This window comes from Girardinichthys multiradiatus, chromosome 2 (genome assembly GCF_021462225.1).
Source record: "Girardinichthys multiradiatus isolate DD_20200921_A chromosome 2, DD_fGirMul_XY1, whole genome shotgun sequence".
NCBI lineage: Eukaryota > Metazoa > Chordata > Actinopteri > Cyprinodontiformes > Goodeidae > Girardinichthys > Girardinichthys multiradiatus.
Window position 1 is genome coordinate 49,681,749 of NC_061795.1, and position 72,089 is coordinate 49,753,837.

Here is a 72,089-nt window from a genome sequence, read left to right on the forward strand (position 1 = left end):
TATTTAAAACATTATTTTATTAAAATATTTTATCTGATCTTGCATTGTGAATGGTTGTCTAAACGTTTGCTGATTATTGCCTAAGTTGGTTCCAAGACTAACTTAACTTCACTTCCAGATTCTTCAAGATAATCCTTGGTTCTCAAACATAAACATTGCATGGTAATGTTGCATCACTCTTTTGGTCATGATTTTCAATCATCTTTAATCAACTTGTTTATATTGTACATAGTCCATTAGTCTTCATTATTCTTTAATTCTGCTTGGTAGTTTAGTTGGATTGTTTTAGCAAAGTAAAGAATTTGTTGATTGAAATATGTTTGACTTTAAGTTGACTTATTTTTGTTGATAAATTCTTGTATTTTAAGAAATTGTGTGAATTTATTCCATATATGTGCAGAGTTTATGCTGTTCAATAATGTCAGAGCTCGTCTCACACCTTTCTATTTTGTTCTAATACCATCGCCTTACTGGGCTGGTATTCACAGGACAATCCTTAACAGACCCAAATATTATTTGATAAAATATTAAATTATTAATATTAAATGTTAAATAATATTCTCAGATTCATAATCACAACAGAATTAAGCCATCAGCTTGAATGGTTAACTGTAATTAAATTAAATATGGGACTCGCTCATCTTGGGTATGACGTCACAGAGACAATAATTTTCCTACTGCAAATATTAATTCGATTGTTTAATTGTACTTCACCTGGTACCTTATCAATACTGTTAGAATTTATTTTTCTTTCTGTTCATGTATGATTTTGTAAGTTCTTATTGGCATTCTTGCACAAATCAATCATATAATTTCATTGTACAGGGAAACGTGTTTCTACCATACATGTGACAATAAACTCTTAAAATCTCCTAGTCTTTGGGTTTAATCAGGGACTCTGACACAAATTATTTAAAAACACGTTGATCTGGATTTAATCTGGAGTAATGGACATCACTACTGCTCACTATAAAAATAAAGCAGTAAAGTGTAAAATACAGATAGTGGAAAGAAAATCAGACCATGTTCAAATCCAGCTATCTCCAGTCAAAAACGCTGCACAGGATATGAGATGGGACAACACACTGGTACTGTCATAAGGAGTCCTTTGGACCAGAGGGTATTTCCTGACAGGTGAGCTTTCATGGTGCATTCAACTACATATGGTTCACTGGGCTGTCTAAATATTAAAACAAGGCTCACGTGTTTTCACCCCTATTTTTTCTTGAATATCATCACAGGTCGTGGTCACTGACTAGTCTGTCACACTCTGAAGTAATGAGGACTATCTAAAAAATATATTTTACTTTTTTCTTGGGAGGATTCTAATTCACCCCATACAGGTAAATGATGCATTCAAAGGTTGATCTGAAGCACTGTAATTTAAGACAACTCAGGTAATAATGCAAAAGTCTGGAACTATTTAGAATGAAGCAGATCATATCAAAGGAGTGATGAAGACTGTCGCCTAAAGATGGCCCTCAGTTTCTGAACCATCCTGAGCTAGAGTCCTGGTTGAAGGAACAAAAAGACTGAAAATGACGGATCTTTTCAAAATAATACTGAAGACAAGCATAATTAAAATTCAGATCAGTTGTTTTTATTCTAACTTGGGTAATAAGAGATGGAAAAAAAGGACGAGGTAAGTTTTCACGGAGCAGGAATGCTCAACATTTTAACTCCTCCCTTCAGGTCGATGGTACAACTTTCCAACTAGATGGTCCAATGAGAACAAATATTATTTTGTCCCAAGTGTTATTAAAGCTCTTAATCAACTTTGACCAAACTTTGCACATTTTAAAATGTTTAACAGTTTTATTGTTCTTTAATATCCTTGTCGATATGTTTGATTATTAGGTGTAAAAAATGGGGTTGACGTGTGAATTATGCCTCGACTGCCTTTGACTGCAGCTATGCACCAAATTTCACCTTGTGGGACAATAAAAAACTAAACAGAAATGAATAATATACAGCAACTTACATAAAGTCATTAAACAATGTAATATGAACAAAACTTTAGCTATAAAATAAAGCTGTGATTATACTGCATTAGTTTACCTTAAAAAGAAAAATTACACTATTATGTAAAAAAACACATACCACAATAATAAGCACTAATGAACTCAGTTTGTCTCCAGATGCATCAGTTTAAGGATGTTTAACTGCTGATTTATCATTTCGGGTAATAGTAGTCAGTGCTTTCTCTCATGTGTTTGTGTTTGATGTTGTTCACTTCATTATGTGCATAAAAGCATATCAATCCTCTTTTCTTAACATTGATTTTTAAAGTTAGAGTATAACTGGACCTGTGTCATATAGTTTAGTTATACGATTTAGTGGGAACTAAATAGTGTAGGCTGATAGATTCACTCAACATTTGAGCAGATAGAAGCATTTATACAACTTAAAGTGCATTCTCTAAACAGTATAAAAACATGTTGATCTTTGAGTTATGAGCACCAGTGAAATCCTTTATGGTTTAACTGTTGAGTGCACAGACAAGCAATACCCTCACGGGGTAATCCATCACATTTGATCATGAAAGGTTGGAAGACGTCATTAAGCTGGTACTGCCAGCACCATATGATAGCCACTGCAGAAGCCATGGCCACCACCACACCCATAAATCCGATCAGGGATGAATACCTGTGCATGTGAGGGTTATAATCCCAGCTTTAATCTCAATTACCTCCACATCTGGTATGTTCATATACATCCCTACAGCCTTCTTGCTCTGTACTCCTCAGGAAAAAATAAAATCAAGACTGCACCTGGACTACCCTGATGAGGAGAGGAAGGATCAGTCTAAGACATGATGCTGCAACACCATCTTGGTGTCTCTTGGTGCTGGACCCCCTCTATGGTTGCAGTACAGAACACAGACACCTTTCTATAAACCTTAAATTTGTAAAGACAGTGGTATCCTTCCAGCTTGAGGTAACATTGTATATAAAAATAAGTGGGTGATGTAAGAAGAGGATTTTGACTGAATTCAAAGAGTGCTTATCTGAGTGTCTGGCTGCGACAGCTGTTTCAGTTTCTTCTTCTCTGAGGAAATTTGAGCTGCGGAAATCTGATTGAGCATCCACGGTGAGCCAAGAAGATTAGACTGCTGTACCCTGAATAAACCAAAAAAACTACAACTCAGCAAATGGATTTCTCTCAGATTACTAGGAGCTTTTATTTGGAGCATTACAAAGTACATTTCATGGTTCTTAGCGTTCACTCTCAATCACCCACCCTCCTTGTCTAAAACAAATAATCTGTCTTCATCACCATCCTTTCATTCTTTAATTACAAAATTACAGTAGGGATCATCCTGCAATACAGCGCTGTGGAAAATGACTTACCCCCTTACAGATTGTTTTGCTTTTCCTGTTCCGCCACACTTAAATGTTTTAGATCATCAAACAAATATTAAAATCAGACAAAGAAAACCTGAGTAGAGAAAACTATTCCAACCACGATTTCTTTTATTAAAGGAAAAAGCTATCAAAACCAACCTGGCCCTGTGTCAAAAAAGTGATTCCCCCTTTTGTTAATTCATAAATAAACAAAACATAACAAAATTTTATGGCTCCTCGCCATCAACCACATCAAGGTGGGATTACTGTCAGACCTGTAGAAACATGAAGTAAAAGGATCTCAAACAGCTACAATTTAGGCCTCGACTTCATGGAACAAATGAGAAACAGTTTTGAAAGGGTTGCAAATCCATTTCTAGGGCTTTAGGACTCCAGAGAACCACAGTAAGAATCATTATCCCCAGATGATGAAAATATGGAACAGTGGAGAACCTTCCCAGGAGTGGCCGAAATACCAAAATCACTTCAACAGCTCACCAACCATTTATTCAGGAGGTGACAGAAGAACCCAGAACATCATCAGAACATTGTCTGTAGGCCTCAGTGCCTCAATTAAGGTCAGAGTTAATGAGATTAAGGACATTAAGAAAGAGAGATTGGGCAAAAATGGCCTTCATGGGAGAGTTCCAAGGCCAGAATCATAGCTGACCCAAAAGAATAAAAATGCTGTTTCATGTTTACCAAAAAACATCTTGATGAGCTCCAAGACTTTTGGAAAATATCCTGTGGACTGATGAGACAAAAGTGGACTTTTTTGAAAGATGTTTGTCCCATTATATCTAGTGTAAAACTAACACAGCATTGTTGAAACAGAACATCATATCTACAGCCAAACATGGTGGTGGAAATGTAATGGTCTGGGCCTGTTTTGTTGCTTCAGTATTTGAATGACTTGATTTACATTGTAGAGCCATGAATGTTGCTCTCTAGCAGAAGATTTTGATGGAAAATGTCCGTTCATCACTTTGTGACCTTAAGCATAAGCACCCTTGGGTTCCACAGCAGAACATAGAACCTGATGCACACCAACATGTCCACCTCTGATTGTCTAAAACGGTCAAAATCAAGATTTTAAAGTAAACTAGTTAAAAGTTTGGTCTTAAATCTGATTGATATGCCGTGGTATGATCTTTAACAGTCTTTTCATGCTGGAAAACTCTCCAATCTGACTAAATTTGTTTGGATTTGTTCCATTAAAAATCTGATTTCCTCTTTCTTTTTTCAGGTCATCTTTGATACTAATTGGTTTGATAGTCTGAAACATTTAAGTGTTACAATAAAGCATAAATAGAACATATCTGTAACTTTTTCACAGCAGCGCATATTACCACAGTTTACAAAACCATCAGTTATTCCTTGGGTCTAAGCATTTAAACATGAGAGAGAAAAACATATACATTACACATGGGCCGGAATGCATTTATTATTTCTACTCAGAACATGGTTTCTCATGTTTAAACTAGGAGGTGCACTTATTTGCATTCATGGCCGAAAGGTTGAGTATGATACCATTTTAGATCATACTTCAGGCAACATATTAAATAGAAATGAAAATTTAACAAACATTGCAGCCAGTTAAAGTATTTTCACAGTGGAAGGAGAAGCAACTTTGGATTTAATATTGCAAGTTTTTGGAAGCAGCCTATTTCTAATATTGCAGAGGCCTTCTGGTCAGACGCAGACAACCATCCTGTTTAAAGGGTTGTTAGTCCTCCAGTTTCTCTTCCCTTTTCCAGTCAATGCACTGAAAAGCAAAAGTACAAAAAACAACATTTATTTGTATCCAAAACAATACAAATGCCAATAATGGGCAGTTAGGCTTTTGGGGTATTAGTCCCTTAGTTGTACTTGTAGTTTAAGCGGCACAAAGATCAGTGAACTTGTTTTAATGAAAGTTCAGCACCCAGCATGAGTCTTCAGAAAGCTGCTGCTGGAAGGCTGTGATTATTAGTTCCTGCAGCTTCACCACCTTTACCAAGCAAAGCCAGAGACTCCATTGACTGCTCCTTGGTTTTGTCTTGATGTTCAGATTGGGGTGACTCCTCCTCGTCTTCACCTCCCACCTCCTGCAAGGCAGCCGCAGCCGCAGCATCTGCACACTCCTCCTTGAACAACCGGTCATGCTCCATCTTGAGCTCTTGGTAGGAGCGGGAAAACATATGGAAGATGGAGGTAGCGGGAAAAGCCATGATGAGAATCCCACTGAGGATGCTGCTCAGTGCCACAACCTGCCCTGGAATGGACCTTGGGACCATGTCACCGTACCCTACGGTTGTCATAGAAATAATTGCCCACCAGTAAGAGGCAGGAATGCTGCTGAAGTCATGGGTGCCGGTAAGCTCGCTTTCAGCTAGGTGGACCAGAGGGGAGAAAAGGGTGACCGCCACACAGAGGAAAAGCAGAAGGAGGCCAAACTCCCGGGTGCTGCGTCTGACCGTCAGTCCCAGCACCTGCAAGCCGAGGGAGTGGCGAGCCAGTCGCATCACATACAGAATCCTAAGTGCCCGCAGGATCCTTAGCACCAGACCCAGTTTGTCCAAATAGCCCTTACCTCCACCGGGTCTCTCGTGCTCAAAGCTCTGATCCTCCTCTGTCACCACAAGTGACACGTAGTAGGGCAGGATGGCCATAGCGTCGATGATATTGAGAGGCCCACGGAGAAAATCAAGCTTGCTGCGTGCCTGAATGAAGCGCAGGATGAACTCCAGGGAGAACCAGGCCACACACACCGTCTCTATGATGAACATGTTGTAGCATTTGGAGGAACACTCACCCTGAGGTATGAAAACAGAAAAGGATTTGGAGGAGAGAGGGGAGAGTGGAGGAGGCAGAGAGATTGAAGATGAGAAGAATGGGGAATTGACAGAGAGGAAGACAGATGGGGAGGGAAACACAGGAAGATGGAGGGGAGAAGACAAAAAATCCTGAGGTCAGATAATCATCCGTAATAATCATTAATAAATCACGAGTAGGTCACTGGGTATGCTAAAGCTACTGCCTTTGCACTGATAGATAACACACTGACACAATCCATCATTTACTTAATTGAGAAGACCTCAAAGATTAATGCAACAGTCTGTGGAAGCTGCGGCAAAACTCAAAATCAAACGTACTCTCTTAACTGTTGTCAAGGACAAGCAATAAAATAAAACATTCCCTCATTGAGGAGAGATTTACAACTGCAGGATGTTTCGGCAACATCTGGTTTGAATCATCACAACTACAAAATGTGAAAAATGTGATCACATCTTTGAAATCCACCCACTCCAACCATAACCCAACATCATGGATTCTAATATTTGGTTGGAATGAAATCTCACCAACATCACTAATAATGTTACTAATAACCTATGTCCATCTGCAAAGAGCAAAGATGAAACTCTGAGGTTTCCAAACTAGACAACCTCCTCTCCACACTGTGAGATCCTGTCCATGAACACTGCAAACAGGACCAGAGAGAAGGAGCAGTTCTGGAGGGCTCCAAGCAACGGTAAAAAAACACCTCTGCAGATGAGAAAATAATGGTGGATAGTTAGATCTGATCTCTGTGGTTTATGTCATTTTTGCTACAAAGTCATTCTCTCTAAACCAAGTTTAATAAAAAACATGCTGACTACACAGCTTGAAATCTTCTCTCTGAGGTTGTTTCTCTGCCTCCTCTTCCATCCGCCTCTTTCCAATTTTCCACATTTTTGTCATTGTACAGTCTCCATTTGTCTTTCAGCGTTGTGCTTTTCTATCGAATTTTTACACAATCCGTCTCTATGCCTCGGCTACCCTCTTCTCTCTCTTCCTGCATCTATGTCCACCTTCTCATCACTCACTCTGTTTCCTCTTCCATCCATTCTGATGCTAGCTTTGAACTTCATCAGGTCGTCTTTACAACATCTAGACAAATGCACTGGGTTGCTGCACTGTGATTGGTTGATTTTCTAGTTCTGTTAACAGTTGTTAGCAGTTAAACGGGTTAATCTATTTTTAAAAAACACATTTTTCAGATGTTTTTAGAAATAAATAATTTATGAATATCAAATTGCATAATGATTACTGGTGGGTTGCATTAGGAAAAACAAATCAAATTATTAACAAGCTTTGTAAATCATTCATCTTGCCTAATCGCATTAATTAGCAATAATTGATACAATAATCATGTGTTTTTCAGTTCAAAGACATGTTTGTTGACAACTGAATCAATAGACATACATGAAAATGTTCCCCAGTCATGGGAAGAAACATGGACTGAACTGTACACAAACTAAGAGACTGGTAAAAACATTTTATTTACACACATTACCTATTTTTAGTCCAGCCCAATAGGGAGAAGTCACACCTGAATCCTTGAATAAAACCTCTTTCTCTATCCTGTTGCCTAGCACAACAAGGTTAAACATAACTTATTTATTTTGACTCTGAACCTGTACCTGAACTGTAGAAGCTAACGTTACCTCTGGTGTCTCTGCTCATATAGCAACATATTTTGCAATGGGGTGATCCTTCTGGTTTAGAGTAGGCTTAATGCATAAAATGTTGAGAAATATATTAGTGGCTTGCATTGCTAATAATCGTTAGCATGAAAACAAACCGTTTTCTGATTTGCAACTAGAATGCTCTCAACTCTGATGTGATGTCTTGTCCTACTGCAAGCTCTTCTAAGACAAATTCAACCATGTGCTGGGAAGCTCAATGCATTCAGTGCATCTTCCTTGTGACTGGCAAACAAACTTTTGGTGTATTATCACCACCTACTGAATTGTACAGGGGTTGGACAATTAAACTGAAACACCTGTCATTTTAGTGTGGGAGGTTTCATGGCTAAATTGGACCAGCCTGGTAACCAGTCTTCATTGATTGCACATTGCACCAGTAAGAGCAGAGAGTGAAGGTTCAATTAGCAGGGTAAGAGCACAGTTTTACTCAAAATATTGAAATGCACACAACATTATGGGTGACATACCAGAGTACAAAAGAGGAAAAATTGTTGGTGCTCGTCTTGCTGGCGCATCTGTGACCAAGACGTGCAGGTCGCACAGCGCATGCTCGCCGACCAGATACTGAGTGTGGAGCGGACCAACCCGGACTCCTTAGTAATCGTCGCTGGTGACTTTAACAAAGGTAATCTGACCCACGAACTCCCCAAATATAGACAGTTTATAAAATGTCCGACCAGAGAGAACAACATTCTGGATCACTGTTACACCACCATCAGAGACGCTTATCACGCCGTCCCACGTGCTGCACTGGGCCAATCCGACCACATCATGGTCCACCTGATTCCTGCCTACAGGCAGAAACTAAAGCTCTGCAAACCTGTTGTGAGGACGACAAGGAAGTGGAGCAGTGAGGCTGTGGAGAATCTCCAGGCGTGTTTAGGCTGTACAGACTGGGATGTGTTCAGGACTACTACCAACAGTCTGGACGAGTACACAGAGGCTGTGACTTCCTACATCAGCTTCTGTGAGGACAGCTGTGTACCGTCATGCACCAGGGTGAGTTACAACAACGACAAACCCTGGTTCACAGCTAAACTCAGAAGGTTAAGACTGGATAAGGAAAAGGCCTTCAGGAGTGGGGACAAAGACATATACAGAGAGGCAAAGTACAAGTTTGGCAAGGCAGTGAAAGAGGCCAAACGACTGTACTCTGAGAAGCTCCAAAACCAGTTCTCAGCCAACGACTCTGCGTCTGTCTGGAAAGGGCTCAAGCAAATCACCAACTACAAGCCGAAAGCCCCCCACTCCATCAACGACCAACGCCTCGCCAACAACCTGAACGAGTTCTACTGCCGCTTTGAAAGACAAAGGGACAGTCCTGCAACCATCCCCCACGACGCCCCCCAACAGCTGCAGCCACAATCCACCACCCCCATCTCTCCAACCTCAAGAGGGGCCTTGGCCCCTCCAACCCCCACCAGCCCCCTACCCACGCCGAGGACGGCTCTTTCCATCCAGGAGAGGGACGTCAACAAACTCTTCAGGAGACAGAACCCCCGGAAAGCTGCTGGTCCGGATTCTGTCTCACCAGCCAGCCTGAAGCACTGCGCTGATCAGCTGTCTCCAGTCTTCACAGACATTTTTAACACCTCACTGGAGACATGTCATGTGCCAGCCTGCTTCAAGTCCTCCACCATCGTCCCTGTTCCCAAGAAGCCAAGGACCACAGGGCTTAATGACTTCAGACCCGTCGCCCTGACCTCTGTGGTGATGAAGTCCTTTGAGCGCCTTGTGCTCTCACACCTAAAAGACATCACCGACCCCCTCCTGGACCCCCTGCAGTTTGCCTACAGAGCCAACAGGTCTGTAGATGATGCAGTCAACCTAGCCCTTCACTTCATCCTCCGGCACCTGGACTCCACAGGAACCTACGCCAGGATCCTGTTTGTGGATTTCAGCTCTGCCTTCAACACCATCATCCCAGTTCTGCTACAGGAGAAGCTCTCCCAGCTGAGTGTGCCCGACTCCACCTGCAGTTGGATCACTGACTTCCTGTCTGACAGGAAGCAGCGCGTGAGGCTGGGGAAGCACGTCTCTGACTCCCTGACCATCAGCACCGGTTCCCCCCAAGGCTGTGTTCTCTCTCCTCTGCTCTTCTCCCTGTACACCAACAGCTGCACCTCCAGTCACCAGTCTGTCAAGCTTCTGAAGTTTGCGGACGACACCACCCTGATCGGACTCATCTCTGATGGTGATGAGTCTGCGTACAGATGGGAGGTGGACCATCTGTTGGACTGGTGCAGCCAGAACAACCTTGAGCTCAACGCTCTAAAGACAGTGGAGATGGTTGTGGACTTCAGGCAGAACCCAGCCCCACCTGCTCCATCACCCTCTGTGACTCCACAATTGACACTGTGGAATCTTTCCGCTTCCTGGGAACCATCATCTCCCAGGATCTCAAGTGGGAGCCAAACATCAGCTCCCTCATCAAGAAAGCCCAGCAGAGGATGTTCTTCCTGCGGCAGCTGAAGAAATTCAACCTGCCAAAGACTATGATGGTGCACTTCTACACAGCCATCATTGAGTCCATCCTCACCTCCTCCATCACCATCTGGTACGCCGCTGCTACAGCCAAGGATAAGGGCAGGCTGCAGCGTGTCATTCGGTCTGCTGAGAAGGTGATTGGCTGCAGTCTACTGTCGCTCCAGGAACTGTACACCTCCAGGACCCTGAAGCGGGCAGAGAAGATTCTGACTGATCCCTCCCACCCTGGTCACAGACTCTTTGAGACTCTCCCCTCTGGCAGGAGGCTGCGGTCCATCCGGACCAAAACCTCACGCCACAAGAACAGTTTTTTCCCATCTGCCACCAGCCTTGTTAACAAAGCCCGGAAACCACACTGACACTCCCCCTTTCCCCCCTTTTTTTTTGCTGACAGGACACTTGTAAATTGTAACTCTATGCGTTACATTAACGCTCAGCTTGGACTCCTGCTTTACTTGCACAATGATCATCTGCACTGTTGTATTGCTCTTGCATCTTATACTGCTCTATATTTACTCTCACTCACTTAAAACTGTGCACATATATTTATATTATATTGTAGATATGTTTGTACTGTTTAATTTGTACTGTATTGCACCGACTACGCCAAAACAAATTCCTTGTATGTCCAAAAACGTACTTGGCAATAAAGCTTTTCTGATTCTGATTCTGATTCTGATGTATCAAGAGCCACGGTATCCAGGGTAATGTCAGCATACCACCAAGAAGGGCGAACCACATCCAACAGGATTAACTGTGGACGCAAGAGGAAGCTGTCTGAAAGGGATGTTCAGGTTCTAACCCGGATTGTATCCAAAAAACATAAAACCACGGCTGCCCAAATCACGGCAGAATTAAATGTGCACCTCAACTCTCCTGTTTCCACCAGAACTGTCCGTCAGGAGCTCCACAGGGTCAATATACACGGCCGGGCTGCTATAGCCAAACCTTTGGTCCCTCATGCCAGAGAATTTAAGTACACCCTTTCATCAAACTTTTTGACAGGTGGGTGGGACTTCCGGTGAGGGCGGGACTTCCGGTTGGCGCCGTGTGGGTGCCATGTGGGCAGGAGGTCACGTGGTCAAGCAGGTGGTGTGTCCAAGGGGGCGTAACCGTGGATGCTGATTGCTTGTCGTCATTAGGGGCGATACCTTAAATGAGTCAATTAAAACACACAGGGGTGTGTTTAAGGGTGTTATTAATAATCTGTATGTTTTTTCAGGCGTTAATACATCTAAAAACAAAAAAGACATGCATCCTTTTATATTTTAAAGGTATAATCAACTTAATGTTGACCTATCACATGAAATCCTAATAAAATGAACTGTGTAACCTGACAGAATTTGTAAGTTCATTTTGCTTTACAGCAGGACCTATTTGTTGAATATATGAGCCAGTCTAAATCAGTTCAGAATAGAAAAGACCTAAAAAGTAAATAAAATATTGTGCTTCACTACATCGATGGAAAGAGAAAAACCTTCAGCTTCTGCGTCAACATACTGGAAAAGCAGCTGAAAGAGGTAAGACAAATATGAGATTAACAGAAAAAAAAAGAACATCAGTATACTGTTTCCAAGTTACAAATTGACTCTAGCAATGATGTGTTTGTTTTTGAATCATGAGAGACTCCATTTTAGGAAAAAAGGAATGATAATTTTAGTTACCTGTAGCTTTTCTAAAACATTTACATCTTAGAGTAAAAGGTTATTCGGGGGGGGGGGGGGGGGGGGGTTACAGTTATACTATATACAACTGTTAAGGGCGAAGTCAGGAAGGGCAGTTAGGTCTGTTCCTTAGATAACCATATCACCTTTGAACTCAAGAAAGGGTTTTGGTCTTAAAAACATAGTCTTTGCAGTTGAGATAACACTGTCATGTTCTGGTATAAATACTGTGTGTAAATGTTGGGGCTCTGTTTCATTGGTTAACCTCAGTGTCAGGGTCTTCAAATGCTGAATGTCTTTGAACCATAACACTTGTTACATTGAAAATACCAGTACTGACAAGAAAAAATGTCGGTAAATATTTCAGGAAACCCAGAAATTGTGGAATCTACTTCTGATAATAATTCACAAAAGCACAATGACATCTTTAAACGTAAGTAAGTAAGTAAGTATTCATCTTTAAGAAATCATTAAATGCATGTGAATGTTCTCTAATTTTGTTTATATATATTGTTTATATATATATATATATATATATATATATATATATATATATTTTTTTCTTTGTCATAGAAACCACCGCTGATGACCTTGATGATTTCATCTTGACACAATCAGATTATGGTAAGTAAATGTTAAATGCAATAAAATATATATATATATATATATATATATATATATATATATATATATATATATATATATATATATGTATTTTAAGCATAGTTCAATAAAATGTCATATAAACCTGTTTACAGATACATCCAAAGATGCCACATTGAATCCGCCCACCAGAAGGTCGCTTTTCAAAGATCAAGACAGCTTTCAGCAGAGAGGCACCGTTTCAGTTCAACAAGAAGTGAAATCTGGAGGTTTTACCGCAAAGAATCGGAGTAAGATTAAAAAAAAAACTATTTTTCGTTTTATTTATGAACGCTGTGCTGCGCAGCGTAAGATAACTTTTATTGTCTTCTGTTTTTACAGAATATTTAACCCCGGCCAAAAGACAGCGACTCTCCGCGCTACAAAGCAGAGCAACGCTAGTGAGTGGTTTAATGAACGGTACGTTTTAATTCATACATACTGAATTAATTTCAATTCCTTTGTTTTTTTTTTGTTTTTTTTTTCAGCTTTAATGTGATTATTTCAATATATATATATCTATCTATCTATATATATATATAAATATATATATATACATTTTTTTTATTTATTTATTTATTTTTTTGTTCATTCTCCTTACAGAGGTAACGTTGATGGTAGGACAGATTGGCCACAGAAACGGACAGCGCAGGAAGACAGTCTTCGTAATAAGGCCTCATCGTTAACGCTTCTGGCAGCATGTCAGATTCTGTTAAAGAAGCATTTTGGTGACATCAAGGTGATTTTAAACTGAACTGATCACTGTGTTTTTTTTTTTTTTTCTTTCTGTAGGTTAGTTTTATTTTTTATTTTTTTCTTATGTTCATAGAAATGGATAACAGAATCAGACTTGCCCTGGATGAAATAAGAAATTTAGTTAATGAACTTAACGAAATTCCCGTTAATGCAGAAGTAGCAGATAACATCGTTTTAAATGCATCTCCTGCTAACAGTGAAAATGTAATAAATGAAGATCAGCACGGTGACTTTTTAAACGTAATCAATCAGGCTCTTGAAGATTTAAATAGAGCACCGTCTCCACACAGCAGCATTGAGGAAAATGATCCACCTGACACTCATCAGAATCCTTCTACGTCACACGCCGCAGATCATCACGGGGGTCATTTCCATACGGACGTAGCAGTTAGTTCTGATCAAATAGGACGAAACCCTCCAGCCATGGTTGAACGTGAACATTTTAATAACCATGAAATAAGGAGACCTTTTACCATACCGCCGCCCTGTCCAAGTAACGTTCCAGATTTAGCAGCATTCTATACAGACATCATGCGTATTATCATTGAATTAGCCGACGCTGCGAGATCGTTAACCAGACGTAATGACGTTGTGCAGCTGGAATTAGTGGGTGAAAATCTCAATCGTCACATCACATTTACTGTTACAGATGATGGAAATATGATCCTGCCTGCTTTCGAAAACTTCCTCGACGATTTAGTACAATCGAATGCAAATATACCTGTAGATAATAACATGGAATTTGTTCTTCAGGTTGTTAATGACCCAGCAGGAGGTTCTAAGCGTAAAGCTGCAGGAACGTTAGACTGTGAACTGTTTAATAAGAAAATGCGTCATTTGTATATTATAAACAATACCGGTAATCAGTTATGTTTTGCAATCAGCCTCGCACACGTCTCTGATCCTGAGCTCACGGATCACCGTGCTGTAGAACTGGGGAGGAGATGGCACCATCAGGCAGGCCTTGACGAGCAAACAGCAGTTACTTTTAGTGATATTGGTAAATTTGAAACCGTTCTGAAGAGAAAAATTGTAGTGTTTCACAGAACCACGGGCTCTACTGCTCTGTGTAAATTTGAGACCAGTTTCCCTGATCGTTCAAACCCTCTGTTTTTGCTGTTATTTCAAGGTCATTACTATGGGATAAAAAATCTCAAAGGTTTTATGAGGTTCAGATATATTTGTAATTACTGTTACGCCAGCTATGATAATGCAAATACACACCATTGTGAAGGTTATTGTCCAGTGTGTCGAACATATACATGTATGCAAGAGATTAGCAATCCTGTAAACTGTGCAGGCTGTCAAAGAATCTGTCGTAATTCTTCATGTTTCAGTAGACACAGGGAACCGCGCATCAGAAATAGTGCTGAAAGGCCTATGAGTGACTGTGAGTTGGTAAAACTGTGTAAAGTATGCAAACGGATATACGTTATTCCAATCAGTAAACCGAATAACCCACACGTGTGTAATGTAAAATGCAGTATTTGTGGTGAAAATGTACCCCCCAGCCTAGACATTACATGCGATGATCATAAGTGTTACATTCAGCCTTGCAGTGCAATTAATCAGCTTGATGATAAACTGATTTTTTATGATTTCGAATGCCTCGTCAATGAGAGCGGCGTGCATACCCCCTTTCTGGTCTGTGCTAAAACGTTGAAAGGTGATGAATGGTACGCTTATGGACTGAATTGCACCCAAAAATTTCTCCTGCATTTCAGGAGGCCGAAGTACAGAGGCTTCACCTTAATAGCGCACAATGCACGGGGGTACGATGGTTACTTGATTCTCACAGCAATGCTGCAGTTAGGCATTAAACCTCATCTCATCATGGTAGGAAGTAAACTTCTCTGTTTAACCGACCCTGATTACAGGTTAAAATACATTGATAGCCTGTCCTTCATGTGCATAAAGCTTAGCGCCATGCCGAAAGCGTTAGGCTTTACCGATCAAAGCAAGGGTTTTTTTCCCCACCTATTTTCCTCTGAACTACATCTCCAGTATGTGGGGCCTTTTCCTCCTCCATCCTGCTACGCTGTAGAACGCATGAGTCTTCAAGAACAACAGCTGTTTAGTAGCTGGTACAGAGAAGCGAGCAAAGAGGTCTTTGACTTTAAGAAAGAAGCTATTCGTTATTGTAAAAATGACATTGAAATTATTTTTCAAGGATGCTTAAAATTCAGAGACAAGTTCTTTAAGGAGACAAGTGTGGATCCGTTTAAAAGTATCACAATAGCATCAGCCTGCATGAAGGTTTTTGTAACCAATTTCCTTCCTCCTCAAACCTTAGCCATTCCATCACCTCTGGACTACAGACGTAGCAGTAAAACGTTCTCCAGCGCGTCCATTCAATGGCTCGGCTGGATTGCAGACAGCAGAGCCATATTTATCGAGCATGCATTAAATAGGGGTGAAAAGAAAATCGGGCCATATTCAGTGGATGGGTATGCAGAGATTAACGGTGTCAAAGTTGCGTTTGAATTTTACGGCTGTTTTTTCCACGGCTGTAAAAACTGTTACATGCCTCATGACAAGTGTCCGTTGAGAGGGGTCGCATTTGAACAGTTTTACGCAGCCACTGTTGAGAGAAGCAAGGTGTTACAAACTGTGTACGGCCTTCGTCTCGAAGTCATATGGGAGCATGAGTGGATTGAAATGAAAAAATCAGACCCAGGGGTGATCAGCTTTCCCCCGGGATGCTCTGTATGGTGGACGCAACTGTCCTATGAAGTTGAGATACACAGCGGAACCGGATGAAACTGTACACTATGTGGATTACACATCTCTGTACCCTTATGTAAACGCCAACTGCGTTTTTCCCCTCGGACACCCCACCATCATTTACAAAGATTTTGATGACCCCAGCAGCTACTTCGGTATAATCAAAGCTGTGGTCTACCCACCACGTAACCTGTTGTTCCCTGTTTTACCTTACAGAACATCCCAAGGTAAACTTGTGTTCACTCTCTGCTGCTCATGCGCTGAATTAAATTACCAGTCAGGTCCCTGCATGCATAATGATGAAGACAGAGCTCTGATGGGAGTTTGGGTGAGTGTAGAACTCTGTAAAGCGTTGGAGTGTAGTTATCGTCTTGCTAAAATCACAGAGGTGTGGCATTTTGAAAAGAGAAGTGATACAATTTTTAAAGGTTACATTCATTGCTTTTTAAAGGGTAAGCAGGAGGCTTCAGGCTATCCGTCTGAAGCAGTGGATCAGGAGAGCAAGTCAAAGTATATAAGCGACTACAAACTGCATCAGGGCATCCAATTAGACCCTGAGAAAATCGAGGTGAATCCTGCCAAAAGGCAGGTGGCAAAATTGTGTTTAAACAGTTTTTGGGGGAAATTTGCGCAAAGAAGTGATCTGTCTCAGACCACAGTCATCACTAACCCTGAAGACTTTTTCAGCTTCATGTTCTCGAGTAAATACAGGGTTAACTATTTTCATTTTTTCAACCCTGAAATGTGTGTAGTGCAGTGGAACTACAGCAAACGTGTCATATATCCACCAAGTAAGACAAATAATGTGTTTATAGCAGCATTCACCACCGCTTATGCACGTTTAAAACTTCTCAGCAGCATGGAGAAGTTACAGGACAGATTGATTTATATTGACACGGACAGTTTGATTTATGTGACAAAAAGTGGTGAAACTCCTCTGGAATTGGGGAATTATCTGGGTGATCTTACTGACGAGTTAGATGGTGACAGCATTTCGGAGTTTGCATCGACAGGACCCAAGAGTTATGCATACCAAACTAAAAACCGTAAAAATGTAATGATACGTGCTAAAGGCATCACTCAGACGCATGAATGCAGCGAGAGGGTCAATTTTGACAGCATCAAAGGGCTGGTCCAGGGCTACTTACAAAGGTCAAGTGAGGGTGTCATTGAAATCCCTCAACACACGATCAGGAGGGATAAAAAGAGATTCCGTTTGACAAACGCGACATTTCTTAAAAAGTTTCGACTGGTGTATGATAAGAGACGTCTTTTGTCTGACGGGACAACTCTGCCTTTCGGTTATTAGAGTTGAAGAAGAAATAAAATAAAAAGTCACATGGATTTACAGGAGATTGATTTTGATCCTAGATTTAGAGCACCTTTCTCATGTACGATAGTTGGACCCAGCGGCTGCGGGAAAACTTTCTTTGTAAAAAGTATTTTACAAAACTGTAATCATGTCATGGATATTGTTCCAGAAAATATTGTATGGATTTACACATCTTTTCAACCCATGTATGCTGAATTGCAGAAGATGAATAAAAATATTACCTTTGTGGAAGGATTGCCTCATTCTTTTGAAGACAAAAACCTGTTTCCTCCTGATCAGAATCATCTGATTATTCTAGACGATGTTATCGCTCAAGCCTCAGACGATGAAAACGTGATGAAGGTCTTTACCCAGTTTCGTCACCATCGTAATATGAGCGTCATGATGTTGACTCAGAATGTTTTTCATCAGGGAAAGTTCAGTCGCACTATTAGTTTGAACTGTAATTATATGGTGTTGTTTAAGAACCCGAGAGATAAGCTGCAGCTGAATATACTGGCCCGCCAAATGTTTCCATCTCAAAAGGGTCTCCTCTTCTTGGAGAGTTTTGAAGACGCAACGAGAGAAGCTCATGGATATTTAATCATCGATTTTACGCCTACCTGCCCAGAACATTTCAGACTGAGAACGGGGATACTTCCTCAGCAGTGGCCTGCTGTGTACGTGCCCAGAACAAAGTAAGTCATCATGTCAGCGCGTATAAAAAGGAATTTACCATTATTCAGAGCTTTGTACCAGGCCTGTCCACAGAAACGTAAAGATATTCTCGCACACTGCTCTCCCGACTTTATTCAGGCTCTGTGCGAGATTGCACTGAATATCCTAAAAGGTAACATTAAACTATCACCCTCTCAACACCGACAATTGAAGAAACAAAGAAATATCATCAGATTGTTGGGTGATAAAAGAACCGGGATAAAAACTAAACAGTTGGCTCTCAAAAAGCAACGAGGTGGTTTTATTCTCCCCATCTTAACGGCTCTTGCACCCTTGATCGGTGATCTAGTGGGTGGAATCATCAGGAGATAATGTCTCTCAGAACATCGCAGAAGATGTTTCTCATTTCCCCTCATCAATTCAAGCGTCTGACCCAGTCAGACACGTCCATCAGACAGACGGCGGAGGAGAATTTGGATGCTGAAATGAGAGCGATATTAAACGAGCCGGGTTTGACTTCTTATGAAAAAAATCAAGAGATACGATGCTCTTCTCCAGAGGTATCTGACTTTACTTAAGCAAGGTGTCAAAGAAGAAAAACAGCGGGTCAGTTTAACGCTGCAGCGTGACACAGAGGTTCCTGAACATGAGCGGTCCCAAGAAAAACAAGGCCCAGGGCAGGACGAGGCCCCTAAGGATCAGGTTCTTACGGAAGTACTGAAAAGCCTTCCTAAACACAACCGTAAAAATGCCGAGTACATTTTGAAGAAATTATCCGAAAGAAGTGAGAGTTGGACTTCGCGAGGTGAATTTGTGTTTAAAGGAAATGTTATAAAAGGGTCCCACATGATTGATTTGTTGAAAAATCTCATGCTTCCGTTTAAAAAATCTGGAGCATCACAAACCCGAGGATGGTCTGATTTTCTACACACCATGTCAGAAGTAAACATACCTATATCTTCAGTCATTAACCCTTATGCTCGTGAAGAATATAGACGTTTCAAAACAGAGGGTACATCTATTGAAAATGGGGGTACACCCCCCAGCGTTAAGCAGAGAAGAAAATGAAGAAGAAGGCAGATAACTCATTCTCCCTAACGGTCGAGATCTGAGCTGGAAGATCCAAAAAATGCTGATGGGAGATCAAAAAGGTCTCTTCGTAAGACGACACTACCACCCCGATGGATTACATTTTCACCATAAACCGTTATAAGAAAATGAAACATGTAGTCTATTTCTTTTATTCAATAAAATATTTATTGATTATATTTTTCAAGTCTAACTTTGTTCTCTACTTCACACACTAACATATGATGTCATTACACAAATATTAAATCATAAGAAAAAACAAACAATGAAAAAAAAAATAAGACAATTTAAATTCCATAACAATCCATAAATATCTCCAAAGAGCATATTCCGTGAGTATAAAATGTACAACTTTGATTAATGACACATTTCTGATATTTTTTCACAAAGTTAGATACCATTAAATCATTCTTAATCACATCTCCGGTGTATTAAGTGTGACAACACTTGCTGCATTGATAATCCGCACGCTCTATGACATAGATAAAAAATGCAATGGTGACCGCACACAGTGGACAGAGTGTTTTGAAGCTGATTATTATGATACAATATTTTTGATGATCTGTCTTCTAAAAATGTTACGATGCTTGACGGGTAGAACTCGAAATCCGGAGAGAATCCATAAGAGTCAAAAAAGCTAGATTGACCATTCTCATCCAAAGTCAGAGCTAGCCAGTGTTCTCCAGGCATGTGTGAAGGATGTGTGTTCACAATAAAGTAGGCCGGCCCTCGGAATTTGTTAGCTAGCAGCGGCAGCTGGTCGCACGGCCATACACCACAAAACAAATCTCCCAGCAGATGATGCATCAGGCTCTCAATTTCATGATTATTCATGCCTAATTAGATTAATAATAATCCACCAGCACACGCCTCTTTGAATCAATCTCTAAAATAGAGTCATAACAAGCGTAGATGATCAGCGTGGTGGTAGATAGAGCATCTGTGTCCTCGCCCGGGTTAAGATTAAATGTGAATAGAGAGTATCCTTGATTAAATTCCTGACGTGTTATACTCAGCGGAAGATCTTTTAGATGTCGTCCTGTAGCCGTAAACAAGTTGTAATACTCTCTCACTGAATGACCTTGGTTAAGATTGGGCTGGAAGGCCTTAGCAGGAATTTGTCTGCCATCCTTAAACAAAGCTAAATATTCCATATCAAAATGATTAAAGTCAAACGGATTGAGATTGCGTGTTCCTGTAAAAGCATCATGATCCAGTAACGCAATCACCACATACTTGGGAAAGACGCCTAAGAAAAGATTCTCTTGGTTGCACACCCTTGAATTTTCAGGGATGGAATATGTTTTTACATTCACACGTGAAAGTGGATACAGAGCATTTGCTTTCATTAAAGCTGTGTGACCCAGTCGTACAGCTGGAGAGACAGTAACTTTTTTGAGAAAAAGAGATGCTCCTAATATCCTGAGTTTGAAAGTAGAGTCTCTTGCTGCCATGAGACAAAAGGCATCGTTGGCTCTTGTAAGTTTAATTTTAAGGTCAACAGAGTTTAAAAGAAGTCTTTCACAGAAAAATATGTCTGCATGCAGGGGGCCTAGGAGATGTACCTCCCTGGAATTTTCCGTAAAGCCTGCTCTGCTGTTAAGACCTTGGTTAGGGCCGTTAGTTGTAACAATAGAGTTCAGAGCACCTGCAGTGTCTTTATAAAAAAGACCAGAGCTAAACTGGGTTTTTAAAGAATCCTCAGAAAAATGTAACAATGTCTCAATCATGGCTCTATATGGATGTGTAGCGCTGGATTGTGAAATCATTCGATCTCCGAGAGTGACGTCACACTGACTGAAGATGGTGTTTAACGGGTAGTTGATGAGCCCTACAGGTGCATCATCCGGCAGGTTTGTTCCATTCTCGTTAGTAATTTTCACTCTGAGATGCAACAGCGTATCGTTGAGATCCAGATACTTTTCTCCGTCTCCCGGAATGAAAAACTCGATCGGCCCTCCATCAGTGATTGCTGATAAAGGCTGGATCTCGGTGTAAATTTTATCTTCGATCGATAGCTGCGTCATCGGGGCAGAAAATAAGTCCAACTCTGCCAGCGTGCACTCTGATGATTTGTTATGTAAAAGAGCCATTATTTAAATATATCAAAACTTGCGGATGACTTCCTTCCTCTTCGTTTGTCAGCTGCGACTGATCTCCTTTTTCGCGTTTGTCGTTGTTTTTTAACCGTCCTTAAACGATCACCGGGGGGTCTTGTTCTGGGTCTTTTGGATAAAACCATAATTCCTGAACCTTCTTGACCGTCGGTGTGTGTAGAACCACTCATTTTACTCACGGCTCTACCTATGACATCCGAAGCGATATTTGATGCAGCTGTTTTAAGATGGGGTTTTGCAATTGCAAATCCTTTTTTAACCAGAGGGGATACGAAGCGGAATAATTTTGAAAATAATGATCCAATTCCGCATCCGTACATGACCGGGGCCCCATAAAACCCTGGCAGATTACCGCCTGATTGACTTACATAGTAATTTACAAAGCAATTTGGATCACGTCTCAGACTTAGCTGTGCCATGTTCTCTCTTGCCTGCTTGATGCAGTGTTGAATGACCAGCGTAATATGAATGATAACCAATCAATCTTAGAGGTTATATACATATCTCTGGAATAGTTTATACAAATAAAATTTATCTCAGGCTACGTTGTGATATCACCGGTCTGAAGTGTAGTCTTATGACGGTCTTTCCATAGACGAAATTTACAGGAACGTTTTGGTCCGATTTAATTTCTATATTGATATTTTCAATATGTCTTCTGGAGACTGGAAGGTAGTGGGCAGGGTTAAACGTCTGAGTAATCATATCACTGAATTTGCCTTGTACTTTGACGGTCCGCAGTAAAGGTGCAAAAGTGTCGCCTACTATTTGAGGGCTGACCACGTCGCTGTAACAGTATAGGTGATAGAAACCAGCCTTTATATCCGCCGGAAAAGAAGCCAGTTTTGGTTCAGAAACATGAATCCATTCCCCTGGTTTCACGCCCATCATATAAGCTAGAGTGCTGAAGAAGCGTATTTCATACGGACTGTTTGCTTGAAATGCAAATCTCTTTTGAACTTTGCTGAATTTAATGCGTAAACCCGATTTCAATTTTTTGAAAAACATTTCCATCTCTGTCTCGAGTTGAATAACGCTGTTATAGTAGCCACTTCTGATCCTTTGCGTATTGATCTCCACATCACCAACCTTCCTCCATTCAAAGTAGGCATCATAATCCGGTAAGTTATGCCATGTATGAGGGTATGAAATCTCGGCTAATGCAACCATCCATTGGCCTTCTAAATCAATATGTTGAGCTAAATTTACACGGAAACTTGAACTGGTATTATTTTTAAACACTTCCATGCTAGCATTAGATGGAAGAGTAACGTAAAAGCCATCATCCTCTACCTGACGGTTCATGATGCTGTGTCAACTGTGAGGTTTAGTGCAAACCTTTTTTATACGTTTCGAAGTTCATCAAACTTGATCCAACTGTTGAATTTCTCAGGCCAGTTTTTCCAGCTTACAAAAACCTGTTTGACACCCTTGACCGTACGTCGTTTTAATATTTTTTCCACTTGATACATCTTGTCTTTAAATATTTTTACTTTTTGAAGTTCCTCAGCGTAAAAGAAACCCTCGATAGGTTCTCCATCCAAATCTTTGAGTTTGTATACAGGAGGAGAACGGGGTATCCGCTCATACACTGTAAACACTTCATCCGTAAAACTCTGTTCGTATTTTTTGTCAAACACTCCACGGACCTTGGATATTCTGACAAGATCCCCTTGTTTAAACGTTGTCACTGAGTCCTTGCAATATCTGTTGGACTTGACATCATACAGATTCTGAAACACTTGAAAAGCATTTTCTGGGGTCACTTCCATAGGGCTCATTTTAATGCTGGAGTGGTAGGAATGGTTGTAGCTTCTAGCTAGGTTTTGCAGTACATCGACGTACCGCCGGGTATTGTTAGCTGTAAAATATCTCCACATCCTTGTTTTTAATGTGCGGTTAAATCTCTCGACCACTGAAGCTTTTGCTTCACTCGCTGTGGCAAAATGTTCAATACCGTGTTTCTCCATTAAAACCTTAAATGTCTTGTTAAAAAATTATTTACCGGCATCAGTCTGAAGTTTTTTGGGGATCTGACTTTCTTTAAAAACTGATTCAAATGCCTTTACCACCTCAGCGGCTGTTTTCCTCTTCAAAACTCATACATATGCCCTTTTTGAAAAGATGTCAATGACTGTTAATAAATAATTATAACCATCATTTTCCTTGGCCAGAGCTTGCATGTCACAGAGATCAGCCTGGAACTGCCTCAATGGTCTGGTGACAAAAACTCTGTTTCTCGGGAACTTTATTCTTGCAGGTTTATGTAGAGTATAGGTATCTTCTCCTGATAAAAAATCTTTAACTTTTTCAACCGCAACCTTCTTTCCCGTTTCATCTTGCATAACCCTCCTCAGCCTATCTACACCCCCAAAACTTCCCGGATTTGAAGGGCTATAATATACTTTCTTCATCAGCCGTCTTCCTGCCATCTCTGCCTTATGCTCACTCTGCCGATTACTTGTTAAATAATGAGAAAAAACACACAGGAGGGTAGATCCTTATCCTTTTTTATTTTTTTATTTTTGTATTTAATATTTAAAAAAAACAACCAAAAAACAAAATCAGATAAATGCAGATTAATGCAGATGAATTCAAACACTACTAGCTTTTAAACAACATTTTGGCAAAGGTTACTATGTTCCTACTTTAATTGTATTTAATAGTAAAAAGAAAAAAGAAGAAAAATCATATAATGCAGATTAATTAAAGTACTGGAATACTAAAAAATAAAAAAAAATAGAAAATGATACAACAAGTCATCAAACATGTGAGATCAGTTTGTCAGTCCATAGCACTCTGAAACAGAGTTAAGTTGTTTGAGATGTTTTTCATCGACCATGCGATCATAAACGTGCGCTATTGCACTGTGGATGCCTTGTACCGATTTCAGTTCATATAAAACCATCTTGGCAATCGTCTTCACTCTGAAGTCATCCGCTTGTATGCGTCGAAGTACCAGAAGATTCTGAATAGCAGGAACGAGTTTGGGGGTTACGAGTCGTCATACGATGCGTTGAAAGTTGACTTGGTAATAATCCTCCCCCAATACCTCCAGGCAATGGTGTTGACGCTGGCTTGGGTGGTTCGTTATACATCCATAGCAGGTTTCTCTGAGATAGTTCAAAGAGGTTATGTTGAATAAATGAAGTATCGCTGTTTTCACCGTATTGATGAGGGTGGTTGAGAACCAACCATCAATTTCGTCCTCCTGGTTACTCTCATCCTCTGCTGAAGGCTGAGGGTCCTCCATCGGTTCCAGGGTTTGTGTAGGGGCTTCGGTAGAGGGTGAGTAGCTGGTAGCTACCTCATCCTCCACGACCACCTTCATGTCTTCAGGCAGGACATTCGTGTCTACAGACTCAGCCATGAATAGCGGTGATGGTGAGCAGAGGTCTGGAGAAAGCGGTAGATATTTCATGTTGTATCCTGTAGGTGATGCAGGACTGAAGTGGTTCTCTGAGAATGAGGATGTTGAGGTGGATGGTGAGAAGAGGTCAGGGGAAGGCGGATGATATGGTCCAATGTTGAAGCTTTCATCGTGCTCAGGAGAGAAGTGGATCTCTGCTCGGTGGTTGTAGAGATCCCTGTATGGTGTCGGTCCACTCATTCTCATGATACGATTCTCAGTGTCTGTGAGCTTGCAGTTATCCCCCCGTATATATATCATAGGAAGGGGCGTGTCCTCAGAAGAGGGTTCGTTCTAAACGTAAAACAGGAAACGTCAGCGTTTTTTTCACTGACATGACATCGATCCAACTATGTGAGTTGTGGAAAAGGTCGGAAAGACGATGTCCAATTTCACTCATCTTCTCTGCCCAAGCTTCAAACGGCAGAGCCAGCATTGTCTTGAATACGCCGCAGTCCTGATTGAAAGCCTCCAACACAAACAGATCTGAGGGACTCGTCCGGTTGTTCCTGCGTCTGCTTGCCCGAAAAGACCAGCGGCCATTTGCTGTGGTTTTTGACCCCCACACTGCGCTAAAGAGAGGTTCTCTCTCAGCTATTTCAACATTGGATGCTATATGAAACATTCTCGCCCGTTTTACAGGTCGAGGAGACAGTTCATTTTCTTCTTCTTCTTCCTCCCTCTCCTGCATTGAGACTGTTTCAGGGCTATCATTAAGGTGCGGGATTGCAAGCCTTAACACAGCCCAGTCGCTGTGGGTGAGAGTACACAGAGCCAGTGATCCATTAAATACCTCGTCTTGATCCAATTGATACAGGCAAAGCTCTCCTATTTCATACATGAAAATATAACCCCAGCTGCCAACCAGGCCATATGGCTCCAAAGACCATTCTTCCTGCAGAGTGTCGAACGGGGGTCTTTGTACCCTGCAGATGTAGTATGTTGATTTCTTAGGAGCATTCAATTCACGGGATGAATACTGATAGACGGTCACTGGGGTTTCGCACAGAACTGACATACCTCTTGGCCGACCCGAGGTCTGATTTTCAACCATGGTTGTTGAAGTTGATGTTGGATCCTCATCATCGGTAGAGTATGTCATGACGGGAATTCCGATAGGTATCTCCGTTGAGGAAGTATATGATGCAGTTGCTTGTTCATCATCATCATCTTGGCACGCGTTGCGTTTCTCCTCCGCTTGACGATAAACTCTCTTAACTCTAGCCATTGTTGAACGGGTGTTCTTTTTTCCAACGAATGCTGCATGTAAAGTGCAGAGTTTTATCCCTGTATTTAAAGTAAACAGTAAAGCACGCCCCATTGTTTTCATTGGGTTATTCAAGGTTTAACAATGCTTACAAACACACCCCCTCTATTTTTAATTGGTGCTGATGCCAAACAGTTTCCGATAATACCATATTTGTCTTGTTCTATTTATAACAAACACACCCCTGTGTTTTAATTGACTCATTTAAGGTATCGCCCCTAATGACGACAACCAATCAGCATCCACGGTTACACCCCCTTGGACACACCACCTGCTTGACCACGTGACCTCCTGCCCACATGGCACCCACATGGCGCCAACCGGAAATCCCACCCTCACCGGAAGTCCCACTCACCTGTCAAAAAGTTTGATGAAAGGGTGTACTTAAATTCTCTCATGCCAATGCCAAACATTGGTTTCAATGGTGCAAGGAGCACAAATCTTGGGCTGTGGACAATGTGAAACATGTATTGTTCTCTGATGAGTCCACCTTTACTGTTTTCCCCACATCTGGGAGAGTTACGGTGTGGAGAAGCCCCAAAGAAGCGTACCACCCAGACTGTTGCATGCCCAGAGTGAAGCATGGGGGTGGATCAGTGATGGTTTGGGCTGCCATATCATGGCATTCCCTTGGCCCAATACTTGTGCTAGATGGGCGCGTCACTGCCAAGGACTACCGAACCATTCTTGAGGACCATGTGCATCCAATGGTTCAAACATTGTATCCTGAAGGCGGTGCCGTGTATCAGGATGACAATGCACCAATACACACAGCCAGACAGAATGGCACCCTGGAAGGTAAGCCCTTCTACACATAACAAAGCTCCCCTAATTCTCACTGATAAAAACCTCAACATGAACTCTTTTTCAAATCATTCAGGGAAGTGTTCACAATGCAGACTCTAGTCCTTCTTTGGTTACAATTCAAGTCACTCATTTATCTATTTTTTGAGGAATGAAAACGAAACAAAAACAGAGCATTTGACTAATAATTGCCTTTAAGTTATTTTGATGCTAGCAGAAATCTGCGTATCCAGAGGACATTTACAGGAAAGACAGCAAGTGACAACTATCTGTGTTATCTTTCATTATTTTTTAATTGTTACTGAGATAACGTTTAATTAAGGCAGTCATAAATATATACATTTTGTTAAATTCACACTTATTTGCCATGGTGAAATTATTATTATCTTTTATCAGTTCTTCTGCTCACAAAATAAAAAATGGGCCCATAATGATTACTTAAGTGTGATTACTTTATTCAACAGACTCATGGTCCACAAGAAAACAACAACACGACATATAAAAAAGAGAAGAGAGAGAAAAAAAAAAAGGATAAAAGACTTGCATACCAATGTTTCCACAGAGCCGACTGGTATCTTAGCGCACTAACAGATGGATGTGAAAACATACTGGTTTCATCTAAGGAGGGCTTGATTTCTCCAGAATAAAGAAGAACCAACTGGGGAATATTTGTTTCTCAGCACAGGGGAATTTAAAGAAGAATATGACAGGTTCAGTGATTAAAAGGTCCTTCTCCTGAGAGTCACCGCTTCAATAAATCAAACCTAAATATTAACCTTTACCCCTCTCCTCCTCAATCTTACCAGAATTGCTCATGTTTTTCCCACTGTTCAGGCTTCTGCCAGGCTGTCTTATATTAATCTTGAGGATGCTCTCTCCCTACAGTATATATGTTTTCACCGCTCGTTTATTCGCCATCTCACTTTTCGTTATTCTTCTCTCCTGCTGACATTAGGCCCATAAGAGGTTCCTGACTCTTCCCGACCTTTGCAGAATAGGCCATTTGTTACCGCTGCCAGCTTTTCACCTCTGACTCTCTCCCGTTTGAAAATAGACGCAATCAAACACACAATAACCTCCCACAGTACCAACTCTTCCCTGACCTGATCTCCTTTCTATGATTCTCTGAGGAAGTAATATCAGTGAGATAACATTTCATCCCAGCAGCTTCCTCACATGGGCTTTCGCATAATCGCTCGCATGAAAGTCTCTCAATGTCAAATTAAGACAAAGACCACCAGGAGGGGAAGAACATTGTGAAGGGCATAGGAAGTTAGCACATGGAAAACCAGGGTAAATGTTACATTTCTTTACTTCAACTGTGGAATTTTAGGTTGGATTTTAATAATAAATATGTAAATTTTTTGCATGTTCTCCCCGTGCATGCGTGGGTTCTCACCGGGTACTCCGGCTTCCTCCCACAGTCCAAAGACATGCCTGTTAGGTTAATTGGTAACTCTAAATTGCCCTTAGGTGTATGAATGAGTGTATGCATGGTTGTTTGTGTGTTGCCCTGCGATGGACTGGCGACCTGTCCAGGGTGTACCCCGCCTCTCGCCCATAGACTGCTGGAAATAGGCACCGGCTCCCCCGTGACCCACTATGGAATAAGCGGTAGAAAATGACTGACTGACTGATGTAAATCTAACTGACAAATGGAAAGTAAAAAAAAATATGTTTATTTCATATTTGACAGCAAGCGTCCTGGAGCTCAACCAACTGGAAATTGGTTGGATCATAATTTGTCCAAGTATTGAACAAACATCCTAGTTTTATTAAAGTGTTTTCATTCAAATGAAATGTTGTACTGAGATAAAACACATGGACATCCACAGCCGACCAGCCAGCAGGTACAATATCATTGAAAACGTGGCTTAAATGAACAAAGATTTATTATGAAAGAACAAACCCACAGGGGCAGAAGGAGACGCAAAAGAAACAGGAACCTGCCGGTGACAAAAAGAGAACCACAGAAAACAAACTGAGCAACAAGGGCGTGGCATGGAAACTGAAGATCTGACAACGATTCACTGAGACACAAAGGCTTAAATACTGGGGGGTGATAGCTGGGATCATGACCAGGTGAGTTTAATGAAAGGCAGCTGTAAGGAGAGGCCAATATATCCTGGAAGAACAGTTTGAGATCACTGCAGAACTAAACCTTAAGAGAAAACTTACTGCCATGATGATAACTGTTTCATTATATAATATAGTGTGTAAAACAATATGATTCATACATTCACAAAATTATACTGAATTAAATTAAATATGAATGAATGACAAGACAGACCAGAAAAAAAAAGAAATAAAAGATGTTTTCACTCCAGCCTTCATGCATAGCAAGCTACTGTTTGTCAGAATAGATTTTATATAATAAAGTCTTAAGATTTTCAAGCCTCATTCTCCTGTTTTGTTTGAAGCAGTCAAGTTTTTCCTCTTTTTATTCACATCCAAACATCTACCTGCTAATGACTCATTACTGTGCAGTAAACCAGCTGCTGGATGCCTCGACAGCCAGACCAGCCTGTTTATCATGGGTGTGAAGCGTAACTGGTTCTCTGTTAATGAATGAAAGAAAGTTTACAGAGCTGTCAATAGTAATGCTTTGCTCTGCTGGAGTATTCATTTAACCTCACAGTGGACTCTTGGTCTTGTTCTTGGGCTTCGTCTGGCACAATGACTCTGCAGTAATGTTGGATGGAGAAGTCCTTATTTCTTTGTTTCCATTTTCACAGGAACAAAAGAAATGATAAGCTCAAGGACGAGATTTTTGCAGCAGACCTTGAATCTTTGCACCTTTGAGCACACTTTCCCCTATGCTGCACTTTAAAGCCTTTGGATTATGTTACTGAAGGTGTGAGTTAAAAGAAGAGGGCAACAAGGACAACTAGGGGCAATGACAGGGAAAAAGAATAGGAGGGTGTGTTTTCTGTCTACCTTAAACCACTGGTTTCACCACTCATCTTGTTAAAGAGTTTTCATCAAGTAACTTGATCTGTCATTTCACTGCTCTCCAGTTACCTAATTACTGAAAGCACTCATAACACAGAGTATTGCAGGTCTTAAGGTGTGGGGTCTCTCTTAAAGGTTTTTGTGATAAAGAAGCAGCAACTCATAACGCCTTCAGAACACACACTGAGCATTAACCCACAAGGCTTAGCTCTTTGCTCTGCACACAGTTTTATCTTCACGAAGCAGATGCACAGGCAGCACAGCGCCACACCACTGACAAAGACCAACAGCTCGTTCACCCAAATCACCCTAATGGAGATAAAATGAGGGAGCAAAGGAGTGTAGATTCAAGAGAGGAAAGAGAAGAACAGAAGGAAGACTGAGGGGCTAGGAGGTGCAGTGAGGAGAGGGAGAAAGGAGGCACAAGGTAACATAATGAGGAAAACATGTGGTGACATCTTGGTTATTGGGATCCCTTCACATGTCTCTAATATATGCAAAGCGTGGGCTGCATGGTGGAGCAGCTGGTAGCACTGTTGCCTTGCAGCAAGAACACCCTACACAGGTCACCAGGCCATCACAGAGATACCCAGGACAAAGAACCATTCATACACAAACTCATTCCTAAGTGAGGCCAAACATGCATGTTCTGGACTCTGGGGGGAAGCTGGAGTACCCATAGGAAATCTACATATGAACATGCAAACTCTATGCAGAAGGACCCCACACCAGGATCCAAACCCAGTACCTTTATGCTACAAGGCAGCAGTTTTACTGACTGCACCACTGTGTTGCCTCTGGAACATATGATTAAATGCAGTCACTTTGTGCTATTTAGCTGTGCAGTCAGACTACGTGTTTACTGATGTAGTCCCTGTGATATGGGTAGTTTTAATCTTAGAGTTGTATTTGTGTTTGTTTGTAAGGATCTGAGTATCTGCAGTTACAGGTGTGTTGATAAATAAACTGTGATGACTCTGGCTGTGTGATCTTAGCAACTAGAAAAAAAGAATTATCTGACTCTGAGCTGCAGAGAGAAGTTGTTCTTGATTTCAAATGATCTGATTCCCATGTGTTGAAAGCTCAGTGACGGACACCCGCTGCTGTGTGTGAGACCTTAAGAAGCACAACAGCTGTTATGATTGGGTTTAAATGAGAGTAATTTGTCTGCTGCAGCTGTTTCACCACCCTGACCATTAGTTTTTGGCTTTCCGTTGTGGTTCTGATTTCCAAGGTCCTGTCATTCTCCACCTGTCCACCAGGTGTCCCCTGTGTTTCTTCCTGTGCCCTCAAAACCATCATTAGTCATCCAGAACCTCCCTCACCACGTGTTTATTGTCATTAATTAGCCTCTGAGCATATTACCAGACCTGTTTACCTTCCTGTTGTTTTCTCTACAGTCCCTTCGTAAACCAGCCATTAGTTAGCGTGCTCATTCTGTCCTATGGAGGGTCATGATTATTCACTGTAGAATTGACAAATTATCTTAAAGTCAAACAAGGAAATTATCCATAGAACCAAAAACCCACACAGCTACAGGTTAAACATTCAGACTGGACACAAAAACTGGAAATATTTCAGGAAATCAAGATAACGTTGAATTTCTGATCTTTTCAATGACAAAAGGTGATATTTAAAATGAAAAAGTTTTAAAAGGAAATAATTCTTGCTGACTGTTTGGTGTTAGTAGAATTTGCTGCAATGCAGCATTTTATCCAAAAGACTCACTGATCACCTTATTAGGCACACATTCCTAGTTCTAGGTTGGACTCTCTTTTACCTTCAGAACTTCCTTCCTACCTGCTGATCATAGACTCAATAAAGTGTCAGAAACATTCCTTGGAGATGTTGGTCACCCAATGACACCACCAGCACCAGCCTTGACCATTGATAGGCAATATGGATCCATGCTTTCAAGTTGTTTCCACCAAATTCTGACCTGAATGAATGTTGCAGCTGAAATCAAGACTTTCCAGACCAGGCAACAATTTTCCCAACCTGTTATTGTCCAATGCTTGTGAGTCTGGGTGAACTGTAGCTTCAGTTTCCTGTTCTTAGCTGTCAGATGTGCTACCGGGTGTGGTCTTCTGCTGCTGTAGCACATCTGCTTCAAGTTTCCACCTGTTGTGTGTTCAGAGATGGTGTTCTGCAGACCTCAGCAGCGGTATTTTCAGCTACTGTTGCCTTTTTATCATTCAGCCCTTTCTCCTCTGACCTTAGACATCAACAAAATATTTTCCTCCACATGGCTGCTGCTCACTGGATATTTTCTCTTCTTCAGACCATTCTCTGTAAACTTGAGAGATGGTTGTGAGTGAAGATCCAGTAGATCAGCAGCTGCTGAAATACTCGACCGGCCCCTGCAACATTCAGAGTTACTAAAATTCTCTTTCTTCCTCATTCTGATGTTCAGTCTGAACTTCAGTAAGTCTTCTTCATCATGTCTAGATTCCTGAATGCATTGGGTTGCTGCCATTTTATTGGCTGATTCGTTGTTTGTGTTAATAATTACTTGAACATGTGCACCTCATATGCTGACTTTTTAAAGCATTTCTCAACGCACATACAATAGCTCAGTCACTATAATTATGAGAATAATGATGATAATAGTAATATTTTTTTCTAAGTAATAGGGGGATTGTACGATATCTCTGTGTTTAACACCCTGGAATACTTTACAGTAAAAAATAAATTTAAAACATAACCATAATTTCAAAAAACTAAAATCAAATCAGATTCTAAAATGTCCAAAATTATCAAAAGTTTTAAATGTCATTGCTTCGCTGAAACGAGCCTTCCTTGGTCTGCGTAGTGCAGTCCCAACCAAACATGGACAGGATAAATACCTCATTTTTTACTCCTCTCTCAATAATCCAACTTGGCAGCCATGCAGCATCAGATGAAGGGAACATAGCTCTCCAGCAGATAGCCCATAATAGGCGTGGAATCTGCTTGATGGTGATACAGATGTAAACCCACAGACACAAACTGGACCTGAATGCTAATTAAAGGCTTAGAAGCATTCTGTGTAATTTCATTTATTTGTGCTATTAGAGACATGTTTGTAGTTTATTTAGCTGTAGGACAAGTTGTTATATAGTTTACAGCCAAAAGGCCTTTCTGGTCAAACCCAACCACGTCACATTGAAAGCTTGGTGAAGCTGAAATGGGAAATATATACCCAGGTATTCATAAGTTGGTTTATTGCCCTCCTTATTTTCCCATTTGCTGCTTCTCCTCTTCTCTGACTTCATCTGCCTTCCATTTATTTCCTCCTTTAAATTCTTATTTTCCTGGAATAAAATCACTTTAACTGTCAGCCTCAGTTTCAAACAGCTGAAGCAAATATGTTGACAATTAAACTTATGCTTCAACACATTTGATTAATTGAAGCAGGTTCACAGAGAGGAAGCACAAGGTTTAAAATAGACCGGCTTTTTATTCAGAGCTCCTTTTGTAAAACACTGAGAGGAGTTTTATGATTAATGATGGTGTTTTGTTTGGGCGGAGATCAAGAAGACATCATGCACACAAATCCAACAATTTGGGGACAGAATGTTACACCTTTCCTCTCTATTTTACTGTATGAGACTCAGGTGTGAATTTAAATCTACCCACACAGATATATATACAGTTCTTCAGACCCGACTGTCGGTCCTGCTGCTCCGAGCTGCAGGGGACATTCATTCATGTTGCCAAGTCCAGGCAGTCGAAAGATTAGTAGCAAATCACAACGCCCCCTCAGAGACAGTAATTTTTAAAAATTGCTTTGTTGATGCACATAATGGAATCCTACACAGTTCAGAAGCTGGAGACATGCATTTATAACACAAAACTCTGCTGAGATTTTATCAGAACCAGTACCTTAATCTTTATCAATGGATTCTCTATGAAGCTGGACACATGTAGTAGAGTTTGTTGCTGGCTTCTGGCAGTTAGAGAAATGACAAGCAGACCTTACAGTGAAGCCATCCATATTCTCTCTGCAAATAGTTCAGTAATTGTATGTTATATAAAAACATGTCCTTGATGAAGCATCTCCTTTAGGTAAGTCTAGATGTTTAACAACACTCCAAGATGAGTGCAGTACAGAGCCCAACATGACCTCTTCCACATTATTCTATATAACCTGTTCTGAAATGAGTCAAACCTCTTGTTATGAGTTATATGCTCATAACATTAATGAATGAACCTTGCTGTTATGCATAATTTGCTTAAATGTCCTTTCATTGAGGCGATAACTCAATCCACGCACTGCTGATGAAGACACTAAAAATGAACAGTCACTCTGCACTGCACTATAAATTGACTTTATCTTAATGACATCTGCAATGTCAAAAGTTTAGCACCCATGAAAATTATGTGCAAAAATCCATTTTTAATTGCAACAGGCTACTCTCAAACTAACAACATGTAGAAAAATCCATCCTTTAATTTGAACACGTTTATTCATTCAGGAACAATTATTTTCCTAGAAAATAATTGTAATTAATAAATAATTAATAACTGTTTTATAGGAACTTGTATTTAATAATCTATGACTTCCTGTTTTCCTGGGGTATAAATACGATCTGACACAGAGGTCCATTTTTACAGCCATTAAGCTGGACAAGCAGCCATGTTTACCTTGCACCACCCTTAGCGAGAAGAATGCTAACAGAGGTCAAACAAAGTCTCCAAAACTCGCAGTTGAGAGGGGTCACTAAATCTCCATAACAACTTTTAGATAGTTTCTACATGTAGATTAGTGACTCGATACAATCAGCTGGGTTTCCTTACATAGAAAACTTTTTATCAGTTGTCATAAACTGAACTTGACTGCACTGGTTAATAACTTGGATTTAATTGTAATAGCTGGCTTTGTAACTGTCTGTATGATCAGACTAAGTTAAATATATTTAAGTATATGAATTATATTTTTTGGTAAAGTGCATTGAGATGACATTTGTTTTGAAATGGCAAAATATAAATAAACTGATTTGAATCAAATTCATGCCATCTGCTCAGTTGTCTGGCAGGCATGCCAGAAAAAGCCTTTTCCATTTTTTTATCTCAGTTGCGCCGCCTTCAGTTCTGTATTGCAGTTCCTTGAGTTAGTGCCATTAGCTAGAGAGCCTCAGTGCAACATTAAGTTAGGGTAAACCAGGATATCTGAGGAAGTTACAGCTTTGCAAACTGGGAGTATTTCTCTGGATGTTTTTATCATCTAAGCAGCCACGGAGAGGAGAAAATATAGCGCTAAGAGGGAGCAGAGTGGCCCAGCTAACAGACCTTATTGCTGGTCATGACCTACTTCCTAACTGCATCTTTAGGTGGAGGTGAAAGCAGTTTTACATCAGAGAAGGTTCCTAAGAGACTTACACTACCACCCAAATAGTAAAACAAATATTCATGGTCAGCTGGTATTTGTTTGTTGTACAGTTATTATTAACCTCTGGTGTGAATTTTAAAGGTCATACTGATAACGTTTTAATGTTTTTTGAGGAGCAGATAATCTGCAGGTTTTCTGATAAGCAGGGATAGATTAGTTTTGTTTGCTGCCTTCTGACTGATTTAATGGCACCAACTTGTTCTGTTGTCTAATATGCGTTTGTACCTAATGTTAAAGTCCAGTAGTTGTTTGGGTTCAATTTAAAGATAAGCTGGCCAGTAAATGTTGCTTTGGTTCATCAGATGGTTCTGAATTTATATATTTCTGTCTCATATTAGTGATAAGATTAATAATTGCAGAATTAAATACAACTCAATGAAAACCCGAAGGGGACTTGTTTGTATTTTTGATGAAAACTATGAACACTGAATGAAGAGTACATGTTCTTGAAATTAATATATTTATATCAAGAAGATGTACAACAGTTGGATTAGAAAACTATAAAACAACAGTATCATGATGCTGTAATAAAAGCAAATAATTTTCAGAACTCATGGTATTAAACATTGATTTATAATATGTATTTATTTTATGGAAGTAAAAATGTCTGTGAATGGCATGTGGCATCTATTTTTAATTTATGAATGGTTCATTACCAGGCCTCTGCAGAGCTGAAGGACTGCTGATGAGTTAATTCAGGTGTGCTGCAGCAGGGATGCATCTAAAAGTTGAAGGATAGCAGCTCTCAGGACTGGAGTTAGTCACGTCTGCTATAAGCTGTATTGACAAATCTGACCATCATTAACATTACCCACTTGAGTAAAAAGTGAACAGGAGTCAATGAGAAAACTCACAGCCTCATGTTTCACTCATGTAGCCTTTGACTCTACTGCCTCTCTTTTGTCCACATGCTCCTTATTTATTCATGGAATGAAATACATAAAACACACATTTTAACCACCCCTCAGGCCATCAAACTGAATTAGAAATAAGGGGAGCAAATTTATTGAGGCGGTCCTAAAACACCGGTCAGAATCTGAAAGGCATGAATTTCTGGGAGGCTCACTGAGATAAATCAGCTGGAGATACAGGCTGGAAAATAAGCATCTCCTGCTAACTTTCAAAAGTTGACTTCTTGAAAACAAAACTGCTGTCTCTAAATTCTATAAAAGTTAGATATTTCTATGGCTTTTAGACTATATTGGCCTTTAGTTTTTATTTCTTTCAAAAGTGGATTGAAAGGGAATAGGGCAGAGAGAGGGGGCAGGACATGCAGTAAACGACAACGGCCTGGGGCTCTAACCCGTGACAGCTTGCGCTGACAACTAAGGCCTCCGTATGTGGGTCATGCCCCAGTGCCAAGACCTGACATGGACCTCCAGACTGATGGTCATTTTATATTTCTTCCATTTCCAATAATTGCTTCAGCTCCTGTCACCTTCTCACCAAGCTTCGAGCTGATGTTCTGATGTTTTCCAGCTTTGTGCAGATCTGCTATGCTCCTGATGTTCTTTAGCAAGGCTTTGATCTGTCCATGGTTGAGGAGAAGGTGGAATACAAGAAACTGATTCTGTGGACTGATTGCTTTATACGCATAAGAAGGTTAAGGTCTGGAGTATCAGCAAATGATGAATGATTTATGTGCAGCATAAGCACATGTATATGAGTTCAGTCTATTTACCATGTTTCTGTAATTAATCTGTAGGAGCCAAAAACCTGTCTGTTTTGCAGTGAACCAAATACTTAATTCATTCATGTGATGCAAACCTGTTTTTAACTCATTTTATGTAATTCATTTTTTAATTAAAGTTTTTGTTGATATTATTTCTCTCTGCATAAAAATAAAACTATAGCAACATTTCAGAGATTCTGCTTTTCTTTATAAGTCAGCAAACAGATAAAAATCAGCAGGGGATCAAATACTACTGTTACCCCCACTGTTATAATCACTGACAATCATTTAAAAGGTAAAAGGGTTTTGATTTTCAGCTGTTTCTCATCCAATCTCCTTTTCTCCAGTTTTGTGGTTAGCTACAGAGCTCAGATACAGTACTTGTTTTATTGAAGATAGATTTGTCCTTTATGTTTTAGTTAAAGGAGTTTATCATTTGTTGTTTGGGCCTTAAAGACCTTGAAGCTCAAAGCTTCCCTGTGTTTCTTTTTCTTGTCCCATACCGAGTTGACTTTCCTTAACCATAAAATAAATTCTTTTTTTAACCAACATTAACTATTTAGTAGTTTGGTTATTCTACTTTGTTACTGTAATGTTAAACCCAGTGCCAGATAACATATGTGTTGTAACGGCCACTGTTCATGTGGGGAAATAAAAATTTTAATCAGAATAAATCCTGAGGAAATCTGCTCTTTCTAGGAACCAGTGCAAATGAAATCAATACGTTTTGTGGTTGACATTTAAACAATGACACAAAATTAGGCAAACTTGATGCACCCCCTTAAATGAAATGTAAACACTGCAGCTGCAGGATTTACTGCAGGAGATTCTAGAGGTCAGAGCTTCTCACTGACATGTTAAACATCAGGAGAACCACACGATATTATTACTAAATATCAGAAATATTCATGGAATAAAGTGAACCACTGCAGTTTTTTTCATGTCACACAGAAATACACAAACAGGTATTAGAACCTGGCCACACCTACATGTAACTTGCATTCAGAAAGCCGTGGCTTTCATTTCGGCTGCCTCCCACCAGCTGTTGGTGTGCCCTTGTGAGAAGCATGAAACGCCAAGTTATCTATCAATCTGCGTAACAGCGTGTCAACGTTACGAGTGTGACTGACTGAATGAGACGTGCATTGTATGTCAGTCAGTCATTCTCTACCGCTTATTCCATCGTGGGTCGCGGGGAAGCTGGTGCCTATCTCCAGCAGTCTACGGGCGAGAGGCGGGATACACCCTGGACAGGTGCTTTGTAAGTGCTTTCAGTAAAGGATATAACTGTATAACAGTAAAAAAACAAGTTATATCAATTTACATTATATCCGCAAACATCTATTGATTTTAGTGGGATGTTATGTTACAGACTAACAAAAAGACTTTAATGTTGAAAACATAGACTTAATTTTTTTCACAAATCTGAAATGCGTGGCATGAAAAATCCCCATGGTAAAACATGGTGATGGCAGCATCATGCTGTGGGGATGCTTTTATTCAACAGGGACAGAGAAGCTACTCAGGGTTGATGAGAAGATGGATGGAGCTAAATCCAGGACAATCCTGGAAGAAGACTTGTTAGAGGCTGCAGAAGACCCGAGACTGGGGTGGAGGTTCACCTTTCAGCAGGACAACCACCCTGAACATACAACCATACAATGGTTGTATGTTCTCCATCCAGTCTCATTGAGTCTGAGATGTTTTTAAAGAAGAATTGGCAAAAATGCGGTTTGGTGATGTTCAAAGCTGGTAAAGATATACCCCAAAAGTCCTGCAACTGCAGGTGGTTCTAAAAAGTAATGACTCGGGTTGGGGTGGGTGCCATACATGTGTACGCCACACTTCCACTTTCTAGTTGTAAAAACAAAAAAACTATACAATGCATAATTTTCCTTTCACTTCACAACTTGCAACTTTGTCACATAAAATCAAAACTAAGATGCATCAAAGTTGGAGGCAGGTTGAAGAGCAGGAACAATTATAGCTGGACAGGGGAATTTAGGCTCATACCATAACAAAGTAAAGCAGAGACACAAACTGAATTGGATGCAGGCACTATCGTATGCAGCTACATCTTAAGATGACTTACAACACCTCAAAACTTACTATTACCCCACTAAAGATGTGCAAAACCCTCAAAAGAACTTCAGATTTTATTGCACTAATAATCTCAAATGGAAAATGTGAAAAAAAACTTCCAACTTTTATTCAAAATCCTTCAATCAGTTGGAGAAAAATAATGTTAAGAAATATTATAATCTGTTTTTACTGGAAATAAATTAATTGTCTTCTCAATCATAATCCTGAAGGTTGGACCATACAAAGAGAGGGATCTCGGACCATTCTCCTTGGACTAAAAATCCTCCAGAGTCCTGGTTCCTTTCTGATGCTCCTGCTCCATGTTTTCTACAGGAGTTAGTTTTGGGGACTGAGATGCCCAAAGAAGAAGGTTGAATTTGTTTCCATCCAGTTTTCTGCCAAAGATCAAAGGATTCTTAATAAAAATGTCGTCATTTTTTAAACAGCTCATATAGGCATGAACTCCAACAAAGTTCACATGGCTGTTTGGAACAGAAATAGGCCCACAGCATGACAGATCCTCTGCCATACTCAACAGTGGGCATGAGGTGTTTTTCCACATATTCAGCCGTTACCCCCAAGATGCCATTCTTTGCTGAAGATCAGTGAACTTTGAAGATGTTTTTACCTCACAAGGAGCTATTTTGTGACATATGAAAATCAGAAAACATTTGCCTTACTTGAATGGCCTAATCTGTTGTCTAAGAGAAATGGGCGTCTGTGTTGCATCATGTTTACACGTAAAGGTTACTGTGGATATTCTCAACAAGTGTTCTTGAATCAAAGGATGGATCTTTGTTTTATTGCAATAAAACTTATTTTATTTTAGAGCTCTTTACACATCTTTGCTTGCCATGCCAATAACATAGATCCACTTTGCTAAATTCTTGCGGCTGCAGAGATCTTCTTTCCAACCGCTGTGACCCAAATTTTCATGGATGTCTCTAAGAATAAGCTCCGTTATAGAGGAGTCCTTAGCCAGAATAGCAGGATGAATAGCCTCTTCTGGCATAGCTGATCGACCAAGTGTTCCTCCTACTCTGAGGATTCTGTCCTGTAGAACAGGCTTGAGCCTATAGATGTGACTGCTCATCTTGACATTAACATTCTTCCGAAGTGCAGAGATCTCATCAGAGAACCTTTGCCACTGACAGAAATGAATCCAACTAACTGCCCTTTTAAGGCGGTCCCAGATAGAATAATACTCCAGAAACTGTTTAACTGTATCCGACTGTTCCTTGGCTTCAGTAGCACTGGCCACAGCATTTTTTACCTCTGGGTCATCAATGGTTAAATCCACAGGCTTGGTTAAGAAATCCGGTCCCTGTATCCATGCCTTGTACTGCAGGAAAGGTTTCACACTGAGTCCTCTGGACGCTGAGTCAGTAGGATTCTGTGCTGTATCTACGTACCGCCAGTGTTTTTCATCCGTCAAATTTAGAATGGACTCCACTCGATTCGTGTCAAAGGTGAAAAACCTGCCGGATCTGTTTTTAATGTATTTAAGCACTGTGGTGCTGTCGGACCAAAAAACAGAATCTTGTAGACAAAGCTCCATTTCTGATCTCAAAGTGTTGTCCATACACGCTGCCAGGGTGGCAGCTGCCAATTCGTGGGATGGTGAGAGGCTTGAGCGGCACCACTCTAGCCTTTACCATACCATAGGCTACATGAAGCTTGTTGTTGTCATTCCTTTGCAGCAGATAGCTCACAGTTCTGTAGCCCTCTCGGCTAGCATCCTTGAAGTGATGCAACTGATTGAATGTTACCTCACCGAAGCCCTCGGGTTTGAAGCACCGAGACACTCCACATTGCTCCAGCCAATGAAGATCCTGTACTCAGCGAGGTCTTGGCTGATATCACTGGAAGGCCACCAGAGAAAACGGAGAAGGTCAGCATCCTCATCCGACACCCTGACTTGGTGAAATATGGCCTCGACAATAGCAGTGATAGCCACCTCCTCTTGCCTGAACCTCGTGATGACACCGAGCTGCTAGTCAGATATGGTCCCCGAAGCTGCTGGTCATTCAATGTGGTTCCTTGGTAGGATGCCCCACAGTCAAACACCACTCAAATCTTCTTCTTCTTGGCATGGTACGCGCTGTGGTGAGGCAAGTACCAAATTATTTGTTACTTCAGCCAAGGTCCTCCTCAGGAACCTTGACTGCATAGCTCTTAGCAATCCAGTCTGCCATGAATGCGGAGAAGTCAACCAAGAAATTAGGATTCTTTATGAACTTCTTATTTAAATTGAGAGCTCGCTGTTTAGCCACTTTCTGTTTTTCGGCATTTTGACGTCTGCGTTCCTCAGTGGTAGACCGATGCTGTAGTGACCTTCTGTCGGTCTAGCCAACCGCAAAACCATTTCCAAAAACTGAATGTCCTCCATCAACATCTCCAGTTGATCATCCTGACACTCTGGGAAGTCGTTCCTCAACTGCTGACTCCACAGCTCAACCAAGCTGTGCTGTTGGAGGTGACCTGTATGAGGCCAGTAGTAGTTTCATGATCATAATCCCCTCAGAGAGGGCCATTTACAATCCCAGCCCAGTCGTGTCCTGACAGCATATGGCCCACCTTCCACGCTGGGTACCACTTGCCATGGCTCCATAGCCTTGGGCACGTCTGTCCCGATGAGGAGGCCGACCTCTGCCAGAATCTTTGGGATCTTTACTTGACTGAGATGAGGCTACTTGTCCACTTCTTCTTGTAGTGGGATGTTCTGTTCGCAAACCGGGATAGCCTTCTGAGAATAGATGCTGGGCAGCTTCAGATAGTCGTTGATACCCTGACAGCTGACCTCCAAGTCAGACACCGCCTGGCTGCTTACAAGCCGCTTGCCTCCCATGGTCTTTAGAAGGATATTGGTTTTCCTGCCAGTGATGTTCAGTAAAGCCATCAACCTCCTGGTGCAGAAGGTGACACTGCTGCCCGGGTCGAGGAACACATAGGTAATAACCACCATTGCTCTTTACTCGGCTTTGCTTCACCAGATGTTTTTTGTTCTTTATTCCTCATATGCAGAATTGTTGGGTGAGTGAGCTGGCAGGTTTGACAGCTCATCCTTTCGTGACAGGCCTTAGCAATATGTCCCTGTTTCAGGCAGCTGAAACATAGACCATGCTTCTTAAGAAAGTCTAATTTTTCAACATGAAGGGACTTCATTCTTTTCAACTTTCAGACACGCTGATGCACTAGATGAAGCAGATGATGATGTTCTGGAAGAAGTTGAGGATTATGGTTTCTTAATAATTGCAACAGATGCACTATCTTCAAGTGCAACCTCCTCATTGGTCCTCTCACCCTCAATCATACGCTGTTGCACCTCATCCATCCATGTCTTAGCCTTCACAGTGAAGCCAAGAAGCATGTCTGCCTTGGCAGTAAACAATCCACCCTTCATTCTATCTTGATGTCTCACACCTTGACTGATGTATTCAGCTCACAAAACTCCCCAAACTTGTTAAATTTAACCATGAGCATCATTTGTACTACTGGCAGATTGTTGTCATCACCCTCGCTCATTAGTGGATTCATCTAATTGATTTTACTTTTCAGCTGACTTAATCTAGCTTTCCTTTTGTTAATAGCATACGAATTTTTTCTTCGAGTGCCTTTGCTGTAATTTTAACCTGTCTAGGTTGAGCAGGATTCCTCTGTTTGGCTCATATTGATTGTCAGTGGTACCTATAATAAAATCACTTAAAGTCCTTTGTTAACCCAATAATAGTTGCCACCATACAGGTTAAACTGATGATCTGCCACTGTGGATGAGAGCCAAAGCTAACTGGCGCTAACTGATTTAGCAACTGTTAGCACAGTGACCAACAATGTCTCCGATCCATAGGAAGAGCCAACTTGAGCATACCTCAGTTCCTCTTCATTACTCACGGCTGGCTCTTACTTTGGCTTCAGTTACTTAGATCCTTGATTTGTCTTGAAGCATAGTTTTCTAACAATGTCAGGTCCGAAGATCCGACTGGAAGTTGTTTTACGTTACTCGCGCTGTAGCGGATACGTTGCTATCAATCAAACCTCCGTGGTACTCCGATGTAAAGGATAACAGACGAACATTTATTCAGTTTCCACAGAGAAATCTTCTTACGAGAGTGCTTCCACTTTAGTTGGCTGAATCTGCCCCTTTAAATGTACAGCTACGGTAAGACAATAATGACTTTATTTTGGTTATTTGTACTTTGGGCCTTCAATTGATTCATTCTCTCTGTGTTCAAAAACCTTATTTTAATTTCAACACTTTCTTATTTATTCAAACATGTTTAAATATTCAGAATTTCAATATGTGCCTCATACACATTTGTTCATTAAACAGCAGGAAAATTACTCATACACTCATAAGTAGAACAGTAGAACAAATAGAGTTAAGACCTCTTTCATCCCTGTAGTCACTGGCGTTTTAAACAAACTGTACTTATTAATGTTCTGCTTTAAGTTCGCTATTGAACTGCTGCACTTTGACTTTAACTGTACTTTATATATTCTCTCTTTAACTCTCAGGAGTTGCCTCTTATCCTCCGGTTTTGTCTGTGTAACTGGGAACTTGTGTGATTGGGAGATGGTTGCTTCTACATTGCTGCAAGCAAATTGGTCCTCTAGGACATAATAAAGTAAAGTCTAATCTAAACTTTGCTTTAAACTGAGGCCACGTACACACTAAAACCAAACTCTATATAGTTAAATACACAAACATACAGGGGTTGGACAGATGAAACTGAAACACCTGGTTTTAGACCACAATAATTTATTAGTATGGTGTAGGGCCTCCTTTTGCAGCCAATACAGCATCAATTCGTCTTGGGAATGACATATACAAGTCCTGCACAGTGGTCAGAGGGATTTTAAGCCATTCTTCTTGCAGGATAGTGGCCAGGTCACTACGTGATACTGCTGGAGGAAAACGTTTCCTGACTCGCTCCTCCAAAACACCCCAAAGTGGCTCAATAATATTTAGATATGGTGACTGTGCAGGCCATGGGAGATGTTCAACTTCACTTTCATGTTCATCAAACCAATCTTTCACCAGTCTTGCTGTGTGTATTGGTGCATTGTCATCCTGATGGGGGAGTGGGGCCTAGTGGTTAGAACAGGACGTTTGCGTTCCGGAGGGGACACAAAGGGCCAGGTTCGTATCCCACAGACTGCCACTCTGGGTCCGTGAGCAAGACCCTTAGCCCCAGAATGCTGGGTTAATGATGCTGGAATGATGGGTTAAATGCAGAGGACAAATTTCGTTGTAATGTACATGTGCAATGACCAATAAAGATTATTTAATTTGATTGAATTAATTTAATTTGATACACGGCACCGCCTTCAGGATACAATGTTTGAACCATTGGATGCACATGGTTCTCAAGAATGGTTCGGTAGTCCTTGGCAGTGACGCGCCCATCTAGCACAAGTATTGGGCCAAGGGAATGCCATGATATGGCAGCCCAAACCATCACTGATCCACCCCCATGCTTCAGTCTGGGTGGTACGCTTCTTTGGGGCTTCTCCACACCGTAACTCTCCCAGATGTGGGGAAAACAGTAAAGGTGCACTCATCAGAGAACAATACATGTTTCACATTGTCCACAGCCAAAGATTTGCGCTCCTTGCACCATTGAAACTGACGTTTGGCATTGGCATGAGTGACCAAAGGTTTGGCTATAGCAGGTCGGCCGTGTATATCGACCCTGTGGAGCTCCTGACGGACAGTTCTGGTGGAAACAGGAGAGTTGAGGTGCACATTTAATTCTGCCGTGATTTGGGGAGCCGTGGTTTTATGTTTTTTGGATACAATCCAGGTTAGCACCCAAACATCCTTTTCAGACAGCTTCCTCTTGCGTCCACAGTTAATCCTGTTGAATGTGGTTCGTCCTTCTTGGTGGTATGCTGACATTACCCTGGATACCGTGGCTCTTGATACGTCACAAAGACTTGCTGTCTTGGTCACAGATGCGCCAGCAAGACGTGCACCAACAGTTTGTCCTCTTTTGAACTCTGGTATGTCACCCATAATGTTGTGTGCATTTCAATATTTCGAGCAAAACTGTGCTCTTACCCTGCTAATTGAACCTTCACACTCTGCTCTTACTGGTGCAATGTGCAATCAATGAAGACTGGCTACCAGACTGGTCCAATATAGCCATGAAACCTCCCACACTAAAATGACAGGTGTTTCAGTTTCATTGTCCAACCCCTGTATGTGGAACCATCAGTTTAGAACTGATTTGTATATAATCATAATTTGTTTTTTTCTTCAGTAATCAGTCTTTGTGCCTTATCAGAATCATGGGTTTGGATTATATTGTATTTGCTGGGGCAAAGATCTGTAAGTTCTTCCCATTGCAGAAGCTAACAGATAAAAGAGAACTTTGCAATTATAGGAACAGATAGGATTCTGGATTCCAAGGAGAATGCAATATTATTTTATGCAGCTGAAAACAGTATAAACCACACTTCAATTTTAATTGTAGTAAAATAAAAGTCTTCAGAATAAGTCTGTTCATTATCCAAAGAGAGCTTTATGGGTTACAGTGACAGAATTCATTACATCTATATGTGTGTGTGGAGGCTTATGACTGGCTCTATGTGTTTCTGCAAATTCACAGACATGCAACCCAGCCAGGAAGTTTAATACACCGCCATGACAGGTACTTTTTTCATTATGCCAATCTGACTTTTTGCAGCTTTAAAGCTTCTAAGGACATTTTGGATCTTAAAAATTCACAGCATCTTTGATTGGCAAAGACCTTTTAAAATGACAGTTCACAAAGCACTCAAGATAAGTGACCCCGAAGGACAAAATTGCTGAAGGTATACCGTATTTGCTGCATTACATCTCATGTGCCTGCCTCAATCTCCGTTACTCTCTGATTGGCTAAAGAGTTTTATGGCTATTTCCAAAAGGAAAATGTTAAAACAATGCTGTTAGAGAACTAAACGGTGCAGAAGCATCAATGAACAGGAATACATGTACTATATGTGCTGTCTGCTTTTACAGCAGGCACATTTTACTTGTTTATTTTCAACATCTGTTTTATCTAAGTGTTGGCTTGACAAGAAAGCAGTGCACTAGATTAGTAGTGCCGATTATGACATAAGTGGCGATCTGGGATCCACAGCTGCCTCCAGTGAACCCAACTTGCCTCCTCAGTGAACCAGCTCCCCTCAGTCAGAGCCCAAGCAGTTTGTTGGAGGCTATCCTCATAGAATCTGTGTTGTTATCTAGTAAAATAAGCTGAACTCATCTTTAAACTAACAGGTTTCTCTGATGTTTATTACCCATAAAAGCTAGAGCTATATTTAGCTGTATCTTTTATCAATATTTAAAACTATTTGTTAATAAATGGATTAAAAGTGAAAACTAAGATCCACAAGTAACTGTGCAGTCTAATTTCCTCAGCTTTACAGCTGCAGTGGGAGCTGATGACAGATCCATTCTTTGCATCAAAGCACATTTACGGTTCATAAGATGAAGACAACCGCTGGTGTCATTTTCACAAACAAACCGTTTCTCTTACACCTAATAAATGCAGGCCCTTCTGCACACACTCTGAGTGAAATGATCATAATGTCAGATGCTTTGAGAGTCTTGTACAAAGTCATGAAGTCTTGAAATGTCTAAATAAAAAACTTATGCAATATGCTGACAACTACTATTCTTTGCATTTAGATCCTCTGTCCTGTTTCCTGCCAGCCACTGCAGTGTGAATGCACAGAATGTAAAATTAAACATGTAAAGGGTATATAAAGTACAGAGCTGTACTTTGATTACAAATGCCACCATAACAAATTCCTTGTATGTCCAAAAACGTACTTGGCAATAAATCTTTTCTGATTCTTTCTGATTCTGATTACTCACCCTGTCCTCCTCCTCTCTGAGGTCAGGCATGGTGCTGATACACAAGCTAACCACAGTGACCGCGACCATGATCACTGAAAAGCAGGCGAAGATTTTCCCTGGTAGGCCTGACTGAGGATTCTCCACCATATCTCTCAGCCAGTTCATCACTTTTCTGTACTTTGTTTCCTCCACTGGCACTCGCTGCATTGCGTTTCGATGCCTACGCTCCTCCTCCCGCCTCTCCTTCTCGTGCACCTCCTCGATGCGTGTGTACATCTTTCTCTTACAGCAGCGCTCCATGTACGCCATCTCCACCCCCCAGTAGTTCAACTCGTCATGCAGGGAAAGGACGCACATCTCTCGCAGGAGCCGGAGTTTCCCTGCTGCGAGGAAGTTAAGGATGACCTTAAAGGCGGACGGAGAGCGGTCGAAGAAGAACTCCTTTCTGGATTCGTCGTAGTCATCACATACGCTGGCAATGTCCTCAAGTGACCGGCAGCCACAGAGGCGACCAAGTCTGGTGAGGGGGAACTGCTCCAGGGTGGTCCAGGGAAAGGTGTAACGGTTCCCCCCCACATTTATCACAGCCAACAATGCATGGTCAATGGACACCAGGTCCTCTGGCTTGCGGATGAACTGGGCTCTCTGGTAGTACACGCCCTGGAGTGAAAGAACAAAGCATGAGCATCTGACAGAGAATCACACTCACCAGCCCCTTCATTAGTCACACCTTACTAGTGCCGGGTTGGACCCCTTTTGGCTTTCAGAACTGCTGTATTTCTTAGTGGCATAGCTTGAACTGAGTTTCAAAAACATTCCTCAGAGCTTTTGGTCCATATCAACATGACAGCATCACACAGTTACTTTCACATCCATGATCATAATTTCATGTTCCATCACATCCAAGAGGTTCTCTGTTGGAATTAGATCTGGTGACTGAGGGGACCAGTGGGGTACAGTAAACTCTTTGTCATGTTCAAAAAACCAGTTTGGGATGATCTGAGCTTTGAGACATGTAGCATTCTTCTGCTGGTAGCAGCCATTAGCAGATGGGTCCACTGTGGCCATAAGGGGATGGAGATGATCAGCAGCAATACTCAGGTAGGCTGTGGGGTTTAAAATGTTGTTACTATGGGATACTAAGGATATCTCCCCCACATCATGATACCACCACCAGCCAGAGACGTTATTAAAAAGCAGGCCCAATCCATACTAACATGGTGTTTACATAGAATTCTGACCCGGATATCTGGATGTTAAAGGGTGAAATCTAATGCTGTAGCACATCTAATACCAGGTTAAATCTCTTGTGTGTTGGAGGTATGGTGTTCTTCCTCTTTTTCACACCATTTTCTGTAAACTTAAGACATGGTTGTGAGTTAAAATCCCAACAGATCAGCCGTTTCTGAATCACTCAGACCAGCCTGTTTGGCACCGACAAACGACTTGAAAGTCACTTAAATTCCCTTTCTTCCTCATTCTGACGCTCACTTTGAACTGCAAGTCATCTTCACTACGTAGCATTGAGCTGCTACCATGTGATTTGCTGCTTAACTAGTTGTCTTAATAAGCAGCTGAACAGGTGTACATAAAAACATAGCTGATAGGTGTGTTTTTGTACTTTCATTTGCTGAAATGTATAGTCTTAGACATACCTTGATGGTCTCGGTCTCTGGAATCTCAGTGAAGATCCGGTCCAGACTGCTGTCATCACTGACGGACAGATTGCTGAAATCATGGTTGGTGTTGCTGATGATGGGCATGGCAGCATTTAGAAGGCACGCTGCTCAACAGCGGGCCGCTCAGAACAGGACGAGAACAGAAAGAGTCTGAGTACAACGCTTTTCTGCACTTCTACACCAAGAATAGAGTAGTACTTTGTTTATGTCGAACTGCGGTGACTTTCGTTAAAGCTTAGAATATGCTGCCAAGACTGAATGTGGGTTACTGTAGATGTCCTTATTGTCTCCCTCAAGCTCATTGGTTATTGATTGGTGGTTGATAGCTGCAGAGTTTGATGACTGCTGGCATGGATTTGGGTACTGAAGGGGATCCTTCGGGTCGCCCCTGCAGGATTAGGGAGGGCCCAGCAACATGGTGGCATCATGCAGGCGCTGGAAGAAGAACGCGTAAAAAGAGATCAGAACGGACCTGGATTAAACGGTCATCCTTACATTCCTTACAATAAACTAAAGTTTTACATCAGCTCTCTGCAGCCTCCAGTGGTGAACAGTGGAAGACATAAAACTACAGCAAACCAAATAAACACAAATCAGGATCCAATAAAGACAGCCTGACTTGTTTAGTTAGAGCAGGTGATAAATGAGAAGAACATTAGATAGTGTTGTTCACACTCTGAGTAAATTAGTGGCTGCTGTAAATGGGCAGCTTTCCTACAGACAGACACTAAATCACAGTTTAGAACCTCCTCTGCTGCCAATTCAAATGCTCTGAAACTTATTGGCACGGTTAGATGTTACAGTTGCCCAGATTCCTTCGCTGTATAAAATCTCTAAACAGTTATCGGCCACCTTTATAAGTGTTATCTGACTATGTTCCACTCCAACTGCCTTCAATTAAACTATCTACTGTGGTAATGCTGCACTTTAACCTTAAAAATCTTCTTTCTTCTCATATTTTATAATTAAATGTCTGAAATCATGCCTTGAGGATTTTGCACTCTGCAACTGTTGCTAGGTGTATCAACTCCATCCAATGTGAAGGAATGTGAGGTCAGCTCAATCTTTTAACAAATAAATGTTTCTTATCTGTCACATTTACCAGAACGTTAAGTTTGTTTAAAGACCTTTTCTCTCACCTCTTTAATATTTCTGTCTCCAATTTTCTGACCAGCTTTTTAGGAGAAAAGGTTAACAAAAAATATTACAGAAACAAAAGACAATAAAGTCAAGAAATAGGATCCAGTTTGTGCAGTCAGAGCAACTTGTTGAATCCACAGAATATCAATAAAATCAATATTTGGCTGTTTGGCTTCAACCTCTCTGCAGGCGGCTGCCCATTTTTAAAAATCCATGCACATACACTTTTTTCTGCTCTAAAACAACACTCCTCAGCCACTGTGACTCCTGACTCACAACACTGATGGGGACAACATCACATCCTCTTACAGCTCAGTCCCCAGACAAATCGCCTGTACTAGAGTCCTGCAGGTACGCTTTGCCTCCTGTTCTTCCTGTCTGCACACGTCAAACAGTCATATCACAGAAAAGAGAACAACGGATTCAGCTAGCAATCAGTTTCTGTCCACATTAACCACAGGCTTGTTGAATGTGTGAATGAACAGAGCAGATTTACGCATTCAGATCTTAGAGGGAAAAATCCTGCATTGAGAAAACAATAAATTTCCTCTGCTGGTATCTGGTTTCCACCTCAAAGAAAGAGCAGCACATGATACAGTGAATATTAATCTATTCTTACTCTACAGACATGAAGTTTCCTTGTGGAAAGTTAAATAAAGAAGGTATGTTAGGACCACACGGGGGCTATCTGCTATTCCTAGGCTCTTTTGGTTCTACACAAATGAACACAAAGGACAGAATTACAGAAACAGTATTAGATACCAATTTATTGAGAGACACAATTCACTAAAATCTGTTTTTATTCAGCCAAAAACATACTGGGTCATCAAGCTGCAGCTCGGCTGGGGATGATTAATGATGGGATACAACTTTGGCAGGTCACACACCCATCAATGAAAGGCAGATGCCTGTTAGAATAATTATTGCATTTGGTTGTCTGGTTGTTGTTTGCTGCAGCACCGTCGCAGGAGAACACGCAACCTGCACAGAAAGACCGGAACCGACTCAGAACCTTCCTGCTGGAAGTCGACGGTAATAACTGCACCATAATGCTGTCTGGAGTTAAAAGAGTAAAAACAATCTTAATGAAAATTTCAAAAGGTTATAACTAGCAGAAACTAGCTGCTGATGAGCTTATTGAGCAATCTGTCACTTTCAATTGAATTCGCTTAAATTAGGCGTTTAAATTACGTTTATCTGTAAAAGAAAATAGTGACAAATTTGTATTTAAAGAACATTAAACACTCACAACCCTGAATAAGTATTTAAATGAACCAAATGTCTCTATTTAAATGGTCAGTCTTCATTTACTTCAACATAAAACAGTCAGGGAGCCTCACTTTATTTGGTGAAATGATAACAGGTAAAGAAATTCCCTAAGAACTGTAAATACTTCATATAAAGGTGATGCAACAGAAACACTATCTGCAGACATCAGCGGGGTATAACTTATGAAACACAGCTTACCATTTTGTGTCCCGCACTCATCTCCAGATGGCCGGATGAGATCTGAGGGAAACCCCTCCGTCACTGCGCGATCCCCCCGCAACCTCTTCAGCTCCACATCAGGCTGTCAGCCTGCAGCCTCTGCCGCTTTATGCCACCATAACATCCCTGCCATCCATATCCTCCAAGCCGATGGAAGGTGTGCTGGCAGTCTGAACGCATTGGAAGCGGGAAACAGGTAAAGGTTCTGAAAGTGTCCCGTTCCAGCCCAGCCAGTGGTGCTGCAGAAGGAGGAGGAGGAGGAGGAGGAGGAGGCGCAAGGGAGGGGAGGCAGATCGGAGCCGCTGTGCGTACCACGGGTGCCTCGGGCAGCTTAACCAAGTTCAAGTTTGTGTAAAGGTGACGGGAAGCGCAACAGTAACCAGGGACATCCAGTGTGAAACCCCTGGAGGAGGTTTCAGAAGAACTAAAGGCGCTGAATGCCTCCTGGAGTCCGCAGGATTAATCTGCTTATGGATAGATTCTGTGAAATTCAAGGACAGAGAGGAGATGTTGTGCTCTTTGTTTCTACCCTCAGCGAGCTGCGCGCAACAGGGGGCGCGGTTTCCTCTCGAATTACAGTCAGCAATAAGACATCTAAAGCATCGAGATTCGAGGGCCAACAGTGCCACAACTGAACAATCAGCCATTTTCTACAGCTTCTTCCATAGTGGGTCGCGGGGGAGCTGGTGCCTATCTCCAGTAGTCTATGGGCCGGAGGCAGGGTACACCCTGGACAGGTCGCCAGTCCATCGCAGGGCAACACAGACAGGACAAAGAAAAAACATGCACAAGCTCATTCACACCTAAGGGCAATTTAGAGAGATCACTTAACCTCACAGCCATGTCTTTGGACAGTGTGAAGAGGCCGGAGTACCCGGTGAGAACCCACGCATGCACGGGGAGAACATGCAAACTCCATGCAGAAAGACCCTGGCCGGAGGTCGAACCCAGGACCTTCTTACTGCACGGCAACAGTGCTACCACCTGCCCCGACAGCAGCCCTGAATAAATACAATATGTTCAATATCATAAATTTAATGTAGAGAAAAAGGATAAAAATAAAAGATGAATTCAGTGTTCAAAGGAAATATAATTATTCTACATTATTTAATTATTTTAAGGCGTTTTGTTGCACCTTATTATGAATGTATTTTATTTTATCTGTCAACATTTCCCCCCTAGGCAGGACCATTGACAAGTTGATTGGACTGCAGGTAAATTTCCGCTTAACACTTATAAAACATCTGAATTTTCTAGACCCAACTTGCAGACTGCTTTATGTTTATTTTGATATATGAAATATATTTAATATATAAAATTGATGTTTACTATGATTATTGCTCAGCTTACATCACAAATAAACACATCTCAGTGTTTATTTCTGACAAAGAAAGGTACGTTAGTGATATCAATATACAGGTTCAGCTCTGAATGATAAATATTCATTAGTGTCTAAATTTATCCAGCATAGGTTATTGTTGTTCAAAATTGAGATTTCTTTCGCGTATGACTTCCTTAGAACAGTGTACAACGTAAGTGTATTTGTATAGTTATTGCGTAAATGTGCGCTTAGCTAAACTTTCTTTCGTTATTCCAGTTAAAATATGTGGGAAAAAAAAGTCCCAACGGACATTTTGAGGCTGAGGTGTTAAAGGTTTAATAAGTAAAAGGCTTTCTGCTAACCTTAATTAGGTGATTTCGCACCCAGAAGTTAGTTGAAAAGTCTAGAAGAAAAAATGGGGGTAAAAATATCTTCTCAATACAACTTTGGACCCAAACAAAATTTGTCACGTCACATAGAGGGTCTCACATCAGGTTGGAGTCACCAAATGGTTGACTTTATGTGAGACAGGCCACAAAACTACTTTTCTGCATCAGGAATTAATTGGAGACTCAAGAATCAGTTCTATAAGGTCTCCCTATGTGTTCAACCCACTGCACTCGACATGAACCATACCAAAGAGCAGGTATCGATCATACAGTCCATACATATTTTATACAGTGGATGATGTCAAACAGAACTACATTGATTGCCTCAGGTCAGTTTGTATTGTTCTGTTATTCAGATAGTCCGTTAACATGAACAACTTGTCATAGAGCCTGCGTCAACGTGAGCGCCTTTCCATTTGGGTCACAATAATGTCATGCACAGTGCAGCTGTTTGGTCTCCTAAACAAATATTTACCTGACTGCAGGTATTTACCCCCTTGAAAGGCAATTTTTTCACCTTAACATTGACTTTAAAAACTTTCACAAAAATTGCACCAAATTTGCTGAGCGGAAAGATCCATAGGACCCCTGTCATTAGGGTTGCATTAGGGTTGCACTAACCTTCCGGTTTGTCCTTGGGAAGCAGCTCATCCGGCTGCGTGTGCCTCCGGGAACAACTACAACGAGCAAACACTTTGTCCTTGCATTTATGGCTACAGGCAGAGCAGACAACACATTAGTGAGAGTGGAGATGGAAACTGGTAGAAATGAAGCCAGGTGGGGGGTCTCTCTACGTGTGTGTGTGTGTATGTGTGTGTGTTTGTGTGTGTGTGTGTTTTCTGAGAAAATAGACATTATGCTGATTGAGTCCACCACTACTCATTAGCCCACAGTGCAGAAGGTCTGGTGGATGTGTACAACATGAGGGCAACCTCCTCACATGCAGGGCTCTCAGTTGTTCTGCTGTTTTTGCATACAAAAAAGGTGGTTTTGGTATAGAGACATAGACGATGTTGCTGCGGTAAATGTTGTAAAAATGAAACCAGCTAACCTCTCAATGTCCTGCACGTACCACAACCTCCACATTGACTTCTCTGCCCAGCCTCATTTTTGCTTTATTAATTTCACCAACACAATCGTTCCTGCAACTGCCCACCATCACACAAGCACTTTAATGCATTACACGGAAGGCTAGCACAGCTACGGACAGATGCAACTGAAAACACAGAGATGGCGCCAGCCCAGACAGAACTAATAGCAAGCCTCAGCCTGGAGGATTAAGAGTTTAATCCCTCACAGACAAGAGGAGCAGAGATGGAATCGCAGCAGTCGGGTCTGATGAGCAGAGGTTTGAGGCATGTAGACAATGATGATGATGAAGCACAAGGGTGATACAGGAAGACAGCATTTATATCAGGTCTTGTTTGACCAGAATCCTTGAAATCACAAATTTGTCATGTGGATCAAAAATGTAAGAATTAAATTACCCCCAATTAGGCCAAGCCAGTTTTTAAAGCTCTAAATTGTGTGACAAAGGCTGGTAAAAAAAAACAGGACACAAACAGGTCATCAGCTATTTGGTTCCTTCCTAAGAAATGTTTGTGCAGCACTGTCAAATATATTGTTATTCCTGGAAAAGAAAGTAATTAAATTTTAGGAAAACAGAAAAAAATAAATTTGTTATACTAGATGAACAAAAGATTTCAATTAAGTGTGTTTTCTAGCTGAGGAAAAAAGTATAAAAAGTGATGAAAGTTTGCTCCTCACTTTCAGCTGTTTGATGTTTGAGGGTTTTCTTGCATGTTCAGCCCATTTCCAGTCCCCCCACAGTCTCTCAATGAGATTAAGATTTGAGATTTTACTAGGCCCAGGACGTTTCATTTCTTAATTGTCAACCAGTCCTTGGTGTATCTACAGGTATGTTCAGGACATTGTGATGTTGCAGGTTGCAGTTTTGCTACACCTTTACCTTCTAACAGGTTCTCTCACATTTTCCTCAAGCTTCCAATTTTATAATTTATGGTGCCTTCTATGATGGTAAACTGGCCTAGTTCAGCAAAATATCCCCTAACAGCCCATATCAAGGGGCCTGGTACCCCATACTCCCGGAGGACCCCCCACAGCAATCCCAGAGGGACACGGTCGAACGCCTTCTCCAGGTCCACAAAGCACATGTAGACTGGTTGGGCAAACTCCCATGAACCCTCCAGGACCCTGCTGAGGGTGTAGAGCTGGTCCACCGTTCCACGGCCAGGACGAAAACCACACAGCTCTTCTTGAATCCGAGGTTCAACTAACTGACGGGCCCTCCTCTCCAGAACCTCTGAATAGACCTTAACAGTGAGGCTTAACAGTGTGCCTCCCCTATAGTTGGAACACTCTCTACGGTCCCCGTTTTTGAATAGGGGGACCACCACCCCGGTCTGCCAGTCCAGTGGAACTACCCCCGGTGTCCATGCAATGCTGCAGAGTCGCGTTAGCCGACACAACCCTACAACCTCCAGAGCCTTAAGGAACTCTAGGCTAATCTCATCCACCCCCGTGGCCTTACCACCGAGGAGCTTTTTAATCACCTTGGTGACCTCAGCACCAGAGATTGGAGAGCCTGCCCTGAGGGCCCCAGGCTCCGCTTCCTCAGTGGAAGACGTGACAGTGGGATTGAGGAGGTCTTCGAAGTACTCTGCCCACCAACCCACAACGTCCCGAATTGAGGTCAACAGCACACCCTCCCTGGTGTACCTCTCCTCCGAGACGCCGGATGGTGGACCAGAATCGCCATACGAAAGTTGTTTTCCATGGCCCTTCGAACTCCTCCCATGCCCGAGTTTTTGCCTCAGCAACCACCCGAGCCACATGCTGCTTGGACTGCCGGTACTCCTCAGCTGCGTCCGGAGTCCCACAGGCCAAAAAGACCCAATAGGACTCCTTCTTCAGCTTGACAGCATCCCTAACCACTGGTGTCCACCAGCGTGTTCGTGGATTGCCGCCCCGACAGGCACCAACAACCTTGCGGCCACAGCTCCGGTAAGCCGCCTTGGCAATGGAGGCGCGGAACACGGCCCACTCGGACTCAATGTCCCCTACCTCCCTCGGAACGTGTTTGAAGCTCTCCCGGAGGTGGGAGTTGAAGCTCCGCCTCACGGGAGACTCTGCCGGGGGTTCCCAGCAGACCCTCAAGATTCGTTTGGGTCTGCCAGGTCTGACCGGCATCCTCCCCCACCATTGGAGGCAGCTCACCACCAGGTAGTTGTCAGTGCAAAGCTCCGGTCCCCTCTTCACCCGAGTGTCCAAGACATGCGGCCGCAGATCAAACAGCAACACTGCACCCGTATACAGAACAAAAAGCAACAACTCTCCAAAACACAAGAATTTATTAGAGAAATACATCAACTTCAAGTTAAAATACTTAAGTAAAGAAACTCTTTAACTAGAAAATTAATGTTCAACCAAAGTACTACGTAAAAATGAAGGAAAACTACTAAACTATGACAACAAAATAGTAAAAAGGAACAAATAAGAATAAAGGTGGAACCAAAAATGACTAAAATGATACAGTTCACAATGCAAAGCAGAAGCAAAAATAAAACATTACTTTGATAATGAGTAAAGTAACATTTCAGATTACAAAACCTTCGAGATCCATCCCAGGGTCTTTGAATCTCTCCTACTCTGACTCCTGAAGCCTATTGGAATGGGAGACCTGTGGTCACAGCCCCAGAAACATTTCCCCAGCATCCATATGGCCCTCACACCTCTTCATCAAGTTACGGTGGTGATTCTACCAAAGGTTTGTGGCTTGTTTGGCTAAATTTGTAGATTTATTTTGGTATTTTGCCAGCAGATTGTCCAAAATATTCAATATTATACATTTAACTCTCAATATCATGTCCTGGAGTTTGAAAAGAATAAGTACACAAAACACAGAGATAAAAAAAAATTCAGCTTCATTGTTAAGAAATGAAAATAACTTGTTGTTTGTTTGGCAGGCACCAATGTCAGCTTTTCACAGGTGGAAATTAAAAAAACAAAATCCTGGCTTGGTTATAGCTTTGTTTGTACTTGACAATGCTGGAACTCCGGTGGCAATAAAAACAGAAAGCCGTAATCTCTCGTCTTTCACATCGAGTGCTGGCTGATTTACAGAATCTAAATAGACTTTCATGTAAATTTTTCAGAACCTGCGTGCTCCAGTGTGCAAACTCATTCAATGTGAGCCAGTGTTGTATACTCTGCTCGGGGGGGAAATAATTTATATTCAAAGCATGTTTGCAGCACATCAGCAAGGCTTCCAACTGGTTTCACAATCCCTTCCAGCATAAAAGGGAATCCCATACAGCGGCCACCAGGTGGGCAGAGCAGAATGCTGTTACAGTAGTTTTTATTGAGTCCGCATCTCTCCTTCATTTCAATCAAGTCACATCAGCTTTAATATTAATTTACTTTATGGACTGATTCAGATTAAACATGACTAGTAGATATCACTCACAAGCAAACACAATGATTCCTAATTAGATTTTTAAGTAAAATGAGCAATAATGAGCTTCAGAATCCTCTGGTCTCCACTCATCTCTTAGAGACAAAGCATCACTTTGAAAAACTATCAGGCGGACTACAGGAAGTTGACTCAACCCTCACTTTGAGTCTGAGCTGTTGGCTAAAGCTTTGAGCCAGCACTTTATAAGAGGCTAAAATGCCATGAACTCTTTATGGGAAAAAAGGAAGCTGTCGACATCTGAGGGAGAAAATGTTGAGAAGCTACTTGTCCTGCCGAGACACCTGATTTCTCACCTAGAAGGCAATGACTTCTGCAGAAATATTTCACTTACATGTTTCTGTTTCTAGTTTGGTTAGATCTCAACTTTTTACTTAAACCTTTCTTTCAAAGTAGAGGCAATATTTGCAATATAGTTGAAACCTGATATTTACATGAACTGTAAAAAACACATCACAGTTTTTCTCATTGTCTCACATTAAATCGGACTAAACTTTACAGGTAACTTCCAGAAACTTCTCACAATAGTTTCCCGGAATTTAGGCCCAATCCTCCTGACAGAACTGGTGTAACTGGGTCACATATATAGGCTGCCTTTCTGACAGACTGCTTTTCTGTTCTTAATTAATGTGATTGTTATTGTACAAGAGTCATGTAGGCTAGTTTTGATATCCTGTAGATGTGATGTTATTCCTGTTATTCCTGGGATGGCTGCTAAGAACCTATTGTAAAGTGCGCCAGAAGATTGGATTGGTCAAGGGTTTCACATAAACACAAATTTGATTAGTTTTATTAACACAGGCAGATAATCCCATCAATGATGATCAAAGGACATTGCTTGAGCTAAAATCAAGCTATTGATTATTCATTGCCACTTCTGCTCTGAAATTTATTAATCTTTGCTGGGTTTTCTTGTGTGTGAAGCATGTTTTAACCAGACTCGCATAACTAACTTTAGTTGTCTAACTTGGTAGGCCCTGTAAGAAAGTAAATAACCCATAGTATGCATTTTAACATTCATTTGAAGCTAAGAATAGCGATGGAATGTTTTAAGTTTGTTTATCCCAATTAAAAAATTTTATTTTAAAATTATATTTTAAAATTTGGTTTTTGTTAAAAAAAAATTTTGTTGTGTGTGTTTTGCTTGATTTTTAATTTTTTGTTCAATTAAAGCATTGTCTTTGATAAGCCATAGTTTGAACAGTCAAACCTGTGTGCCCATTTTAAGCACAACCCATACATCTGCAAGATACACCCCAGTGTAGGAGACAGCCATGAACAATACCTGGCGGTGGACTCAATAGAAGTAAATGGTTCAAGTTTTAGGGGCGAGCAGCCTTCACACTTGACTTGCAGGACCCTGCTCTACAATCTCTCATCTCCGCCAAGGCAACATGAGAGCCGCCTCGGGGACTCAGGTGGTTCATACCGCCCTCAACCGCTGCCCAGGACCCGATTCCATGGAGCACAGGGCCCACCATTGTACCATGAGCAGCCTTTGGTGCCTCCCCCAAAGGTGAAGTGTGATGCCCTGACACACCATGTATGTAGCAGGAGTGAACCTTCAGATGATGACTCAGATGGGCCAGCACCAATCCCTGAGAGTGGATCGTGCACACGCCAACTTGAGTCTCTTGCCCAAGGCATAGAGCGTTTTGACCCTAATAATGAGGAATCAAACATTGATGATTATCTTAGGGAAGTCGAATGCTACCTTTTTGACCTGTGCTGCCCAACAGTACAGGAAAAGTTGAAGCTCATCTGGAAGACAGGATTGTCCATGTTTTCATGGAGAGCCTGTCCTCTAGAGTCCGAGACCATTATTCAACCATATGTGAAGCTTTAAGGGAAGAATATTCTGTGTACACGGACCGGGCCTCCACAACACTTGGTGCTTTGGCTATCCAGCAAAAGAAAAGCGAAACACCCAGAGAGTATTACCAGTGCCTTAGAGCCGCTTACTTCCAAGGTGGTAATGCTCCAGGCATAGAGGAGGAACACGCTTTTAAATCATTATTCCTCCACAACCTTCATGAAAGTGTACGTTACGATGTTACTATGTCGTGTAGAACAAAAACCCTCACCATGCAGGAGATCCATAAATATGCTCAGATGGCGTGGGAAACACGTGCACGCCCTACTAATGGATCAGAAGGTGAGGCTAGAGCTTTACAGGTGCACACAGAAGAAGACAGTCTTGTGTTAGAAGTTCGAGAAATGCCTTCAAACAGAATCCATGTTAAGAACAGGTTAAAGGAACAACTTATGTTTGGTCAGCTGGACCGAGGGGGTGGTACTGAGTACCAGCCACAGTCAAAGTTGCCACACCACTTCCGGTCAAACAGAAGACCAGACCATCATGTGAGGCCCAAAGGTAAGCCTGATGGTAAAGGTTGGAGTCAACATGCAGGATGGAACTTGAGGAGAGAGATGGAGGTGGCCTTCTGCAAGATTCTGACAGAAGCAGTGCGCCAGGCATACGCCCAACCTCCACCATCATTAGAGGCAGCTGACCATTCGGTGAAACCGGATCCAAAACCCAGCACGACTAGGCGTGGACCCAGTCTCCACAGCCTTCAGAGTCTACCTGATCAGATGGAGAGACAAACCTGGGAAACTCCAAGAACCCCTTGGGACCTCTCCAGGAGAAACACCACAAACCATTTCTCCAAGGTTCTTAGGTAAACTGAACCAAAATGAACATACAGGTTACCTATATTATCCCACCAGTGTAGGAGAACATGTCAAACTGAGTTTCCATTTTAAAATAGGATCAGAGATCAACCTGATGGGCTCAGTCTTGTTTGAAGAGGTGAGTAAAGTCATGCTCTCCCTCAGTAAACCATTTCAGGCCAAAGCTTGTGATGTAAGCATCACCAGCTGGGTGGAGATGGACATCACACTCAAAGACATGACTCTGGTGCACCCCTTCTATATGTGCACATTGAACACAGAGCTTTTTCTTGGTGGTCAGGACCTGCTGGGCAGGCTGGCCCCACTCATTGAATGCCACCTGGACCAACTCTGGGTCCAGGTGGAGGTGCAAACACCACTGGGTGCAAGCAGCAAACCATCCTTGGTGAGAAAACCAGGTTGCCAGCTTAGAGGAGCCCAAAGAACCTCTCAGGCCCTCGTCGGTGCCAGACATGGGCACCTCTGGGACACAGCTGCACCCAGCCACCCAGAAAACTCCTCCCAAATGAAGTCATGCATCATTTCTTTGCTCTTTAAAGAACCCAGGTGTGAAAACTTACAACCCCAAAGTGATGGAAGGTATACACCTGGGAACCATGTTCATACCAGAAGTGCTTCTAGCTTTCTGGCTAGAGAAATTATCAACTGCTAGAGAGCTGTATGACCACGTGTGCCAAGAAGATTCCCTTTTAATTGAGGCACAACACAGCCACACACTCCTCTTAGCAGACAGGCTCCGCCCTCTCCTAAAGACAGCCAGAGTGTGCACCTCCAGTGTGCAGATTGGCATCAAACAGCTCTCCCAAGCTTTCAGCATTGTTCCAACAGACCAAAGGGGGGTCACATTAGCCTACGCCGATTACTCTCCTGTAGGAGCTGCAAAGCCACACTCCACACCCTCCAACAGATGGCGTACTGGCCTCCCACATCTCCCGACACTCAGGTCTACATCCAAGGATGCTTAACCTGCTGCCAGTTTCAGTCATTCCAGCCAATCAGTCAACCTCCGCTTCAGCGAAGGGGAGCTACATCACTTTGGTTCCACCTTCAGACCAACAATATTTGATCTGATCTTGCATTGTGAATGATTGTCTAAACGTTTGCTGATTATTGTCTAAGTTAGTTCCAAGACTAACTTAACTTCATTTCCAGATTCTTCAAGATAATCCTTGGTTCTCAAACATAAACATTGCATGGTAATGTTGCATCACTCTTTTGGTTATAATTTCCAATCATCTTTAATCAACTTGTTTATATTGTTCATAGTCCATTAGTCTTCATTATTCTTTAATTCTGATTGGTAGTTTAGTTGGATTGTTTTAGCAAAGTAAAGAATTTGTTGATTGAAATATGTTTGACTTTGAGTTGACTTATTTTTGTTAATAAATTCTTGTATTTTAAGAAATTGTGTGAATTCATTCCATATATGTGCAGAGTTTATGCTGTTCAATAATGTCAGAGCTCGTCTCACACCTTTCTATTTTGTCTTAATACCATCGCCTTATTGGGCTGGTATTCACAGGACAACCCTTAACAGACCCAAATATTATTTGATAAAATATTAAAATATTAAATATTAAATAATATTTTCAGATTCATAGTCACAACACCACCACAGCAGACACCTTGCAACCTCCACAAACACACCTGGCTGATAGCCTAAGTAGTGCAGTTCCATTATTATTATTATTATTATTTTCTTTCCTCTCCCTTTTCCTATCTAAAAAGTTTAGAGACAGGAGTTATGTTAAATCCCATCATCATTTGAAAGAACTAATTTGTTTAAACCTAAACTCATGTTAAACATTGGATTCTGTTAAGATAACACACTGCATAGTTGGTTACAAACCAGGATTGACTCCTTCACATTTATTTTCCCATGGTTCATAGCGCTACCTTAGCCAATGCCACAGGCTGATTCTTGTGCCTGACTGGAATTGGATGACTAAGCCATGACCCCATTATTTGGTTATCTTGTTTTTCCTTCTTTCTTTTTATGGTTGTTTCACTTTGTCTCAGGGTTACCAGAGCTGATGACCAAAAGAATGTGATGATGATGTTGGGGACATCCGTTTTGGTCGCACATTTTGACATGCGCAGCTCAACAGACGTCGCAGCTCTGACGTCATTGGGAGTATAAACCGGCTGAGATGCAGAGTTTCGTTGCCATTTTCCGCCTGTCTCACAGGACAGCGCAACGGAGGCGCATATCTGGTGAGACAAGAGCTCGCAGGCGAACCTTTGCTCCACAAGGCCTTTCCCGGAAGAGCTTGAAAGCTGGAAGTCTGTCTGATACACAAAGATCAGCAGATTTATTTGCCAATCGAAGACCACGCTGACACCCGGCGCAGGTGAAACCTACAGAGGTTCTATTTCCAAGGAGATGAATTTCCTCCTTGTTATTCAGTTGACTAAACGGTTCTTCATCTTTTCCCCTCCTGGACGGATGAGAAATTACCGTTCGTTTTTTTCTTGATTTGATCACGGACGTGTGATCCCCCTTCCCCTCATTTTTTGTCAGACCTGATCCACCCTCAACCGGTGGAGAGCAGAAATCAACGTCAAAGTAATTTCGTTCCTTTCATATTAAACCGGATAGGTGCATTTTAGAGGTCTGGGCAGGATGAGGCAGTTAAGGTGATTTAGAATCACCAGTTGTTAATCTAAGGTATCAACTTGTTGCAATACTGATAGAAGTGTTTGCTGAGCTGTGTTCGATTTGCTGCACAAGCGCTGCTGAATTGTCTGTGGTTCATGTTTTGTCCGGCTGATCTCAAATCAGCCAGGAGTTAGAAGTTGGACTTTTAAAAGTTTTAATTCAAAGCAACTGTGGTCTGACCACTCTTTGTTCCAGTTTTATTGCTGGAGATTTTCCACTGAGTTCCTGCCTCAGAGTTTATGACCCTTTGTCCAAGATTTTGTGCGACCAGCTGATAGAGGCTAAGAGCACCCAGCTCACCGTTTTCTCAGCTGACCGCTGGAATCGAGACATCAGAACACCAGGAGGACTTCTCTTTCCATTTAACCCAAATTACACATTTTGTCCATGAAATTGCTGGTTTGATCTTCATAGACACTAAATGCATATATATTTTTTTCTTTTATTATTATTGTTAGGTAGTCATTTTTATTCCCTTTGTGGAGAACGGTGCTTGTTAGTTAGGTGAAGGTTTTTGGACCAGAATAATGGCATATCAGGATTATTTGGCTTCAATAAATCTTTATGTATATAATTAAGAGAAGAGTTCGTGTTTATTTCGTGCAAGAGTGATTTATCTGTCAAAACAACGTCGAAGATCCTACATCTTCGGTGAAGTGGTTGAATAAACAGGGACAGTTGGTGGTTTTGGTTAATAATTTGTAATTATTAAAGAGCTTTGAGACCATAATCACAACACCAGAGGACATCTCTGATTTCTATTCGTAAGTAATGATATTTGGTTAAGAAATTTTTTTTTTCCTCAAAATATGATTTAAAATGATAATTCTTGATAAATATTAATTAATCATAATCCTTACAACACCAATGTCAGTCATTTTCTACCGCTTATTCCATAGTGCCTGCGGGGGAGCTGGTGCCTATCTCCAGCAGTCTATGGGCGAGAGGCAGGGGTCACCCTGGACAGGTCGCCAGTCCATCGCAGGGCAACACACAAACAACCAAGCACACACTCATTCATACACCTAAGGGCAATTTAGAGTTACCAATTAACCTAACAGGCATGTCTTTGGACTGTGGGTGGAAGCTGGAGTACCCGGTAAGAACCCACGCATGCACGGGGAGAACATGCAAACTCCATGCAGAAAGACCCCTGGTTGGGAATTGAACGCCCAGTAAGAGCTGAAGGTAGGGGAATTTTTCGGAATTTTTTCCACAATTTGCAAGAGTTTTATGTTGCTTTTGGAATAATGAGTTCTTCCATTCTAAGAAGCCTTTCAGCCCATGTTGGAACAGGGTTTGTTTCACTGTGATAATGACTGTCTCTTAGCAGCTTCAGCAGCATCTTAACAAGGTCTTTAGCTTTTGTTCTGGAGTTTATTCACACATTTCACACCAAACCCGTTTATCTCTAGGAACCAGAACCTGTCTCCATCCTGAATGGTATGATAGCTGGACCTTCCTATGCTGCTTATACTTGTATACTGTATAAAAAGTATTCAAAGATGAACATTGCACCATCAGACGTCTAGGAATTAAAGGTCAAGCCGTCTTGTGGAGATCTATATTTCTCTTTGGGGATTCTCGGCACTTGTTGTTGCCTTAGACTACATCCACAGGTGTGTCTCCATTTACTCAAATGCTGAGTTCATCCCATTAGAAGTCAAGTCAAGACCTTATCATCTGGACTTTCCCCAATTGTTTAAAGGCATAATAATCTTATCATTCTAAAAATAAAGAAAGTAATAAATTATCTCTATGATCAATGTCTATTTCTCTAATTAATAATATATTTTTTTATAATTAATAATTTAGACTTTATTGATCTCACAATGGATAAATTTTCCTCTGCATCGAACCCATCCCTTAGGGAGCAGTGGGCTGCCATTGTGCAGCATCCAGGACCTTTCAGGGATTAAGGGTCTTGCTCAGGGACCCAGAATGGCAGGCTGTGGGACTCAAACCAGGGTACTGGTGGCCTCTATGGGATGCAAATGCCCTGCTCTCTAACCACAAGGCCACCACTCCCCCATTTATTAAGCAGAAATAATTCTGGTAATCCTAACTGAGCTAAACAGGAAAAGTTTGGTCTGATTTAATGTCAGACAGTGAAAAACAAAGGGTATTTGTCCTTTTCTGCAGTGCCTTTAAATAATGAGTTTCAGCTGTATATTTGTTGCAAAACCCAAAGAGCAAGAGTGATGTGGAAAACAGGTTAGGTTTCCATCTCTTGTCAGAGAAACAGAACCAGAGAGCTGTGTTTAGCGTCCATCTGGCCTTGATCAGATCCAGAAGGTTTCTTGTGGATCTGAACAGCAGCCGGCTGATAGGAAACACTATTCTCATCGACTCTTATGACACTCTCAGGTTTATGCTTCACTACAGTATCCTGTTACAGGTAACAGAACACAGTAATGGAACCTGTGATCAAGATGGTTTTCCTGACAAAATGTTAATAGCACCAGCAGGAGGAAGAAGCTCATCTAACCTGAAGGTGAGCTGAAGCCAACTGTTCTGTTTCAGAACACGGGACTACATGTTGCCTCTTTTGTTTGCTTCTTCCATGCATGCTGATCTTTTTCAGATGAAGCACATTAAGGTGTCCATTATGTTTTTGTCTCTTGGGTTTGCATGTTGTTGAACCAGAAAACTTCAAAAATAATTTTTAATTAATTTGCCTAAGTTGATTCAATAATCCTGATGAGTATTTGTCACTTTTGTCTGGACAAAGATTTTTCTAAAAGCAATACTCTAATTACGCAGAGCATTTTAGAATCAACAGGACAGAAAGGGATGGCAACATTTCATGAGCAGATTCATACACTACATTTAGTTTCTATAAAACAGTCCTCACCTCCTGTCCATTGATTGACCCATTGATTTATGGCAAACTTCAAGCAGAAATACTTCTGGCCAGGATTTGAACCTGGGACGTTCAGGCTGCAACACAGCCCTATGGTGATGAGGGTAACTAAACATATATCATTGTTTCTGACAAAGTATAAATATTTACGTCTCTATTTGTCAAAACTTTCTTGGATGAATTTAGAAACTCTAACAACATTAAAACTAAATATTTTAGTATAAGTTTCAGTCTCCTTGGAAGTGATTCTGCATTAAGCTGGTTTTATTGCATTGCCTGAGATCTTCCTCTGCTGTTACATTAGAGCACATGCAAAACAATGAACATGCAGATTAAAAAATATGATGCCTTTTCTCAAATGTTACTGATCCTCCTACCTGATCAGTGCTTCCCTGTGGTTTACTACTATGATAGTAGAGAAATCAGCTCATACCCGCTGACTGTGAATGTTCTGCTGGGCTTGAGAGTGCAATTAATTAGAATTACTCTGTTCTCTACTGATTTGCATTCAAACCTTAGTTCTGGTCAAATCAGTTCTTTGGTTTCATTTGGTATCATCCTGTTTGTTTGCTGTAAGCATCCATACCTTAATACTTCTCTGTCAGGAGCATATTTGCCTAAGGTTCCGCTCTGTAACCACCCTCTCTGCCCAGTGGTGTTTGCACTTTTTCCAGGTTAATTTGGGCTGCCCATTGTTGGTGAGTTAGCTGTACATGCTGGTAACCAGACTGCCGCCTCTAAGCATGCCAGCTGGTTATGATGTCGGCTGAGAGGTAATTTTTCTAACCTAACTGGCCCCGGGTGTTTCAGGGGTAAGGAATGTGCTGATGTTTTCACAGCCAGGGGTCAGACACAGCTTTGGTTTATTGAATCCCTCCATCAGCACAGCAGCCAATGGCAAGGCATATGCTCACGGCTGGTTAGTATGAGACTGATCACACACCATCTTGTTGGTTTTGTCTCGCTATGACAACAGTGTGGCTGATTTTTTTTTTTCCTGACAGCCTTATCTGTCTTGTTGTTAACAAACAGCTTGCTTCTAACACATTGTGTGCGTTTTGATTCAACCGTGCTGAACGCCTCCATAGTGCGAGGAAAAAGAGCAAGTCAGTGAGTCACCATGGGCAGCTTCACCATGAAGGTAACGATGCTCCCTTATCTCTGCTGCTGCTGGAATGTTTTAGTCCCCTGAAGAGTTATGAAAAAGGACTTCATAAACACAGGGGGGATATAATGTTTCCACAGGACTAATCTGGATCCCATTTCTTTCATTTTATGGCAGTTTGGCACACATTGTTCATTTGGACTCAACCTGCTCCTTAAGCTCAGGTGCCTGGGAAACAGGAATTAAAAACAGCCTTAATACCTCTGTTGGACAGAGGATGGAGGGAAACTGAACTTTCTGAACCCCATATTGGTTGGTTAATAATAATATGTCCCAACAAACCATAATATAAAAGTTTGTTGCCTTGGTAACCACTTTACATTGCCAGGAAGGCAGATTACTTGAAAAACACTTGAACTTGAATTCAGCTTCATGTGCGTTCTTGAAAGTGTCAAAATCAAATGTTCTTTAGATGATCACCCCGGATCACAAAAGTATTTACACCCCTTTGGCTTTTCCAGCCTTTTGGGATTCGCCTTTACAAGTACATCTATAAAGACTGAGATTTTTGCCCATTTCTCTTTGCAAAATGGCTCAGGCTCAGTCAGACTGTGTGGAGAATATCTGTCAAAGATTCTCATCTGTATTTTGGTCTGGACTTTGACTTGACCATTCTAACACAGGAGCATACTTTGATCTAAACCATCCCATTTTAAAAATGGCCTCATGTTTGGAGTTGTTGTCCTGCTAGGTGCACCTCCGGGATTGTCCTATATTTAACTCTATCCATCTCCCTATCAACTCTGACCAGCTTCCTCATCCCACTAAAGAAAAGCATTCCCACAGCATACTGCTGCCACCACCATATTTCACTATGGGGGTGGTATGTTCATATAATGAAACATGGAGCAGCCTTTAGTTCTTATGCTCCACTAATCTAGATTATACTCCCAGAAAACTGTAAAAGTGCTGAAACCCTAAATTGCTTTAAATCAAGACTAAAAACTTATTTGTTTAGAGTGGCCTTTGACTGGGCCATCTAAACATTATTAGTTAAGTTTTCAGTCCAACGTTCCTTTAATGTTCTTATCAATTATTTTATAATACATTTTTTATGTAATACATTTTTTGTTATCATCTTTTTAATTATTCACTTTTTATTCTCTTTAATTATTTAATTACCTTTATGCCACTGTAATGTACTTTTCATATTATGTCTCTTTTTCTTTTTTTCCATGTACAGCGCTTTGAATTGTCTTGCTACTGAAATGTTTAAATAAACTTGCCTTGTCTAATGTGCAGTTAGTTTTCTTTCATATATTCAGTTCTATATGTAAACTTTAGTCTCATCTGAGAAGAGAACCTTCTCCCACATGTTGAAATGGGTTGCGCCAACTTTGAATAGGGTTCTTATGGCTTTTACTTAACAATGGCTTTATTGTCAATCTTCTTTCTATACTTGTAACCCATGATGCTTTGTGTGAATTGTGTTTATGACTTTCAGCCTCCTGTAGGTCTTCACCAACCACTCAGCATCCCAAATTGACCATGGTCCCATATAGCTTTGGACTTTGTTACCGGACTGCCTCTCTCGTCAGGTATGACTACTGTTCTCACGATCGTTGATCGCTTTTCTAAATCATGCCATCTCATTCACCTCAGAAAACTCCCGTCAGCCCTACAAACAGCAAGACTCCTTACCAAGCATGTCTTTCATCTCCATGGGATAACTCAGGACATTCTGTCGGACTGAGGTCCACAGTTCATCTCTCAGGTTTGGAAACTGTTTTGTTTAGCTCTACGGGCCAAGGTTTCACTGACGTCTGGCTATCACCCCAGTCCAACGGTCAAACAGAGAGGTTAAATCAGCAACTAGAATCCAATTTACGCTGCCTCACATCCACGAACCCCACAGATTGGTACTCGTACCTACCTTGGGTCGAGTATGTACTCAACTCACACATCTCTTCAGGTACTGGTCGCTCACCCTTTGAAGTATCTATTGGATATCAGCCTCCTCTGTTTTCCACTGACAAGAAGGATAATACAGTTTCATCAGTCCATCAACATGTCCGCTGCCGCAGAACCATCTGGAACTCTACTATTCAGGCCCTTCACTGAACTGGTGACCAAAACAAGCGTTTTTCTGGCCGACCTGCACCGATTATCAGCCCAGACAAAGGGTATGGTTGTTGGCACGTGACGTGCCACTGAAGTCCATGTCTCGGAAACTTTTGCCTCGTTTCATCGGACCGTACGAGATCGAGACTTTGATCAGCCCCTCTGCGGTTCGCCTTCGCTTACCAGCAAGTCTTCGGATACATCCCACGTTCCATGTGTTACAGATAAAGCCTGTCATCTCCTGAACCAAGGCAGAAGCGTACCCTGTCCACCCTCCAATGCAAGTACCTGAACATTGAACTAACTCCTGAACTCATCAGTACTCACTCTTCAGCTCAAGTAAAACCATCTGGATTACTCCACTTCGCACACCTGGGTCCGACTCCCTCTACCCCTGGCGACCTGACTGCATTTGTTTAGTAAGCCATTTTCCTGATTACAGAAATTACCTTACGTTACTTTCCCAACATGGAGTTTAATGAAACTTCAGAATGAAAGACTCAACCTCGCTGTCTCACCGACCAATGACTTCCCTGTTCGTCTCCCGGCCTTCCAATCAGTATCCTGTCTGCCTGATTAATCATCCAATTGCCTTCCGACGCCTTGTTTTAAAGAACCTTCAGCTGTGTTCCTCCTCGCCTGTCAGCTGAGCTCATCAGCTGTTATCATGTCCAACTACGAGTCCAACGATTTTTCCGGTCCTGCTCATCTTGCCGATGCGGGTCCTCCCCCCCGTCCCTCCACTCTAACCTGCAGGAGTCTCCGTCTGGCCCCCTGCCCGGTTCCTCCTTCTCCTACTTCGCAGCTTCAAGAGGCCGGCATCTGCCCCGGTTCTGACTTGGATGCCACTCAGCTCACCCAGCTTGCCGAACTCCTTCCACGCCCCGGCTCTCTTTCACCTCCACCCTCACCGCTTCCCGTTTCTTTTAGAAAGCGTCTCAGAACCTCCCTGCCAGTTCCTGATGCCACTCCCGGTCCACCCTCCCCCGTACCGGATCCTTCCACCTTCATCACGTCTCAAGCCAATTCGTCCTCTTCTTCTCAATTGATACCGCCAGCTTTCTTCACTTCCATCAATGCTCTCTAGGGATCAATCTCCTCGCTCACTCAACATCTCCAAAGCGTCTCCTCCTCTGCTGCCACGTCAGCGCTGTCTGCCCCCGCTGGTCTTCGGGGTACTCAGGCCGTTCTCAGCCCCTCCCTCCAGTCTACACTCTGGCTGAAGCCCGGCCTAGCTCATCTCTAGGCGAGATGTATTTTTCCTTTTCTTTTCTATCTCTATCTGTTCTAGCTGTCGGGCGACAGTTATCTTTCTTTTTCTTACATTCAGGCAGATCCTATGTTCCTAAGCACGCCAACGTATCACCCCGGCTGCGCTCCAAGATTCTGCAGGGGCAATATATTAACCTGGTTTCCCTGATTATCTCTTCCCCTTAAATTGATCATAAAATCGCTTCATCAGAAGACTTCACGGCTATATCTAAATCTGCCGATCCTCGCTTGTCTAAGGATCTTTCTTTCGGTGAGTTTGTAGCTGCCTTTAGTATTTTCAGGGATACTATCTGTTCTGTTTACCCTGATCGCTGAGTGGAGCTCGACAGTTATCTTTCCCTAATCACAGACCTTCACCTCTCTTACGGCCGCTACCTCTTTTATCAGTATCACAAAACTTTCGCTTCCAAAGCGGCCTCTACACTCGCTCAGTCTGGCATCTGCTTAGATTGGTCCGTCTTGGATACCGAAATCCTTATTATGCTCACTCAAGCCATCACTTGTTTCTCCTGTGGCACAATCGGTAACCAAAGCTCTCTCTGCCCTTCTCTTCCCTTCTCCTCCAACGCCCCCTCCTGCCCTCAACCGCTTCTTTCCTCCGGCCCCCAGCACCTGGATCGCCGAGGAAGAAAAATCAAGGTCATTCCACATTCACCTGTCCTCGCCGTTCTTCTCTTCCCAGAACCCGTCGAGGTTTAAAAAATGAATGGCCGTGGTGAGCCATGCGGGGGTGCGGGTGGCCGGCGGGCTGGGTCGCCCCCGGGTTTGGGGGTGGGGTTGGCGGGGTGCCCGGTAACTGAGGCCGCCGTGGCCTTCTTTCTGTGGTCCTGGCCCATGGTCGGGCGCTGGGATGCGGTTGGCGGTTGCACTGTGTGGGTGTGGCTTCATCGGCTTCTCGGCCGCAGAGTTCACCTGTGGGGGTGTGCCCATGTGGGGGTGGGGTTCGTGGCGTTTGGGTTTGGGGGGATGTGTTCGATATCGGTGGCCCTGTTGGGGGTGGCCCTGTGGGGAGGTTCTTGTTGGGGTTCACTGGGGGTGGGAGACTCATGGGGTTGGGATCGGAGCTCGTTGGGGGGTCAGGACTGCTCTGTCCTGGGGCGGCTCCGGTTGGCGGGTTGCTTAGGGCCATGTGGACCCCTTTTTTGTACATAGCGCCCTCTCCGGAGGTGGATGGGGGTTTTTGGGGACTGGGTTCGGGGCAGGGGGGCGGGAGCTGGACCGCGGTCACCCGGGTCTGGGCAGTACCGGCGCTGTCTGCCTGCCTCTGCCCCAGGAAGGGGACCACCTCCTTGGTACCGGCGCCTGGACCTGGGAGTATATAGTATGAATGGGGAGTATGAGTAAGTGTATGACGTCCATTGTTGTTTATCCTTACGTTGGGTATGAGTGATTTTATGTGTATGCATGAGGGTGGGAGTGGGTGATTGTTACTGTGTGTGCCTGGTTTTTTTTGTTTTTTTTTGCAACAGGTTGGGTCTTGAACTGCCCCCCTCTCCTGGATCAGCTTCCTCCCCGCCACACTGCCTGCCGGTGGTTGGAGTCTCTGCCCGCTGGTGTACTTGTGGTTCTCGGTGTCTGGAGCCAGGTGCTTTGGTGTGTGCTGGCTCACTCCCGATGGCTGCTTGCCGGGGCCTGGCCCCCTGGGCTCTGTCGGGCCTCTGCTTGTGGGGTGGTGTGTCCCGGGGTCTTGGGCCTCTGGGTCCATGGCTGGATCTGCTCGGGTGTGGACGGCTGCTGGCGGGGCCTGTGGACTCGTCGCTGCGGCTCCCTGGGGCTTCTGCACTGTCACTGCTGGGTGGTTCCCCTGGGACTCTCCACTGCTCTTCTCTGGGGGGGTTGTGGTAGTCCCGGTGGTGGTTCTCCTGGGGTTCCTGTGCTTTGGGGGGCCTTTAGATGTCTGTGACTCGGATCTCCTCAGTGTCTGTCCAGGGACCATGGGGCAGGCCTGTGGGTCCTCACACTCGCTATTGCATATTTTTGTGGAGAAACCTTGTATACAAAAGCGCGTCCACACCCATACTCACAGGTGTTAAGGTTCAAGTGTTGACAGATACACAGGTGTTCTATATTGGGCTGCACCTCTCACTAAGTACATTTTACATTCAGAATTACCGTGTACTATTTTGTTAAAAAAAAAAAAAA

The 72,089-nt window shown here is 42.1% G+C and overlaps 1 protein-coding gene across 3 annotated transcripts; it reads right to left on the minus strand.

The window, feature by feature from the left end:
• Positions 1 to 3,152: 3,152 nt before the first annotated feature.
• kcng4a (potassium voltage-gated channel, subfamily G, member 4a) lies at positions 3,153 to 52,153 on the minus strand. Of its 3 annotated transcripts, none has more exons than XM_047355065.1 (5): positions 51,011 to 52,153; positions 50,363 to 50,524; positions 48,380 to 48,838; positions 46,743 to 47,384; positions 3,153 to 6,139 (listed from the first exon to the last, which is right to left on the minus strand). In XM_047355065.1, the coding sequence occupies exons 3-5, from the start codon at positions 48,485 to 48,487 to the stop codon at positions 5,282 to 5,284; spliced, it is 1,608 nt and encodes a 535-aa protein (XP_047211021.1). In that variant the 5' UTR covers positions 48,488 to 48,838; positions 50,363 to 50,524; positions 51,011 to 52,153; the 3' UTR covers positions 3,153 to 5,281. The 3 variants fall into 3 exon arrangements, with proteins under 3 accessions (XP_047211021.1, XP_047211039.1, XP_047211029.1); XM_047355083.1 differs by having other exon boundaries at positions 50,363 to 50,599; XM_047355073.1 differs by lacking the exon at positions 50,363 to 50,524.
• Positions 52,154 to 72,089: the final 19,936 nt, after the last annotated feature.

Excerpts from the sequence above, each read along its gene's own strand:
- kcng4a (XM_047355073.1), bottom strand. The coding sequence starts at position 48,487 with ATGCCCATCATCAGCAACACCAACCATGATTTCAGCAATCTGTCCGTC. Across the intron at positions 47,385-48,379 it reads CAGAGACCGAGACCATCAAG|GGCGTGTACTACCAGAGAGC; the intron begins GTATGTCTAAGA and ends CTTTCACTCCAG. Across the intron at positions 6,140-46,742 it reads TCAGAGAGGAGGAGGACAGG|GGTGAGTGTTCCTCCAAATG; the intron begins GTGAGTAATCAG and ends TTCATACCTCAG.